A 61,266-nucleotide genomic window follows, 5' to 3' on the forward strand; every position below is an offset into this window, starting at 1 on the left:
CAAGGGTAAGCCTTGCATGTTGTGCCAAAATATGATGGGAGAGGCTAAGTCCTACTGCAAGAACCACCACAAAGGCTGCTCGGAGTTTCAGATCCAAGAACTCCTAACCAAACACGAAATTGACTGCGAATTCAACAACTTCAGGTGTCCTTTTCCTAGATGCGTCTTCCTAAACACCCTAACAGACTTGAAAACCCACTTCTTGAATTCCCACAACAAAAGTCTGATCCAAAGCAACTCTATTTTTGAAGTGTTGAATGGTAAGAAGGATCGAAAGTGGTACTTGTACTGTTTTGACAGCCTCTTCGTGTGTTCCTACTATTACTATGGCACCCATATCGAATTTATCTTGCAATACATTGGAGCTAATGACAATGCTAAGTCGTTCAGATTTGAAACCGAGATCAAAACCATGAAGGATAAGAAACTGTTGAAGAAGGCGTTGTGTGCAGGTTGGAATGAGCTGAGTTTGTGTAAAGGTGTTTGTTTTGACTATGAGGATTTGAATAATTGTGATAATTCAAGGTTTCAGTTCACTGCAAACTTGAGAGTTGTAGATATTAGTAATTACGGATTATATTCACTACCTTGAAGTTTGATTGTTTCATTTGATTATTTTTTTCAATATTTTGAGCTATGGGATTCTGTATTGCCCAAACGAATATCACAAAAAAGTATGTTTCAATTCAAGATTTCTTTTTGCAATACTTAAAGCGTCATCTATGTACTAATGATAGAATCGAAGGCATTTGTCGAATGTGCCATCTATTTGCGTATTATTGAACTAACGTTTGGTTTTTTGTTCGTAGCATAGGTGACGCCACAAACTAGGATCTAAAATTTGAAAATTCAATATTCAAAAATAAGCAGAGCACTGAAGTTAACTCCTTTGGAACAATTTTCTTTAGGAAACCAAAAAGGAAATTGAAACAATAAATACATGCTTAGAAGCTTCGAGTCGATATATCGATATATGTATATCAAATCTAGGAAGAAGTACATTTTGCACTCAAATTTGTGCCTTGCAGAAAAAATGTTTTATTGAAAATGACAGATACTTTTTCTTCATGCTATAAACTTGACCAACCAGGAAAATTCAGTCCTTCATGTGTCTTGACAACTTTTCGCCCCTACAATAACTGAAAAATTTCTAAAGAAATCATTTCATTCAGCGAGAGATATTCGGTAATATAATAGGTAATCAAAACATCTTGATTATTTTTTTTATGTAGAAACTACATAGCTGAGTTCCTGGAAAATTTGCTTTACTGATAAATCTCATAATAGACCTAACATTTCAGTGACTTCACTCAGGTAGATTCTGCGATTTCAAATATTAACAATAAAATTTTTTGGTAATCTTTCAACAAAACCTTCTCACATCTACTCAAATCTACAGAATCAATAGTGTGTATTGGATACTGTGTTTTAATCTAAATAAGTTATTTCAATAGAATGGAGAGTAAGTGTCACTTATGTGAAAAAGAAAAAAGACTTCTGATAAGTGATTTATCATTGAAAATACGGAACTAAAGTTGAAATAAGGTGCTTATTAATTCATAAATCGTTATTCTATGCAGAACCTTTTTGTATTTCAAAGTGATATTATGCTTATGATGTTAATTTATTATTTCAATATAATGAAGTATAAGTGTCACTTATGTGGAAAAAAATAATTCTGTCATTTGTCATTGAAAATATCGAACTAAAATTGAAACGAGTTGCTTTAGTTAATTCATAAATCATTATTCTACAGAGAACCTTTTTGTATGTCAATCTGATATAATAATAGGACTCAGTAAAACTCGGTACAGGTTTTGGTCAATGATATAATAAAAATACAAATATTAAGATATTTAAATTAATATTTCAATTAAATTCTTACAATATATAACATTCAACATACTTCAAAATCAATAAGATAAAAACATTAGTCTTCTGAATAGAATTTCAAAAGGTAATATATTCTTTCAACATTGACATGGTATCAGCATCCACCAGGTTCAACAATTGCTCGTACTGGTCTAAGGGTAATGTATTTTTCAGGGTGAATATCTGGAAAAAATTATTTTGAAGATTAATTGAAAACCTCTTATTGAAAAACCTCAATTTGATTTGAAAAAATGCTACTTACTTGTGATTGAAGGTATTCTTTAAGAACAATTGTGTGCACTGGATCCACGTGAATCAGTTGCTTTTTTCTTTGATCGTGTTCAGTTTCACATAAGCCGTCGCTTTCTTCATAGAAATAGCTAGGGCTCCTGTCTCCATTTAAAATTAAACAATCAGAAACTACTCCATTTTCATCTGTTTTGATGACGTCATTTAAGGCTTCCAAAACCTGGATCATAATGGAGCCGAACATTTCCAGAATGGGCCTGGAGATTATCGTCAGGATATTAGCTAAAGCTAGGCCTAAAAAAGAGAATTAACTTGTGCTTAGAAAATATTCTAATATGGGAACTGAAAGGAAAACACTAGCATGAAATTTCACATTTTGAATTCAAATTTTTCTATTTCAGATTAAAGCAATCTTTTTCTCAGAATTAACGAATTTTTTGGAAATTATTTTTGTCATGAACTGGATGTTCGGGCCAAATGATAGCCAGCTATTTTCCTTGATCAAAAGCACAAAAAAGAATTTAATTCACTTACCCATTACTTTTCTTTGTTCTACTTGCGAGACATTGGGCATTTTGAGCAACCAAACTCTTAATATTTTTGACATAACTATTTCTTCACTTTCATTATGTACAGAAGCCAGCATGTTCAATACATTAGAAAATATATTATGGTTGGATATCAGAACCCTAGATAGGACCGTTATGTACATTGACATGATCATGGGATATTTTTCACCTTCGTATACACCTCTGCAAAAAAAATGAAAACTTTTACAGAAAGAAATTGTTTTGTTTTATGCACTTAACAAATCTCCATTCTCATTAAACATTTTGCCTTACAATTTGAGAGCTGTCTTTAACCAACAAGATATACACAAAATTCAAAATAACACTAAAAATTCAAGAAATTACCATTAATTTTCAATTTTTTTTTTAATAAACCCTGGATCTCTATGAATTATGATGACATCATAGTACCCTTTGAAATGTTTTCAGCGCTTTTCATTAATACTGATACTGTGATAAAATTACGAAATTTTCAAAAAAAAAAATGAAACAGAATTAAAATTAAATTTAGAGAGAGAATTTCAAAAAATACTTACTCAAATATTCTGGGTAAGATTGGGAGAACCGTTTCCGGTCCTAGCGTCGGACTAGCCCTAAGATACAATTCTACCAGTCTTAATATCATCATGATTCCTTCGTTCTTCAAATCGGCCATCATGTTACTACAAAGGGTCATTATTTGAAGACCGTGAGTTTGCATCACTACTTCTGGCGCTAAGAGAGTATGTACCGAACAAATTCCCATACATAAGCCAAATGCTTCAGTCGAGTAATCTGGAAAAAAAAAGTTGAAACAATAAAGTAGGGAAATTGATCAAAACTAAAATGATTTTAACAATTCCATTGCGTTGTTGAATCAATACGCTCTATTAGTGTGACGTCACACACCGCCATTTTTGGTTCTCCTGTCAGTGTTCGGAATCCAAACAAATAAATTGTCATTCAAATTAGTACAGTGTCTTTGAAGGAATTGGCTTATTTTCACAAATAAGAGTAGTTGAGGAACTATTTCAGTATTAATTGATAGACAGAAGGAACGAGGTTAATACCAGTAAGTTTGAATCCTGTATCATTCCCCAGATTTTGTATAAAGCCGTGTTTATCAGTTGAACTTCAAGTTCGAACTTACTGGCATTAATCTCGTGCTTTCTGTCTATCAATTAATAGTAAAATCGTTCCTCAAATAATGTTATTTATCAAAATAAGCCAATATCTTCAACGACAACGTACTAATCTGAATGACAATTTGTTTGTTTGGATTCCGAACACTGACAGGAGAACTAAAATGGCGGTGTGTGACGTCATCACTAATAGAGCGTATTGTTGTTCCATTTTTAGTAAGGACGTAGTTTTTACTTGCCAAATGTCAAAATATGACAGCTTCAAAAGTGACAGATGCCCAAATAGCGGGCTATTCAAAATAGAAAACCCTCTAGTTTGAAAAATATCATGCGAGAATACAAAAGTGAAGAAAATTCAATGAAAATCTGAAACTTACCAAGCAGGGATGGTATGTTATTGAAAAGCTGGATAAGCTCACTGGTCATGCCTGAAGAATTCTCCAGTACAGTTAACCACAATTCCAAGCTGTCTTCTAGTAGATAAACGATGGCCGACTGCTTAGGATCGGTTCCCAACATGATGATTGGAATAAGAAAAGGTGTCAGTTCGGGAACCACAGTTCCAAGAGCTTTAACCAACTGAACAAGTGTCGAAACAATGGCGCATCTAAGCATGTTGTGGTCTTCGGATTCTTTCCATATCAGGGGTAGATACTGGATCAGGGCATCAGTATGAGGCTGTATCGTATGGCCCACCCTCTCCACTATTAGAGTCATCACGTTCAGAATATGCATCTGTAAAACAAGAAAAACAGAATTGAAAACATTATTGAAAAAAATCAGCAACTTGGTATACATACAAAATTTCAGTTAAATCTACCAACACATACATAAATTGAGCAAAAAAATTGATTGAAGTAACCATTTTATTATGAATCAAAGTAAAACTTATACAGGGTGATTCACCGGGATGGCCTATTAGACGTTTATGGAAAACTAATCATAATTTTGAGCTGAAAATTTGCATATTGGGGTTTGAGACAATGATCTCTCTCCCTAAAATATTTTCAGATCTCTACAATTTCCGGTTATACCGGAAACAGACTACTACTTCCTTATTTCAAATGGCTCACCCAGTATATTATTCCATCACTAGATAGCTTTTTTGATGGCAATTTCGGCAATATGCCATACCTTAGGTAAAAATTCAACGGTTCATGAGTTATTGGGATTCTTATGAAAAAAAAGGTGGCGATGAGGACTCACATTTTTTTGAATATTTCAGCAGAAAAAGCTTTTTTCGAAAAATTTTTTTTCTTTTTCGATTCTGCAAACACGTAGTATTATAAGACTGTTTGCGGTTTGGGACAAAAATGTACAGGGTGTTTATAAGAGGATCATGAACTTGGACAACTCAAATTCATCAAAACTCAGGATTTTCAAATTAGAACCTATATTTTTTATTATTTCAGTCGATACTACGTCTAAAAATAGTGGGGGTTACTTAAGCAAACCCTATACCTAAAATGAATACATTAAGAGTTATCGAGGAAGAACTTTAAATGAGGAAAAAGCGCTATTTATAACTGTGTGGAGTAGTCTGCTATTTCCGAAAAACATAGAAAGAAACTAAAATTCGATGTTTTCATAACTAGATTTGACATATCAAGAATTGTAATGAATTATTCGTAATTGAAAATTGTACTGGTTTGTGGATTTCTCAACAATCCCAACGAAAAATTAATTAAAATTCATGAAATGTAAAATTTAGTTATCCAAACATCGAATTTTAGTTTCTTTCTGTGTTTTCCGGAAGTAACAGACAGTTATTAACACAGTTATAAATAGCGGTTTTTCCTCATTTGAAGTTCTTCCCTGATAACTCTCGAAGTATTCATTTTAGGTATAGGGTTTGCTTAAGTAACCCCCACTATTTTTGTACGTAGAATCGACTGAAATAATAAAAAAATATAGGTTCTAATTTGAAAATCATGAGTTTTGATGAATTTGAGTTGTCCAAGTTCATGATCCAATTATAAACACCCTGTACATTTTTGGTCCAAGCCGAAAACAGTATTATAATACTACGTATTTGCGGAATCGAAAAAGAAAAAAATTTTTTCGAAAAAAGCTTTTTCTGCTGAAATATTCAAAAAAAATGTGAGTCCTCATCGCCACCTTTTTTTTCATAATAATCCCAATAACTCATGAACCGTTGAATTTTTACCCAAGGTATGGCATATTGCCAAAATTGCCATCAAAAAAGCTATCTAATGATGCAATAATATACTGGGTGTGCCATTTGAAATAAGGAGGTAGTAGTCTGTTTCCGGTATAACCGGAAGTTGTAGAGATCTGAAAATATTTAAGGGAGAAAGATCATTGTCTCAAACCCCAATATGCAAATTTTCAGCTCAAAATTATGATTAGTTTTCCATAAACGTCTAATAGGTGAATCACCATGTATGCTTCAACTTCAAAAATTCTCCATAAAGTTATGGAAAACTTCATTACCTTAGTTTCACACTCTTGAACCTCCTTCAGAAGCTGAAATAGTAAATTGAATGAAGCCTCCAAGTAATCCTTGAATTGTTCTGCATCAAATTCAAAATCGTCTATAGCGTATCTCATTGTTGAAGATGCGGTAATCCTCACAGCCATGTCTTCTTGACAGCTCAACAAATTTATAACACACTCATACATATATGGCCTCAGTTTCGGAGATAGTTTGATACCTGCCCATTTGCCCATAAGTACACTCACTCTCCTTCTAATTATTCTATAATTGTTGTGTTTTATCTTCAGTTCCTCGCTAAGGGTTCGGATGAACCAATTGTCAAAATCAACCTGAGAAATAAACATGCTTTAACAATCGTCAACGTATCAACACATTCTTAGTGGAAAAAAAATTTAAAACAATAAAATTTTCACTTGAAAACGTTTTCATACAATTAGGGGAAAAAATTGCAACTTGGGGAACAAATAGATAATACAGAAATCATACTGCAAATATCCTAAGTTACAGTTTCTGAAAAATTAGTGTTTCAAATATTTCGCTATATCTTACATTCTTTAGTAAATAATAAAAGTCCTCACCTCTTCATATAAATCGAATGCTGCCAAAGCGACTGCATTATAAACAGCATCTTTCTTCAAGATTGCTGGTAAATCCTCTGATGAAACTATATCACTAGTTTCTACTACGAGTTCCAATAAAACAGGCGCCAAAATGTCTCTAAACTCGTGGAACATGGTAACAAAAACAGTTTCCATACTTGGCTAAAAACAAGAAGAAAAAGTTAGTATTCAGTCAAAAACAATACCATGCTATAAAGGTACTCAAAAAGAAAAATGAGAAAAACACTAAGAGAAGTTAGAAATTGGACAAGTATATTTTTGTTTCAATATACCTAATTCAGTAGTCTGAACACAAACCTGAAGTCGAAACCTGGTTTATGATCACACATTTCTCATTGGAAAACCCTTTATAAATAATAATTGATTTTTTTACGATAAACAGGAATTTTTAGGTAAATTTCTTAATCCACAAACTTAGTATATCTACTTGTCTGAAGGAAAAATTTGATTTTGAGCTAGAAATTCTTTATCAGAGAATTTCAGACAAAAATACATGAGAATGTTTCAAAACTCACCCGAAGGCTGTATTTCCAGCTGTCCCCTATTTCGTCATTAGCAAACGTTTCAGGATCTGCATCCCACATGTCTAATTCGTCTTGATTCAGTATAAAATAATGGGTTACAAGTCTCCGACAGATCTCTGTAAGTATGTTGGGTTGGAAAAAGTTTAATTTTATATCTCTCGCCTGTACCATCTCATTATATTTGGAACTTTGTGTATTTTTCAGTGGTTTGTAATCGTTACAGTGTAGAATTCCTTTTATAATATTGAAACACTGGATCGAAAATCTCTCGTATGTGTACTGGATTCCTTCCGGTGTGAACAAATAATATGTGGTGAATTCCAAACTGCTGTGGATGAGGTTGATAAAGGAAAATGGATGATTCTCCAATAACGATACCAGTACTTTAGTTGCGTGATTGATATATTTTTCACATAATTCCAAGACATAGATGCCTTTTCCTTTCAGCTGTTTTCCTATAAAAACACCAATTACATTTCAATGGATTGTGAAATATACAAAAAGTAACTTTATTTTAGTATGAAATAAATCAAGTCCTATATCGAGTCCTTACCATACATGAAAGATGAAGTACTCCTTAAAACGGGTTTTTATAAAAAAAAATTTCTTTACTTACTGCATTCCAAAGCTGATTTTGTTTTATCTAACAAAACTTTCAAGAACGCCATACAGTCTCGATTCTCATGTGGTCTGTACAATCCATGAATCGTCAAATTCCTCAATATTTTCAAAATCAGAACAGCTTTTTCTAAATTAGATATTATCAGTTCTACACTCTCATTCTGGCATATATTGCTGATGAACAAATCCGTAAAAGTATTCCATAAATTAACAATAAAACTATAAACACCGACAGTAAAATCTTGAAAAATTCTCCTATCTCCTGGAAATAATAAATAAATAATTTTTTTATCACCAGTCTAATTAGAATTATTAGAAATTAATGTAAATTTTGGAACTCAAACAAATACCGGTTTTCCTAATAACTCAATCGTCAAGGAAACTCTTCTTATCATATAAAAAGTATTTAAATCTCACCAGTCAATCTTCTAGATGCTATTGATTTAATAACATGTTGAAGGGTCAGCATTGATCTGTGTTGAATTAGGATATCATTGCTCAATATTGTCTGCAAAAGTGAAGGTAGAAGGTCCCCCCATTCTTTTGGACAATCTATTCTTGCAATCCTAGCTACTAAAACCGCTCTTTGTGTGGCTATTTGGTTGACAGGTTCATTGAATGATGAAATCAATCCCCTTTTGATTAAAATCTTTTCTTCTTCACTAATGGCACTGAAATGAAGCAATTATAACACCATTATTTTCAAATTAATAACAAGTTACTTACTTGGGAGCAGTTTTTCTCCAATACTTATCAATACCATTTTTCATATATAAAACAGCCATCCATCTGATATTCAAATCTAAATTATGAGTTGAAATTATGTTCTGAAACAAGAATATAAGTTGAATTCACGAAAAAACATGCATTTTCTACTGTTCAAATTGTAATATTCTAGAGAAGACTCACAAGTAAAGCAGAATAAAAGCCAGGTTGAATTTCCCATTCACGTAATTTTTCTTCAGCTGGTTTCAATATTGCTGCATCTTGACTTGAGGCTCTTCGTAAGGCTTCAACAAGATTCTCTTCTGTTGCGGCAATATCCAAATCCATGATGAAACTTTAAGTCTAGCAAAACACTATCTTCACAATATTCAATACATATTATAACGTCACTACAAAAAAATACCAGGTTAACACAATATACAGAAAACACTTAACATCACTTGAGATCACAATAAGTCTAAAATATTTAATCAAAACTTTGAGATACCTTTATTATTCGAAAATTTCAAGATTCTAGTGTTTTGATATATAACCAAATATTTTATTTTGACATGATCTGCATGGTAATAGAATAATAAGTATCTGTGGTTCCAGTTTTCCTTTTTGAACATATTAATGTGTAGATTTTATACCCAATTTGAATATCTCATGAAATTTTGGAGTTAATTTTTTGCACAATTTGTTTATCCGTTTGTGAAAAAAAGTTTCAGCTCTATAAAAACTGATACAAAATAGGTTTCGAATATATTTTCACCATCTAATGATAGGTTGCGCTACCTGGAAACATGTCCTTTTTGTAACTTACATAAGTGGGTAAAACCAGATGATTTTCATGTAAAATATAATAATAAATTGAAATTTCAACATAGTAAATAATCTTAAAAGCGGTCTAGAAATCCAATAATTATTTGTTTTCTTACACAGAGATTAACGAAACTGACGGCACAAGTAGAGGGCGCTAGTGTAGTTAGAGGATATATTTATATTCTGTAGTCTTCATTTCAAACTTAGAACATCGAATAGTAATTCTGTACTCTATGATTAATGGTAAACCTTGAAATATTTCTACGTGTTATCAATTTTCTGTAATTGTAAGGCAAATATTTGGATTTCAAGTCTTCTTTAAATAATGGAAAGGGTCAAAACATGGTTGAATCTGTGAAAAGTGAAACAAAATACATGTGGCAAGCCGAAAAATAAATTTAATATAATATTTAATAAACTCCATAACATATAACAAATAGTCTAGACTTAAATCCTGGTGTAGGTGTTCTTATTATTTCGTTAAAAATAACTACATGTAATTTAGAAACGAGTTTATTTCTAGATTAAATATATTTCCTTGAAATATATAAAAAAAAGACACAAGAGAAAATATAATAAGGTATCACAAAATTGTGAATGATACAATTTGAACAAATCAATCTTATCACTTCGGCTTGTTGGCACTTTTATCCAGAAAATTTTTTTGACGATGCTTTCGTATCATATTTCTGTCTCGTAACCTCTGATGATGGAGATGCTCCCGAACATCCTCAGATACATCCGGAATAAGTTTGGCAAGCAACATTGAGAGGAGGAAGACAACATGCTGAAAAAAATTAATATTTAAAAGAAATTTTCCAGGTTTCATTCAGACAATATAAAACCGATACTTGTTCATTTGAAATAGGATTCGCAAATATTAACTGTTCTATACCTATAGTTTGAACTTTTTAAGGCAATTTCCGGTTCAAAATCCAAAAAATACAAACATCTTGACGAAATGATAGAATATCAATAAATACAGGGTGTTAGAGAGACTTTTTTCTGTTATCAAAATTCGAATTATCGTAAGCTTGCAATTTTAAAAGTAAATGCTCACCTGATAAACAACAATGAAACATGCTGTAAAGGCCAAAAGAGGAAACTTCTCCGGGCTATCTTCATATTTATTTGCATGATTGTATGGATAACGATAAGGTCTATGGTATAAACAGTACGTCAAGTTGTTAACCTGATGTTTGATTCCATCAAATTTATAATCGGCAATAGCGAATTCTGCAAGAAGAATATATTAGCCTTCTATCAACACGTTGGACCCATCACAGGATATTCAGAATGAGAAAATAACAGAATTCTAAAAAAAAATCCTTACTTGAGAATACTGTGTCCAAGTATCCGTCTATACTATTGTGTTGATAATGGTAATAAGATATATGGATGAACCGTTTTGTCAATAGTGATGTGAGCGCCTGAAAAATCAAAGCATCTTAGGCCTAATTAGGAATTCTGAATCACGAAATATAGCGCAAAATAAAAAATTTTTCAGCCAAAAATTCAAAAAATCTCTTCCACTGATATGGTTCTAACTACACTGCCCAAAAAAAAATAACGCACATTCTAAAAATCTCAATTTTAATGAAAGTTAACTCTACATTTACTTTATAAGTTATTTTTTATATACTCTCGGGAAGGTTTTGAACGAAACAAGACACATTAAATGGAAGAAAAATTCAGGATTTCAACGAATCTTATGTGAAAGAAGAGAAATAAACAATTTTCAAAATACTGGAATGCTGATAAGTGATTCAATACTTGGTATTTCCACCCCTTGCGTTAATTACAGCTCGGCAACGACGGTTCATACTCAAAATGAGTGATCTTAAAATGTTCTGATCTAATCCTTCCCAGATTTCTCTGAGTTGGATTCCTAAGTCATTAAGAGTAGCTGGATGATTTTCTGAACTTCTCAGCCTTCTATTGAGGTTGTCCCAAACCTGCTCAATCGGATTGAGATCTGGACTTCTTGCTGGCCATTCCATTCGAGAGACTTCAACCTCTTCAAGGTACTCCTGAACGATGCGCGCACGATGGGGTCTGGCATTATCGTCCATAAAAATGAAATTTTCACCAATGTATGGGGCAAATGGCACTACATGCTCTTCAAGAATGTTCCTTATATACCTGTCAGCATTCATAGCTCCATTATCAACGACCACTAGGTCTGTGCGAGCAGTCAAAGATATTCCACCCCATATCATAATCGATCCTCCCCCGAAACCAGTAGTATTCAGGAAATTGCACTGAGCATATCTTTCATGTGGACGTCTGTATGCAAGGGAACGTCGATCACAATGGTAGAGGCAGAATCCAGACTCATCTGTGAAGAGAACTCTTTCCCAATCAGCCTCTTCCCAATGGATATGCTCTCTCGCAAAATCCAAACGCGCCCTTCGATGGGCTGGGGTAAGAACTGGACCTCTTGCCGCGACACGAGGCCTTAAATCATATTCTCTGAGGCGATTTGTTATTGTCTGAGTGCAAATTTGCACCCATGGGTTTGCTCAAGCTGATTTTGAAGGAGGCGAGCGGTTGCAAACCGTTGTCTCAACAAAGAAACTCTCAAATAACGTTCTTGAATGGCAGTTGTTACCCGTGGTCTACCCTGTCCTGGTGTTCGGACATTCATACCTGTCTCCCTGAATCGCTGCAACATTCTGGATACACTTGTATGGGAAACTCCAAACCTTTCTGCAATTCATGTGTATGTCCACCCTTCTTCTCGCAAAACTACCGCTTGGGCCCATTCCTCTTGGGTCAACTTGCGTGTTTCGCGTTGCATAGCGATCGAGTGTAGAAAATCAAACGAAAGAAAAATTATTGATCACTAGAATTGATCGGAAACAACTGGTTTCAGAATGGAGCCAATACATTCAAAATCTGATAATCTCATCTTTTTTTATTCCTGCTGGGAAAAAACATCAGTATTGAAGAAAAACGTTGAAAGTGGATAACATATGCATGCATAATTCTGATAAAAATAATTATCATTGAGAACACCTTCAGTTGTAGAATAAATTTGAGATTTCCATGATGTGCGTTAATTTTTTTTGCGCAGTGTAATTCCGAATTAATTATTCATAACCAATAATATTCCTTTGGACTCGTTCAAGTGAAATGATTGTTATGAAGAAGTAAACTTAGGTCACTCGAAGATTATATCAACGAAGCTAATCACTCACGTTTATAATAACTCCAAATATTACAACAAATTTGATAATATAAGACCAAACCCCAAGTCCAGTCACTTTTCTAGGTATGGGTCTTCTTCGTAACTTCACATAAGTGTTAGCATCTACTCTCTCTTCTACATAGTTGCAGAAGAATGTTATGAGGGGTACAAAGGGGAATACTGAAGTCAGGAAAAGAACCATGGTCAGTCGATTCACTGAGAAATAAAAACAAATTTTTCAGTTTGTTATTTTACCTTCATCGCCAAAGTCTGATCATCCTGTATTAAATTTATTCGTATTTTGAATAGTTATTATTTCATTTAGAATAACATGTGTTTCAATCTATATGATCCACAAATTGTTGAATTAGTTTTATGCAGCAGAGTGAAACTAAATTAATATGGTATGGGTTTTATTTTAAATAGCTCGCTATTTGGGCAGCTATCACTTTTTGGTTTGCTTCTTTCAACATTTGATAAGTAAAAACTTCGGCATTTTCGAAAATGGAACTATACAATAAGCTTCAACTAAGCATTGAAATTTTCAAAATTCACAAAAATGGTGTAAATTTTTAATCACAGTTCGCAAAACTAAAGCACTTTTGGGTCGTCATGAAGCATCTTCTTGGCCGGCAATAGTGAAAAATTTGAGCTGTTGGGACAAGTTAGAGATGTGAAGAATCGAAACCGTCGCATAAAAGCAACGAAACAATCGCAATTTGCAAGAACTGTTTCCTGGACCTCGATATTGCATATACTCACCAATTTCCAAATATTCAAGAAATATGCTCAAATCCGTAACTCTTGCGAGATCATAATCCTCCTCCCATTGTAGTCTTCTTTCAAATGAGGGGATAAGCCTTTCATAGAAAATATATTTCACGATTCTAAAAATAATTGAGTATTTACATTATGCAAATTTTACACTTTGTTGTGTTAAAGTTTTTATTAAAATTAGAGTGAAACAAAAAAGACGTAAACCTCACCTGAAAGTTTACAATATACCTACGCTTGAGGATATATTCAAATTGCGTCTTCGAATTACGAATTCTCCGGTTCTTTTTTTAAATTTCTAGTAGTACTTACGATATAAATTTGTTTAAATAGTAATACTCACGGTATGAAAACTTTGAAGATACATTTGATAAATAAGGTCCGAATAGCTAAAATGAAGGTCAAAAGAAAAATAAGGTCTACATTACAACCAGCCGGTGCACACAGATCTCCTTTGAAGGAAAAATCCCAATATATTGATTGATCACTGGGATCAGTATAAAATAAGCCCTGAAAATTGGAAACTTTCAAAGCGCGAATTTTATTTTCGATATTTCAGAATTCGGCAGTGTTAGTACCTACTCACTTTGATGAATGCACTATAGAAAATGGCTGCAAATCCATTTACGAAACTTATTATCCATAACTTCATAACGAAAGAATTGTCATAATCCAATTGTGTTCTGCAGTTTTCTAAGTGAGTCATAAATTGGACAGCTGGCAATGTCACCTATAGAAATCTTTTATATTATTTACTTCTATATACAGGGTGTTTCGCTTCGAGGACAAACTTTCAACCGCGTTCATCAATTTTAATGCAAATTTTTTGGATGTTATATAGGCGTACAACTTTGCTTCAGCCTTATTTTTCGAAACTCGAGGCTTTATGGTAAAAAACTGGTTGAACATTTATGATTCAAAGTATTGTCCATCGCTGGCCACTACTTTCTCCCATCTTTCGGGCAGCGTACGAATCCCGCTTTGAAAAAACTAGTCATCTTTTGAAGCGATCCACGAATCGATCCAATTTTTTACTTCTTCATAAGACCGGAAGTGCTGGTCTTCCAGGCCGTGTGCCATTGATCGAAACAAATGATAAAATCCGAGGAAGCAACGTCTGGAGAATAAGTCTATATGTCTTGACCACTTTCGTAACTTGGGGTCGAGCATTGTCATGCTGTAAAACCACTTTATCATGTCTCTTGTTGTATTGCGGCCGTTTGTTTTCAAATGCTCGGCTCAAACGCATTGATTGCGTTCGATAACGATCGCCTGTGATTGTTTTATTCGGTTTTAACTATTCATAATACATTACGCCGAGCTGGTCCCACCAAATACTGAGCATGACCTTGGAACCGTGAATATTAGGTTTGGCCGCCGACGTGGAAGCATGGCCGGGATATCCCCATGATTTTCTGCGCTTGTTATTATCGTAATGAACCCATTTTTCGTCTCCAGTCACAATGCGATGCGGAAATCACTTTCGTATTTGCCTTGTAAGCAGCTGTTCACAAGCAAACAATCGTCGTTCAACATATTAGGCTTCAACTTGTACGGCACCCAATTTCCTTGTTTCTGAATCATTCCCATGACTTTCAGGCATCTTGAAATAGCTTGTTGCGTCACTCCCGATTATTCTTGCGTTTGACACGAGTCTTGATCAAGTAATGCCTCCAATTCTGCATATTCGAAAAACCTTCTCTCTTTCACCGCCATGCTTCTCTTCGATGTCAAAATCACCGTTCTTGAAGCGTTGAAACCACTCTCGGTACGTTCTTCCACTAATAGCAGTCTCACTATAGCTATTTGAGCGCATTCGATGAGCCTCAGCCGCAGATTTCTCCATATTAAAGCTGAAAATTAAAACCTCCCGCAAATGACGAGAATTTGGCTTGTAAGCTGACCTGTTGAATCGAGAATAACTTTATGATGCAGACACAAATCGACTAATATTTCAATGGCGTTATGTTTAAAAATACCTAAGCTTATTGTATGACATCTACGATCTATTTATTTCGACTACCACTCACCGCTACAGCCATCTATTGTAAAACGGCGGAAGCAAAGTTGTACACCTAATACATCTAGTAAAACACTGTGTATATGGATTTTTCTATTTTCAAGAGAAATTTGCGCTTATACTTTGAAAACTCTAATGCAATGATTTGAAATATACTCGATATTTTAGTCTGGCAGTATTGCCAATAGGCTTGATTGGTAAAGTACTCAAGGTAGTTTATAATTTTAAGCAGCTCACCTTGTCAATAATTATGATGAATATCACCTGTATAAAACAACCAAGACAGGTCACAATGAACCTTCTTTGAATTGAAGAAAGTTTTATGCGAATGTATTTGAGACCAAGTCTTCCAATGAATTTGTTGATCATTATCGACAACACCACGAAAAAGAGTACGAAGAACATCTGGAAATGGAATCATATTGCATCAGATAATTTGATTATTGATGTTTTGATAACATGATAGAGAGTAGAGGATGTAAGTGGTCATTGTGGCGAAGTGTTATTTGAAACTTTAAACAGTTTTTTCCACACCCTGAGTCTCAGAAGTGGAAGTAGTTAGGACCCATGTCAAGCATTGGTTTATATTGATTAGGTGACAGGAAGCAATGCCTTGGCAAAAGATAATTTTTTTTCCGTATTTGAGGACGTAACAAAATGAATAAAAATTTGAAAAAGGAATGTGAATAAATAAATTGGATGTAGTCAAGAAAAATTGTTTTGAGTACTAGAAGTAAATGAGGTAGTTCAAGACGAAATCAGAATTCTGTGGATTAGAGTTTTGGTACTGCAACTGTCTACTGTGTGTTCATACTTACTAGAGCTAGCATAATGAGGACAATTACAGCGTATCTCCAAAACAAAGAGAATCTAGACATAGCAGGCTCCCATTTTTTAGTTACCGGAGATAATTCCAGTACGTCTGTTTGCTCCTCATAACCTATTCTACAATATCATATTTTATCAATTTAACTAAAGGGTGTTTTTTTTAGAGCTATAGAACTTTAAATTGCAATAAAACAACGATGGATTATTCGATTGACATGAATTTTATTTATCCGCAAGATAATCTTGTGGCATTACATTTTAAATATGATTTCTGGCATATGACCGCCACGGCTGGCTCGGATGTAGTCCAATCTGGACGTCCAATTTTCGATGACTTTTTCCAACATTTGTGGCCGTATATCGGCAATAAAACGGCGAATGTTGTCTTCCAAATGGTCAAGGGTTTGCGACTTATCCGCATAGACCAATGACTTTACATAGCCCCACAGAAAGTAGTCTAGCGGTGTTAAATCACAAGATCTTGGAGGCCAATTCACAGGTCCAAAACGTGAAATTATAGGCGGTCACCAAAAGTCTATTTCAATGAATCGATTGTGGCACTAGCTGTGTGACATGTTGCGCCGTCTTGTTAGAACCACAGCTCCTGGACATCATGGTTGTTCAATTCAGGAATGAAAAAGTTAGTAATCATGGCTCTATACCGATCACCATTGACTGTAACGTTCTGGCCATCATCGTTTTTGAAGGAGTACGCACCAATGATTCCACCAGCCCATAAAGCGCACCAAACAGTCAGTTTTTCTGGATGTAACGGTGTTTCGACATACACTTGAGGATTAGCTTCACTCCATATGCGGCAGTTTTGTTTGTTGACGTAGCCATTCAACTAGAAGTGCGCTTCATCGCTAAACAAAATTCGCTTATGAAAATCGGGAACAACGGCAATCTCATTTTAGGTCCATTCGACGAATCTACGCCTTACTTGATGATCGTTTGGCTACAATTCTTGCTCGAGTTGGATTTTGTAAGCACGCAAACCAAGATCCTCCCGCAAAATCTTCCATAAAGGGAATGGACACAGATCTAATTCCTGTGCTCGATGGCGGATAGACTCATTCGGGTCTTCCTCAATGCTACGCTGAACGCTCTACAGCAGCAATAGCTTCTTCTGTACGCACCGTACGGCGTCTCTGGGGATGCGAGATATCAATAAGAGTAAAAGTGGTGCGAAAACGTTGTATGGTTAATCGAATTAACTGCTCTGATGGACGATTTTGTCGACGATAAAATGGACGTAGTGCGCGATACGTATGAATTGCCAAACCAAACTGAGAATAAATCACTTGACAGCTGTTAAATCGGTCGCCATCTTGAACAGTAATGCCAACTTAAAGTTATATACCTCGAAAAAAACACCCATTATAATATTATATTGCAGAATCGTTTATGAAGGTATTATTTTAAGTACCTTGTTGATATGTCCAACTGTACATTGGACAGATTCCATCTGACCAGATTTAAATTTTTTCTTCGTGTCCACAGTTCCAAAAACAACGTTCCTGTAATACAATTGAGACATAGGGATATGAACAATCTCGAAAAAAGTGCTACCAACCCCAGAGACTCATGAAAATTCCCAAGCAAAAAGTACCAACGTTATCGTAGATATGACTTTCTTCGAAAGAAGCGCAGAAGTTCTTCATGGGAATCAATTTGCATAGTTCAGGATCGCAATTTGCACACAAATATTCTTTACTGTGGCACACCTCATCTCTGAAAAAATCAAATATTATTTATTCGGCCTATACTCGGTAGAAATTTATAATAGGCAATATAAATCGTAGTGGCTCTGCATGCCCGAGAGGTGGCGTTGTTGGTTTCGCGTCACTCTCTAGTGAGGCATCGGTGGGTTCATAAATCTCCAAAATTGTGAGCACAGAGTCACCTCTCCACGATGATGTGAGAGGGGGTGTCTTGGGCAGATATAGCTGGATAGTCCCCGGTTATTGTGAATTTCTTCGAAATCTTATAATTTTACCTTGCAATACTCTACATGTTCATATGTTGAAAGGAAGTACATAAGGTTTTTTTGAAAAGCAATTTATATCGAGATGATAATGCTTTATGCTCATCCTACAGCAACTCCTAAGGGGTATTCTTCAACTTACCTTACTTGATATAGAGAGCTCCAATTCAGAGCGTATCCAATAATGAAAAAAAGTATGCCACACACGATTGCAAGGATCAACATATTATCGCAGAATCTGACAAAGTCGAAGTAGAAGGCCATCTCGGGGCCAAAATATTTCTGAATCACGTCAAGAGGTTGTTCCTTGAGGAAGTTTCCGATATCTCCCCAATTAGAGGCCAGCAACTGAAACATTGAAACTATATAAGGGTGAATTACAGAGATACTAGCAATAGAAAGATGTGTAGAAAGTAACCTATAGCAAGAAACTATCAGAAATGTTATGTAGCGATACATTCTGATAATCAGGCTGCAATCAGATCACTGAGCTGACATATCATCGATTCTAAGATTCTAAAATTTTTGGGTGAGAACGGAATTTGACTGATACGGGATCGTCAATTTTCACACTGCTAATCGATTCATAGTAAACCTCACAGTTTAAGAAAAACTAAACTCGAAATTTTGGAAAAATCAGTGACAATTGAATTTCTTCACACGAATATATCTTTAAGTTGGCATTACTGTTCAAGATGGCGACCAATTTAACAGCTGTCAAGTGATTTATTCTCAGTTTGGTTTGGCAATTAATCATGAATAGACTCACGCCTGAACAACGATTGCATATAGTGCAATTTTATTTCGAAAATAATGGTTCTGTGCGGAATACGTATCGCGCACTACGTCCATTTTATTTTGTTTAGCGTTGAAGCGCACTTCTGGTTGAATGGCTACGTCAACAAACAAAACTGCCGCATTTGGAGTGAAGCTAATCCTCAAGTGTATGTCGAAACGCCGTTACATCTAGAAAAACTGACTGTTTGGTGCGCTCTATGGTGCGCTCTATGGGCTGGTGGAATCATTGGTCCGTACTTCCTCAAAAACGATGATGGCCAGAACGTTACATTCAATAGTGATCGGTATAGAGCCATGATTACCAACTTTTTCATTCCTGAATTGAAAAACCATGATGTCCAGGAGCTGTGGTTCCAACAAGACTGCGCAACATGTCACACAGCTCGTGCCACAATTTATGGAAAGACACGTTTGGTGACCGCCTAATTTCACGTTTTGGACCTGTGAATTGGCCTCCAAGATCTTGTAATTTAACACCGCTAGACTACTTTCTGTGGGGCTATGTAAAGTCATTGGTCTATGCGGATAAGCCACAAACCCTTGACCATTTGGAAGACAACATTCGCCGTGTTATTGCCGATATACGGCCACAAATGTTGGAAAAAGTAATCGAAAATTGGACGTCCAGATTGGACTACATCCGAGCCAGTCGTGGCGGTCATATGCCAGAAATCATATTTAAAATGTGATGCCACAAGATTATCTTGCGGATAAATAAAATTCCTGTCAATCGAATAATCCATCGTTGTTTTATTGCAATTTAAAGTTCTATAGCTCTAAAAAAACACCCTTCATCTCCTAAAATATATGATACAGATCCCTCAAATAAAAACGTTTTTCGAATATCGAGTTATGATCTGAAACATGATGAGGCTCCAGTCCGTATCTTGGGTCCAGAAGAAAAGACAGTCTCGAGAAAAATTATCTAATTTTTTTTCAAAATTTCAGTTTTTTCCTCATATCCACAGAATCTGCACTCGTCATAGACGTATCAAATATGGGATAATAAGTCCTTCTGTGCTAAATCTACTCTTATCAGGCTCATAGCTTATGATGTTGAAAAAACTACCTTCTCATACCTGCCTATCAGTAAGGGGTCCTTTGGAAGTCAAGGCAGGGGGACCCTCATGCAGGGCTAAGGAATCTATGACTATCCCTCTATGTTGCAGACGTTGAAGACTAACATCGTATATATCAGGTCCGAATGAAACTTCTTGTAGCAAGTGATACGCAATGAGTATCCTTTCTGCCTGGGTCATCCTTTTCGGATATTCTCTTCCAATAGTCTCTCTGTAATATCATCAAACATTAATTCGAAAATATATACAGGGTGAGCCAGTGTACCCTAGAGACAGAAGGTACGATATTATTGAAAATTTGGTTTCTTGGGTAGAAACCACTGCTCTATCGATATGAAATATTTTTGGTGCTGCCGTGTTGCCGCTTGTATCAAAAAGTACTAACAACTTCGATATTTCAAAGACAACACCCTGTATATTATAACTTGGGTTTAAATTTGAAAAAGACAATTTCATATGAAATTGAAATGATGCCCGTGAGAAATAACAGATAAATAAGGCAAAGCAGATCGGCGAAATTTTATTTTGCTGGGGCGCCAAAATGTCTGGCGGCGGCCCTGATTCCCCATGTTCAAATCCAACGAGTTGTACGTTTTTTTTTTACAATTTGTTTTCAATCTTCAGATTTCTAATATTTTCTGATATAGAAGAAAATATTACATTATTCTGTGATTTTTTTTATGATTTCTTCAAATGAAAATACTGAGTTTGTAATATGATGTATTGTATGCTTCGTCACTTACTTTGCTCTATGATAGTAAGGACTTCTTTCATCGTTATAGGACAAAGCGTTCCTTCGACATTTAAAAATAGACATTTTGTGGTCCATAGAAAGGGAGGTCATCTTGTACATCAGATCTATGTTTATCACATCAGCATAGCCTACTAGGATATCGTGGGGTACATGTATTTTTACAAAGCCTATATCTCGATCATTCTGTTGGGAGAACATAAATTAATAAATCAGGGAAGCACTGATATGAGATTGGGAGCGTAATTCATGCGCCAATTGCGCCCTTGGAGAACGCAGTACTGTATAATATAAATATATTTTCGAACGACCATACTTACGGAACGCCTGTATATTTTAGAAGTTATAGAAATATTGAACTATTCAATTTAAATAAAAAAATTATCAAACATGAAATGGTAAGACACTGTAAAGTAAGAGGAACTTACCGTATGATAAGTCTGTTCCAGATGGAAGCCTTTATCAGCCAAATTCTCCAAGTATAATGCCAAACTGTCTCGTCCAGCCTCTGAACTTAGCACTTGTCTGTAACTGAAGACAATGACATAATCAATGCGTTTTCCACCTGATCTGAGATACAAGTCGGGAAAGAATTTTTCCCTAGTTGAATTTTCGTCCATTTTCACCTATTTGAATAGTTCGAAATTCGTTGTCAAATTATATTTTTCGGATTATAAGTCATACTATCAAATCTCGAACATCCATTTCTGTGAACGAATGCTAAATCAGTTTCATTTTATCTTCCTCATCAACCACGACAGTGGGTCCGCTGTATTAATGTTAAGCGATTAAATTTTTGAATTTTTTTCGACATAGTATCATTAAGCTTCACTAGAGCTACATTTTCGAATAGTTTGGAAATATAGAGGGTGTGAATGACATTTTTGATTCAATTCTTCCAACAAAATTCGAAATATCGCCGGAATAATTAGTTCAGTGAAGTGCGGATAGATGGCTTATAGACAAATTCCCTACTAATTTATATTTTAGATATAAATTCGAGTTTCATCAGTTATTTATTAGGCCTGAGAACAAACACTTACTTATTTTAAAATATATTTTCTTTACTAGACCATTAGGTTTAAGTTTTAAATAATCTCATAATATCTCAGGCTTGAGGTGTGTTAGGAAAAAACCATTGGTAGGTCAGTATTCAGAATTGAAAATTTTTCTCCATAATATTATATTTTAAAGGTCCTTTGCGTCCAATTTTGTTTTTTTATCATACTATTCGGATTTTTTTCTAGGTTGATACTGGTTCCATCTAGAAAGAGTCGCTCAAACCAGGTTTTGATATGGGTAGCATATTACAGGATTCTATACGTGTTCGGCCGCGAGTATAATTAGTTCAGTAAGATGCGTATAGATGGCTTCAAATCAAATTCCTTATCGATTTAAATTTTTTCCGGAAAACTGTCCTAATTATTCGAGTGTCATCAATATTAATCCCAATTCATTTCATAATTAATTTTCTCTTGGCCATAAGGATTAAGATCCATTAATGCAAATAATGTCCATTAATTAATTTTTTTTTTTTAACAAATTTTAAGGCCTAAAAATGTTTTACTCAAAATTTGTCCATATTCCATTGAAAAAAAATTGATTGTGATAATTAAAATAAAACATCTTTTATATTTATTTTGAATGATGCGGAACACCTAGTTATGGATTTTGCGAGATTTGAGATCCGAAACTATCCTGAAAATGTCTTTCTGTTAGAGTCATCGTACTAATCGTAGGAACGTCCGCTCAAAAAAATAATATATTTGTGTAATCATTATATCAAGTAACTTTGTAATGGGGATAATATGAAAAACACAGCTCCTGAAATCGATTTTATTTATGAACGACATATACCTTCACAATTGAAATGAGCATAAAAAGGAATTCATCGTACTTGCACTTACATTTATTTACAATAATGAACAGGCAGTGACTGAAGGATTTTTCTCTTAGATCAACAACAAACGTTATTTCTGATTGTTTGCCAATATTTTACTATTGAGAAACTTGCAAATTGCATTGTAAGTTGTCAACGTTTAAATTCCTAATAAATAGGTACACTTAAGAGCATGGATTCCACCATTTTCTTCCCTTCTAACTTTCTGCCAAATGGGCTCAAACCTAGCATTTGCTAAGCATTAATATTAAATCATCTCATCCTTATTTAAACCTATTCAGCAGGGCAAGTGCCACACAAAGCTTTCCTTTCACAATATTGATTTGGAAACATTCATACAGGAATTATAGCACCTCATTTTAACAATTTCTTCGATGAAAGGTCTTGCAAGCAGTGGAGTTGCTTCAATTCAAATTAAAGATACCACATGAAAATTCTACATGACGAATTTCATGTTATTCTTACTTGTGAATTTGGTCATTCTATACAGACTTTCATAATTTTTATCATATAAGTAGGGGATATTTATTCATTACTGAACGTGAAAAGCATACAAAAGGTTCCATGAGCGTGAACAACAATGTTTCGATACAATGATCTTTAAAAAAATATCCATCTTTCGAAATTTATCGAGCATTGCTAAATTCTAACGTTATCCCAGCACTGATCAGATGAGAGGACGAAACGTCTGTGTAATTAAATGATTTTTTTTACTCAGTATCCCGTTATATCCGAAATTGTTTGTCCCATTTCCTCAGCCATCTCTTTGTATTTGGTTCTCTCGTCAATCAAAGCATCTGAAATAGTCATTTGGATGAAAAAATTTTTATTGTGATTTGAACGAAAGAAATGATTGATTTATGGTTGATGTCCAGTACTTACTCACAATTAAAAAAAAATATACCTAGTGCTGTGCTCTAGACAAGATGAGAATGTTTGAATAAATTCATCTCTACATATTGTTGCATATAGGTACCAACAAACCAAAATAATTCTCCAGATATTTTGATAGTTTAATTGATTCAATTAATATGGCTTTTGATAAATGATATAATAAACTTCTTGTTCAATGACAAATAACATTTCCTGAATCAATCACACTTAAATACCTATCGTGATAACATAATAATAAAAAAATAAATAAAACACAATATAATCAACCAAACATATTTATAAATTAAATAAATACACATAAATAAACATACAGAACTTAAGTTGAAAAATAATTAGAATTTCTCGATGATACTGAGTCGCCTGAACCTCTCAAACCGATTTATATGCAGGGAAATAACGCACTGTACAATTTGAAACTGCCGATCATCGAGAAACCTTGGGAATACAAAATATACAGATTGCAAAGAAAAATTTAAAGGATGAGTTCCACGAATGCCGTGTCCAAATCGTCTCCAATTTCCTTGAAACGCTCTTTCTCGGCAACCAGCTCATCTACAATCATTCAAGTTATAGATATGCGTCGATAAAAAAAAGGTTTGAACTTCATATCGCAAAGGTCCCTGATCAGAAATACGGCATTTTGAGTGAAGCCAAAAATTTTGTCATGCCCTCTTAAGTTCTGATCGCCTAAAGATTATAAAAAAAATTGGCCACACTTAATGAGAAAAGAATTTCTTTTGTAGCTTACTTTATTGTCCATACAGAAAGCATCTCTACACCCTTTTCACAACTGTCATTATTAAATGTTTGCAGGGCTTCATTTTGCCGGCAAATAAAGTCGATCAAAAGTTTTTTTTTTCGAATAACGCGGTGTGTTGCCTACAGTTATTGCTGAAGTCAATAAGTAAAACCTCTCTCAATCTTCTTTTCTACTTAGCATCTTAGTGAAGGCTTTCTTGATGCTAGTTTTCTTTATCTTGTCATTGAGAAAGACTAGTCTTTCTGATCCTTAATTCCCTTACCCAGGTACCTTCCCTGGATAGTCTTAGAATTGCCTTTTTATGGGCTGATCTATCTATCACAAGATGAAGAGGTACAAGATCTGTAATGAACTCCAATGCCCTTGTTGGCACGTTCTTATAGCTTCACAGGCAACTTTTGTATTCTCTCTAGGGCTCTCCTTGTGTTGTTCCAACTACTTGTACCATTTGAAATGGTTTACTTCCCAATTTCAATAATATAACTGAGGGGATAGGTTTTGAAAATAGATTATCTCTCTTTCATACCTATATTGCGATATGAAGCTCTCAGAGCTAGTACTCAAAAACGTTGATTTAATTTGTCTTTTCACTGCAAACAACGCTGTTATCGAACACGTTTTATTAATGTTGGGCACTCAAAAAGGATAAGGAAAAACCATGCAAAGCAGAAATAATACAAAAATAAATTAAAATCTGTGTTATTAGTGTAATTGCATAAAAAATACAATATAAATAATATATAAACAGGCCCTAAAATAAATTTTCTCATAATACTTTTTTGTGTGGAATAATTTTTCTTTAGGAATTAAGCTTCGATACATGTTATATAAAGAGAAATTATGTGTAAATGAAACCTGCTCAAATTACAACTTGCAAATATTTATTTAAATCGTTTCTAAAATTTGAATTGTAAGCAAGGATATAACTACAAATTTTGTTTAGCACAAAATCAGCTATTTGGAATAACTGATTATCATTCATACACATAACTTGAATCACACTCTTATCAAATCCTGAATAATTGATGTTTGAAGACATTTGAAATGTTATTTTTCAGAAGTTGCTAAGAAGAATTCAAGTTTATGTTTGAATTGCCATAACACTAGTAATTAAATACATAAATGCGAATCTAACTTTATGAAAATAATTCTTTTTCTTCCCTTAATGAACATAAAATTTAGGAATTTCGAATTCAAGCAAAGACTTTCAATTTAAGGCTTATGAGTCAAAGAGAATATCAGATATAATGTGAATTATCCACATAAAAGGAAATATTCGAAATATTTCCTTAACATTTTCTGAAATACCAAAATTTCATATCATAACAAAATGAAAGCTAGTAACGATAGTTAAAAACAATAATAGAAAATAAAAATTCAATATTGTTTCTGTTATGCCAAACGCAGTTCTCTTGATGAAGAAGGTATAAATTATAATAAAACTATATACAAAAATAACCGCCTGTTATTAATTCATAGAACATGAAGTTCCCAAACTCAAAGAAAATAAATATCAATAAGTATCAAAAAACAGTTTTTGGTACATTAAAGAAAATGTGAGAACCTTTCAACCATCTTAGCTACCTTAATTCAGACAAATCATAGACAATCGATGATCCTAACAAAGAATCGCTGTGTTAAATTAAATAATCGGATATCAAAGATGCTATCAAGTCTGTTTATGGCAGTTGTTGATCGTATTGCAACAAAGGGGAGATCAACGGAATGGCTAGCCTCAAACTACTCAAAAACTAAACAAATTCAAAATGCAAAATAGGAATTTCTACAGCTACGTAATTTTTTTTTCAGAAGCACCATTTTGAACATTGATTCGGGAATGTTGCGTTTTATCATCGTTTTCTGCTTGCTTAAGGCGTATGATCCTCAGAAATTACATATTTTGAATATCGTATAGGGTCGCTTCCATCTCATCTGAGAGCAGTTTGTTCTTTTCTTTTTCGCTAAGAATTTCGTCTGGAATGTTAAAGGTTAGGGTTAGGACAAAAAAAAATAAACAAAAACAACAAACTTCAAAAAATAACTGAAGTCAAAGATGGCCAGGTGGATGAACGATACATTTGATCGAAAACCGTTCTAAACAGTGACCAAGTGGCAACTAGCTTTGAGCAGTATTCGAACAAAACTGTTCTCGAACCTGTGCCAAATGATAAACTCAAAAAGCATTTTTTCATCGATTTTAATGGGCATTGTTAAAGTTGTTTTAACGTCTAACGTACCTTCTAATCTGTCAACTTCCTTCTGGAGTTTCTGAACAGAACGTTCTGCAAATTCAGCACGAGCTTCAGCCTGTGGAATTAAATAGTGATTAGATAATGTATTTTTATTAAGATTGAGTGTAGATCCCAATTTGAAATATTTGATGGAGAAGCATCACATGCTTCAAAAACAAGAAGTATTTCAAATTGAGAAGTAAGCAGCGAACATAGCTGAGCACTACTCAAGATAGACCAATAGACCAGATTTTTCCTAGTAGCATACTCCATTGTAGAAATTTCGAAATACAGAGCACGTTTTACTTCAAAATGACGTCATCGCAAGTTCGTTCCTCATCACGTGATAATAAATAAGAATTATAAGTTAATGAAGTTTTTAGATCTATTTTGCGAATTCAATATAATCTTTTTGTTATCAAATTGATTTATATCCTTCTTAAAAGTCAAATCTACAAGTATGTCAACAAATAGGACATTCTTTTTCATACATACTGTCTAATAGTTTATTGAATTAACATTATTTTCATTTGAAACTGACTTTTTTTATTGTAGTATTGCTATATTCTCCTTTGTTCAACTTTTTTCAATACCAGAAATTGTGCAAAATAAGATTTTTGCAATTATAACGATAACCTCTTTAATACAAGAGTAGTACCCAGCTTTGGAATATATCCCATAGATCGAAAACACCTCTATTGAACATAGAAAAAAAATTAAAAGGAAGAAGTTTAGTATCTCCAAGTATTTTTATAATTTTTCGTTGTTATGTAATAGATTATTTTAGATACAAAAATTGATACAATTAATGACTTATTGGTTGTGTTCAATAGACTTGTTTTTGGAAATTATAGTAAACAGACTTTCAATGAAACAAACACACATGATTTCCTTATGCTCATATGAGAAAAATTGAAGTGCATGCAAAATTTGTGTATAAATTACCCAAACATCTGAGAATCATTTATGTATTTTACATTGAGTTAGCTTCAAAGCAATGACTAAGCGATGTTATTTTAGCAGCAAGGCAATCTCAAAGAAAATAACACCACCATAAAAAATAAGCTCAGACAAAAATACAAGCAACTAATGTCCATTTCCCAATGAAAAAAAAAACAAAACAAAACATAAACCACTCTCAAATTTTTTAAACTTACCGTTCATGCAAGACCCCTTAGCTAAGCTATGTATATGCTTATGAGATATGAGTATATCCCTTCAGTTTAATCATAACACCCAAACTAAATTTTAAAAAAGAATTTCCGTTTTATCAAGATTATTTCATTCTTATTGATACATCATCTACACAAAGAATGGAATTAGCTCAATGGAATCTTTTGTTAATTTTTTTTATCAATTTTTCAATGAATATACTCTAAAATTTTGAAGATAGAGTTGATATCATTAAAAAGTAAAAGGGATATACTCTGAAAATTCAACCTGAATGAACCTTAATACTGAAAACAAACTCAGTGCCAAATTCATCAAGAATTACTGGGAGAGAAAATATCGAGATACACAGGGCGTTTGGTAAAGATATTCACCCACCTTCAAAGATTGAAGTGATACATTTGTATCTGAATTTTTTTGTATTGTGATAAAAAAAAATTGATTTCTAACTTATCATTAAATTTTGAAGAACAAATGTTATCTGATTTTTTTCCTTAGCCTGATATTTTTCTAGCAAAAAGTTTTTGATAGTCAATTTTGATTTTTACTAAACACCCTGTAAAAAATGTTTAAACTTTAAATATAGACAATTAAGAAATTAAACTATATAAACTCAATACTATAAGATGTTTGAACCCTTGATGAACTTTCACTTAGCGAGTTTGCCTTCACTGATACCCATAAGAAAAGACGGAAAAGTTGAGACCCAAGCAGAGAATCTATATACCCCAATATTTTCAAAGAACCGACCATATCTAAACTTACTTCACGCAACTTATCAGACATGGCATGAATAATATCCTCACTATGCTCTCTTGTAATGGCGGCCTGTACACAAACAATGCTATACATACATGCTTTTTATACAGAAACAAGACAATACTAAAGTGAAGTGAAAATGGTAAATACATCTGAAGACATACGCCCATCCAACGTCCACCAGACAGCCAAAACCTTCCGCGATAAATAAAAGAAAAAAAAAGGGTTTTTTAATTAGTTGTTACCTCCGCTAGTTTGTCTTCATTCTGCCTCAGAGCTGTTGCATACTCCTCTTCCCTGGCTGTTGCCTATTTCAACATTCATTGATAACGTATCAGGCAGAAAAAAAAAATTAAATCATGCACAAGTAGATCGAATCGGACAGCGATAGCTTTTTCCTATCGTGCCCGATTTGATCGTTGTTAAACAAACAACAAAAAAAAAAAAAGATCACAACTCAAGCAGATGCACACGCTATACTTAGGTGTGTACCTCCTTTAGACGGGTTGTCAAGTTCTTTATTTGGTTTTTGTATTCTTCTTCACGCTGGTTGGCCTGAATGAATATTATAATTAAAAAGGGTTTCGTTGATCATTTTTTAGTAATCTTATTTTCAGTAGAAAAACCTAGATGTGACTGAAATTGAATTTTTATCATACCTGCATCATAGAACTTATTTTATGATCTAATAAAAAAAGAGTCAAGCACTGACGTGAAGTCAGGAGCTTTTGAACGCTCTTCCATTCATGCGCCAATTGAATATATGTGGTTTAATTGATTGAAATTGTCGAATTAACTTCTCAACAACAATATGGAAGGAATCTTTTCCTGGTACAATCAGTTGTTATTGAAGTTATGATGCAGGTATAAAAAAATATCATTTGATATTCGTGTTTAAAAGTAAATTTAAAGCACTCAACTAAACTAGTTGGGCGTGCTTTATTATATCATAATATACTCTTCCTAAAGAAAATAAGTGTCTTCAATATAAAACTTCCTATCCTAGAGATTTTAAATAACAGCGACTGACAAAAAAATTAACATCCATATATTTTTGATAAGTACACATATTCATTGCTTCTTTCAGGCCAATGGTGTTCATTGTTACATTCAGCCTCTCTGTTTATTATATTATGATGTTCACCTTTTTTTGTCACTCAGTGTATCTAAACTTTTTTCTTGAAATGAAAAGCTTTACAAGTCTCATAAATAAAAAATGTTTTTTCGAATGATTTTTTATTGCTAAAAAAAAAATATTATTAAGAAACTGGTCCATTTTCAAGTCTATTAATGATTCATGTAGAAAATTAAAGTAACACTTGTAAACCTTTTCAAATTTTTGGAAAGATGATTCATGAAATGGAATCCACTAGAGAATAAGTTACAATTTATTACCTTTTCTTCTGATACTTCAAGAGATTTGAGGTTATTGCCTACAACACGGAGTTCCTCCTCAAGTTCTACGATTTTCCTGGAAAACGAAGAATGTTTTAGTAAAGAATTTTTGTTTGAAGGGAATTTAGAAGGAAACTGCAAGCACACACAAAAGTACTACCTGTGTCCTTTCCTTCTCGAGCAAGATCAGTGACGTTAGAAGTGTTAAAAGAACAATTTCATTGTGAAATATAGTGTCAATGATGGCTCGTAGAGCTAGTTGTCTATTTTTAGTGGTAATATTAACGTTCGTTAAACGCGTGTGGAGATTTTGTGGATTAGAAGTATATATTTTGAATTTAACAGAGAAAAAAATCTCCATCATCATGCAAGTAGAATGGCTTTAATGATGACTTGTCGATTATAGATGAAATAATTCATAAAGGATAATTTGATATCCCTATGTCAAAATCTACTGAATTTGTAAAAGTCAAAAACTACTTAGAAATGTGAAATTCAAGTTGAACAAAATTTTAATACATAAATCTTCATAATCTGACTAAATTTGGGTGTGAGACTTGAAAGGAGAAGTACCCACACTTTTATCCACAGGATTTTTCAGTGTTTGAGATCAGAACCTACAATTTATTAACTAAGTACAAAACATGCCAATGTTAAAGCTGCTCCCAGACTAGTAATTCTTATCTACAATTTAATTAGTTGAAATTTTATCTTCCATAAAGAAAAGTAACTAATGATTCATTAATAGGAGTTATTATTGAACGGGTTATCTCTTTTTATGAAGGTCAATAATGTTTTCAGAAACCCCTTCTTTTTTTAGAAAATTTTAGACGTTTTCATGACTTTTCCGATATGGCATGCCCATATATGGTAAGACTCAATTGGAGAAGGCTTATTAGATATATTATCATATTGTTTAGATTCCGTTTCTGAAAGCTAATTTCATATTGACTTTCTATTTTGAAGCTTCTTATGATGTCTGAAGTGATTTATTTAGGATTCAACATAAAATTAGCCTTTAAAACCGCCAAAATTCAACAAAAATTAAAATCAGATATCTACGAAATTAACCTGTAATTTCTAATGACGACAACACAGTTGTCGAAACTTGTGTAAAACGCTAATTGAAAAAATCCAGTGGACAAGTGTGGTTGCTTCAGCTTTCAAATATAGTAAGGAGTCCACAAAGAACTCCAATCATTTCATACTATCGATGGAAACAAAACCTACCTGTCACTCTGTTCTGCTCTTTCCTCGGCTCTTTCTAAATCCTGTTCCATTAGTACCAATTTACGGGCAACCTAGCAACATCAAAACATGCAGAAATACAAGCAGATAACACAAAAAGTATCAGGGTACGAAATTCCACAAGTTTCATCAAGTCCGATAACTGTTTCATGCTGAAACTTTTTTTGCCATAACCCAACTTGTTTTCTAACATTTTTTCAACGGATTTGGTCAGTTTTATAATATTTTAAATTGTATAACACCCATTGGAAAACCCTAAATATTGAAGAAACGCCTCGTTGGTTTGGAAAATACAATCCCAAAATTTTGATTCTTAATTTTTGAACAGCCTGTATAAAATAATGTTCTCATTGACTGAGAATGCGAGTTATTTCGAATTCGCAAGCACCAGTAAACAAGAAAAGGAGGAAGCACGATTAAATTCAATGTCATCATTCGTATTCACTTGAGAAACATTCGTTCAATTCGACTTCAAGTGGGTTTGACGTAAAAAAGCATTAGCATACTTTACGTAACCAGTCAACAGTTTAATGCAAGAATAAATGAAACTTGTGGATTCGGCAAGGTTAAAAACAATAAAAATCTAATGCTTCGCAGTTTTCCGGCAGATGTCTCACTGCGAAACGCTAAAAAGAGGAAAAAAAACATCTAAAGTTCAGAAAAATTGGTCTACTCTGTACGCATGCAAAACCACGGCACTCTATTTGGTAAACCTACGATTCTCCGGCTTCAGCGCGTTCTTCTGCTCTTTCGAGATCAGCTTCAACCATGGCCAATTTACGGGCAACCTGTATATCAAACACACGTTTCAGTCTAATCGTTGGTGAAATCGAAAAATCTTTTTTGTTAGAAAGCTGCAAAGGTTAGTTGTCAAAAAAGACAACACGTCATGCCAGCGCGCTTTTTTTTTTGTATTATATCGAAAGAAATGCTGCTAAGGTTTTTATTTTATCATCAATCGAATTGATAAAGTGCGTATCAATAATAGTGCAATATTTGAGTCATTCTAGTTTTCGCAATGACACAATGATTAGGACATATCTCATAGTGATAAACATAGATAGAGGGAGTATGTCATTTTCAGTAAGCAAATTTTGTCCCCAACATGAACTATCAAATTTGACATGAAGCGCGGGGAAATAAAAACATATCAGTGATAAGATATTTCACTCAATTCACGAGTTTTTCCGCAAAGAACGCACTTCTTGTGTCCCATAGTGAATCGACGAGATTCATATTAACTCAAAATATAATGAAATGAATACCTAAATATATCAGAAATTCAGAAAACAAACTTCAAGAGCGCCAAAACGACGTGAAACAACCGATGACACTAGGAGAGCAAAAGTTGCCAAACCTTGGATTTCAGCAGGTAGAAACAGAAAATAATAAATATTCTGCTAATTATAAATTCGACAATAAGGAAAAATATCGGATTCCAAATATTCAAATTTGCGTATTTAATCGGAAATCGCTCAAATAAATATATTTCATTCAATATAATATACATTCATAATGATATAGTGAAATTGTGGATTTGAAAATATATCACAATCCGACAACGTGATCTAACCATGTTGGGGACATGTAAAAATTGCGTATACTTCCTCTATCTATGTTTATTACTCTATGGAAAAGATCTATGAATGTCTTTTGGATTCTAGAATAATAATAATACATACACTGAAAATTTAATACAATGCTCTGCTCGAAAAAATTTAGTTTAAAAAATTCTTGGATCATAATTATGGGCTTGGAGGATTTTTGCATTAGTTCATCAGTATACGCTCTATTAGTGATGACGTCACACACCGCCATTTTTGGTTCTCCTGTCAGTGTTTAGAATCCAAACAAACAAATTGTCATTCAAATTAGTACGTTGTCGTGGAAGAAATTGACTTATTTTGATAAATAAGATTATTTAAGGAACGATTTTACTATTACTTGATAGACAGAAGGCACGAAATTAATGCCAGTAAGTTCGAACTTGAAGTTCAACTAATAAACACGGCATTATACAAAATCTGGGCAATGATACAGGATTCAAACTTACTGGTATTAACCTCGTTCCTTCTGTCTATCAATTAATACTGAAATCGTTCCTCAAATACCCTTATTTATGAAAATAAGCCAATTCCTTCAACGACACCGTACTAATTTGAATGACAATTTATTTGTTTGGATTCCGAACACTGACAGGAGAACCAAAAATGGTGGTGTGTGACGTCACATTAATAGAGCGTATAAAGCGTATATCTTTCCAAAATTAAATGACATAACCTACCGAACACAAATGACATAAGAAATGTCAAAAACAAATTAACCGTGTTGCCATTATAGCAATTTCAAACTGCATCATTCCAATTGGAAAACCCTATTCATCTCAAATCTTATCTGTCGAGTCGAATCAAGAATGAACAGAAATAATTGTAACAAAGTCGACAGGAATGGTAACAAACTTGCCAACCTGATTGTCTAATTCATTCCGATATGAATGTTGATTATAATTGAAGCCTCTGAGCACACATCCACATGCGTTACAGTTTTAATTAGTGCTTAATGGAATGCGAACTAACCCGCAACAAAAAAAAAAAGCCGTTGTGTTGAAAACATTGATTTCAGCATGGAAAATATGAAGTTTGGTTTGCTAGAATGCAGTTAGAGAAAGCCGACTGCTTCTCTTCACGGTTTCTGAATAAAAAAACAGCAATCTTCGAGTTAATCATTTGTTAATTTATTCATCACCACTCAAAATATGTTAATTTCACTCTAAAATTGCATAATCAACGTCGCTTCAGTTCATTCATAATATTCCAATTGAATTGAAACACGTTTTGATACTTAAATTTCTGTACCATCAATGAAGGTGACTCAAAATGATAGGATGTGATTCTTAAATTAAAAAAAAATTGATGGATGAAAAATTCACGTACTCTTTGGGCTGTTGCCACAAGCATCTCCTGCCATGCTTCCTTCCAAACGTTCAACAAAGAACTGAACCCCAAATGTGCTCTATATTAGTCAAGTCTTTACCGAATTTCAGAAAGATCAAATGTTACAATACATAATTTTTATTTTAATACAAGTGGGTCCCGAATTTAAGTACAAAATATCATTGCAGCCTAGAATTCCCAAGTTTATTAAGTCTCACTACCTGCAATTGCACCCGTTTTGTAGAGCAGAAATAGAGTTGTATTCGGCTACTTGAAACTCTATAATAAAAAGTAATTATCCAGAATACTTCGTACTAATTTCTTCTAATATTGTATATAGTTTGTGGAATACTCTATTTTTTTGTGTGTACAATCCAATATACTTCTATAAGGTAGTAATTATCCTTTTGGTAATGTAAACAAGTTCTTGGCCACTCTAATGTTCTTAACCCCTTATTACACTATGCCTTTTCAGAGCTATTTCTCAGCCTGACGTTTCGTGCTTAAAATTGATGATGTGAAGTGTTTATGAAATAAACTTTATTATTATTATTAATTAACACGAAATGCGCATGTCTGCAGTATTATTTTGACATTTGATTTAGATGTGAAATTCAATAAAATTTTTTCCCAAGAAACAACACCAATTTGAGGACCAATGTCGAAATATCAGCTCCACAGATAAATATTTGTTTGACATAACTTAGAATTATTTCACCACAATGCCACATAAGACAATTTTTCACCGCAGTTCTATAATTTAACATGTCACTCATTAAATCCAGGGCCTGGCGCACAGGTGGCACCGCCATATCACTTTTTTCTAGTTGGTACCAAAGTTCAAAATGTGAGTATTAAAATTTCGGAACAAAGAGGTCTGGATCGTAATAATGAATGTCAAATGATTCTGCATCTGTTGTTTGAAAAATGGATAAAAACGAGTTTCGTATATTGATAAAAGTGTTTTTTGAAGGGAAAGCAATGACCTGATAAGTGTAACTCAGACTCGAACTCAGATTATACTCCATCGAAAGAAATTTGGCCTAATGAAGTAGTGATTGCCGATGATAAAGCCCCTTTCAAAGCAAAGACGAATCATTCTACAGAAAAGGAATCGAAAAGTTTAAGGAGCAGAGTCGAATTAAACAAAATGTATTTTTATTGGTTAGGTTCGAAAATCACTGAGTGAAGTGTTGTTTATATGATATTTATTGATAAGATTTTCTCGTAAGAGTGGAAGTATTGTGATGAAACAAAAAAACCAGCGATTTCAGTTATTTTGCATTATTTATCTCAGTATCAGGTACCGTTAAATGAGAAACAACAATATTGAATGATGCATTGTACTTTCACTTCTTTTGTTGCTTTTCTGCTAATACACAAAATGTGATATTATACATCTCAAATTTTAAAGAAAACAAATTTGTGAAAAATGCCATGGACATGAAATAAGCATAGTGTAATAAGGAGATTAGATTCAAAATCACGACAAAAATTCTAGATATGTATAGAACCATAATATGAACATTATAAACTTTGGCGTTTACATGTGATAACACGTGATCAAACATTTCATGTATTCACTGTTGGAAATTCAGTCTTATCATCAGACCGAACAAATATTATAAGATAAAATATTTCTTCGATCTTTGACAACAAAGTTCAGAAACCTACTTCAGGGAAACTACGTACAATAGCATTTTTTTTTAATGTAAATTTTCGAATGCTATTTCATTTTGTCTTTGCTTTCAATATCTTAATCTCAAGTAAACATCAAAGATGTTTACGAAATTGGCTTTTGGGCTCAATTTTTCCAAACGACAAGGTGACAACCACATGATGACAAAGTCATCACTGAAAAAATATTTGTTCTTGTTATTTCAACTTTATTACATATTTGCAATACACTCAAATAATTCTTGTTTGTTCAAATGCTCCAATCACAAAACAAGTATAAGGTAGTCAGAAGAGGTGTTCACAACTCTAAGGCCATCTATGAAATAGCCTTGTAAATTTCCACATCTTAACCCCTTCGATTTTTTATAGAGACACATTACCAAAGGTTTGTGAAATTTTCATCTTTTTTATTTCTGGTTAATTCTTCTAGAATATTAGAAAACGAATATACATATTTTATGATTATTTTTATTTCGATAGATGTCTTTGACAACATGGTTAAATCTGTTTTTTTTTTGTGAATATCGAATAATGAAACAAATTAGAGTTGTTAACACCTTCTGTACACCTCACCAAATTGGCTCATAACAAAACGACATATATCGTCTATAAATATAGAAAAATATCCATAGCTGCTTTTTGAGATCACTGTAAAATTTCTAGCAGCCAATTTGTAGCACAAAAAGAGATGCCATCAAGCCTTCAGGCAGAGACAACTTGGAAATTCTATCGGATCATGAAAAACTGCCTCAATAATATTTTGTAACCATTCAGGTCAAAAATTATAATAACCTATATAAATTCTATCGCACCCATTTTTTTTTTCGAAACTTTCGACGATCATTTCAAAACCGAAATCACATCACCAAACTAAAGTCGAATCTGTCAAAGCTGCCGGCGTATTCGTTTCAATTTTTCATTTGGTGAATATTTTCGCACTACGCCACTGTTATCCCGACACATTTCCCCCCCTCCACTTTTCACCGAGACGCATTTCACTCGGAAAACTCACTGAGGAAGACACTGTATGTTAGTAGCAATTATCAGAACACTGATGTGTGAATCAGAACACCAACAACAACAAAAAATTAGAACAATAACGCTAAGTCAAGTATTTTTTATAAACCTCATCGTATTTTTTATCGGCTTCCTCGGCCAAAAATCGGGCCTCTTTCAATTGGTTCTCGAGGGCGTCCATACGTTCCTCATCGGCCAATGAGCGGTTCTCGAGAATTTTTCGTTGCCTAGTGGAAAGTAAATTGATAACATGAATTATCGAAATGAAATTGCAAGAGCACTCGGAGAACTCAGATACATGCCGACGGCAAAATCTGAATAATTTATCCAACTCAAATGATTCAATACCAAATAAAATGATGCAAAACTCCAAAAACAATTTCGTAGTTGTTACTTAAAAAAGTTTTACACCCAAAATTTTATCTTGAGTACTCAAGTACTCTGTACTTTGATCTATTTAATTGTAGCTTGTACTTAACATTCAAGTTTCAATTGAAATAATTTAGAGCACTCATTCTCAGGAGTACTCAAAGGACAAAGTGTACTCAAGTAAAGTGATTTTGTCCTCAGTAGAACTCTTTTTTGACAGCTATTAATGCTGTACTCGTTAGTATTTCGTGTACCCAATTGATATCATTTTATAGAATCCTTCCTAATTTTTTTTGCCAGTGATCATAGTTAGGTTTGTACTTGAGTACCCAAAGTACAAAGGGTTCTCGTAAGTACTTTAAGCAATTCAAGTCCTTCAGAATTCACGCATTTACTTCAGCGATCACAGCTAGTACTTCTTAGAAAGTTAGTTACATAACCAAAATCATTTAGATTATGTTCTCATACTAAGTCGTTCACTCAAAGCTGTGTTTGTACTTGAATACCCAAAGTGTAATTGTTTGTATTCTTGGTACTCAATTAGAATAATTTAGAGAACTACTCATTCTATCACTGGCCACAACTTGACCACCCAATTGGAGTCATTCAGAATCTTCATGTTTTGCCAGTGATCACAGTTGGGTACGTATGAACTTGAGTACCCAAAGTACAAGGTGTACTCGTAAGTACTTTTAACGCCCAATCAAAGTTATTAAGAGTACTCATAGGCGGACAATTGGGTTTGTACTTGAGTACCCAAAGTACAAAGTGTACTCGTTAGTACTTTAGAGTACCTTACTTATTTTTTACCAGTAGTCCAAGCTGGTTAATACTTTCAGTATAATTTTAGAATTCTTTATCCTCTCTACAATTCTCCAAACTTTATAGGACTAATTAATTACTTGAGTACAAATTGCCACCCATTACCTAAGGAGTTGCAAAAGGTTTACTTTTTAAACAATAACGAATCATGTGAGTTAGATACAGATTATTGACCATAAGGCTATGGATCTGAGCCGCTCGAATCTTAGGAGAAAAATTGAAGCTTGAATCCTCCACCTCTGGAACCTGGTCATCGAGAAACCTGCACGGAAAACCCTTAATCTAAAACCTTAACTATATAAACCCGACAGCCTTCGATAGAAGGCAAAAAAAGAGTCTCCTTCGATCGAAGGCCGTCAGATGCTGTATGAAGAGGAGGGGAGGGGGCAACTACCTCTTCGTATTTTTTGTCTGCTTCTTCGGCTATCAATTTAGCTTGGGCTAGCTGCTCTTCCAGTAGGGTCACTCTGTCGTCTTCCATGTTACTTCTGCTTTCCAGGGCTTTGCATATCCTGAGGGGCGATACGTAAGAAGATCGTGGATGTTAATGAGGCGCACACAAAGATCCAATGTTCACATATCGGCTGTCCACTGGCTTATATATTTTTTTTCGAGAAGGCATTTTCAGAGCCATAAACAATTATTGAATAATAGTTCTTAAATTGAATTCAAAAATAAAGGTCTGCTGTAAACAAGGTGAGTCGAAAATGTTCAGCAATATTGTGAAAAATAAGTAAGGGTTTTTCCTTAGAAGAGGCCTAACGGTAATAGTTTTTTCATAAATAACTTTCGAAAGGAGGGACAAGATCGATTAAAATTTTGGGTATGAAATAAGGGAAACAAAGATAATTTATTCGACTTTAAATCTTCAGATTTACTGAGGGGAGTTTTCAAGGGGGTTAGTTGCACTTTTTTGGTCAAATTTGTTGTGATTTTTTTTTCAGAAAAAAACATTCAAATTATATTCACAGAAGTATTAATCTTGAAAAAATGTATTCTTGATGATTCATCAAATAATCAACTGTTTCCGAGTAATTTAGGTATGAATAGAGATGTTTCAACTCAATGATTCAACTTATTTGTAGATTATTGGGTTATAGATAGTCAGGTATTCTATGTACCTACATGTTAGTTGAGTGATGTTAAGATATTGCTCAACATTTCCAATTCACCTTGCATAAGGGTAGTTCAAAATACCCATTGGTAGAAATCTACCTGGGGTTATAAACCCATAATAATTTAACACCCTTAAGATCATTTCTAAGCTTGTGCAGGACTGTACTCCAACACCAAATGGACAGTTAAATAAAAACTGTTATGATTTTTATATTGCGTTATATATTGTAAATAGTTAGCACTACTTGGTAGCAATAGGTAAAAACCAAGTTTGAACCTGTTAACTGAAAATTCATGAGAAGGACCCACGACAGAGTAGCTGAGCAAGAATAAAAATTTAGAAAACTAATATTTATCTGACCTGCTAATCAAATATTGCAAAGCTATGAAAACCACAGGTCTTTCAGATTTCTCCCTAGTCAGAAAAGAGAACATCTCTTCAATTCCTTCACATTCAAGTGAATACAATTTTCAGACTGACCTAGACTGTTCATAAGGTAGTCACAAAGAAATTTTGCTGTCAGAATTGAATGAAAGTATAAAGTTGTTTTGAGTTTGAAATAATTAAGATATTAATGGACTAGGGTAGCATCTAACATGAATGAGATTCGGTAAACTGGTTGGACAAACAAAACAAAAATTTGTAAATTGCCTTTTGGATATTTCTTTGTTGGCCTCCATGAATATGTCATTATTGTCAGTATCATTATTTCAAAACGAAAATCCCTTTTTTTGTGCTTCTCTCACAATTATGCAATCTCTATGCCTATCAAGTAATTCTATTTAGATCTAGAAAAACAATCCCAGCCACAATAATATTTACACGAAAGAATAACTTCCGGTTTTACCGGATATACATCCTTATTTACGTATTTCAAATGGAAATATCTAGTGAAATATCGCATCATAGGAATCTCAAATGAATTTTGAATTGATTGAATGCAAAACACCCAGTTGTTTTCGAGTTATTGGGGAAACCATAATAAAAAACTAAAAAAATTTCTTCTTCACCTAACATTGTACAGAAATCTACTTGACTACATGACATATGACACTAATGACGTATATTCAATGAAGCCAACTGAAGAATATCAAATATCACCAAAACAAGCCAATTGTTACTTAAAACGTCAACAGTTGTCTTTATTTCGATCTTTTTCTTTTTTGTAACGATCAGGACAGCCGACAGTGAACATTGGGGATGGATGTTAATCCCGATTTGGGGAGGAGAAACAAACCTTTCGCTTTCGTCTGCAGCTTGGGAAGCCTCAGCCAATTTGGCTGTGGCTGTGGCCAAACGTTCCTCAGAACGTTCGAGGTCTTCTTCCAACAATTGGATACGACGATTCAAAGCGGCAACTTCGGATTCCGCCTGTAATAAGAAGAAAAAGATCAATATTTATTCAAGAATTGTTTATAAATAAGACGTAAAAAAAAAAAATATGACGATATGAACAGACAGATATAGGTATATAGTTGAGGAAATACTAAAAATTCATCTTTCAAGGTGACGAATTGGTGCAGTGCCCCAAAAAACGCCTAAGTGAAAGAAATATGATTCGAAATTTGATTTAAAAGAAATTGGATACAATGGTAGAAGCGCATGATACCACATCATGTCCTAAACTCTTAAAATGATAGAGGCGCCTAATTCGATACTAAAGGGTGTTTTTTTTTAGAGCTATAGAACTTTAAATTGCAATAAAACAACGATGGATTATTCGAAAGATAATCTTGTGGCATTACATTTTAAATATGATTTCTGGCATATGACCTCCACGGCTGGCTCGGATGTAGTCCAATATGGACGTCCAATTTTCGATGACTTTTTCCAACATTTGTGGCCGTATATCGGCAATAACACGGCGAATAGACATAGACCAATGACTTTACATAGCCCCACAAAAAGTAGTCTAGCGGTTTTAAATCACAAGATCTTGGAGGCCAATTCACAGGTCCAAAACGTGAAATTAGGCGGTTACCAAACGTGTGTTTCAATAAATCGATTGTGGCACGAGCTGTGTGACATCATGTTGCGCCGTCTTGTTGGAACCACAGCTCCTGGACATCATGGTTGTTCAATTCAGGAATGAAAAAGTTAGTAATCATGGCTCTATACCGATCACCATTGACTGTAACGTTCCGGCCATCATCGTTTTTGAAGAAGTACAGACCAATGATTTCACCAACCCATAAAGCGCACCAAACAGTCAGTTTTTCTGGATGTAACGGTGTTTCGACATACACTTGAGGATTAGCTTCACTCCAAATGCGGCAGTTTTGTTTGTTGACGTAGCCATTCAACCAGAAGTGCTCTTCATCGCTAAACAAAATCGGGAACGGCAATCTAAAAATTGCACTATTTGCAAGCGTTGTTCAGGCGTGAGTCTATTCATGATGAATTGCCAAACCAAACTGAGAATAAATCACTTGACAGCTGTTAAATCGGTCGCCATCTTGAACAGTAATGCCAACTTGAAGTTATATACCTCGAAAAAAAAAAACACCCTTTAGGTTATTTTATGGAAAATCGAACTGCAGTGCCTCCAAAAACGCCTAAGTGATAAAAATATGATTCAACATTCAATTTCAAATAAATATGATAAAATGGCGGAAGCGAATGGTAATACATCCTGCCATAAACTCTTGAAATGGTGGATGCGCCCAATTCGATACTAGGTAATTTTATGAAAAATCGAACTGCAGTGTCGAAATTTCCGTATAGTGAAATGGTAACGCGTATTGGTTGCGGAAACAGTTCCACCGCAGAGCACAGGACCGAAAACCGTGTTTCCTTCCGGTCTTTCAACGGTGACGTAGTGCGTCCATGACTATTTTTTTTATCGGTCGTGATGCAACGTTTTGTTCCGTATGTTTACACGCATTGTTGTGTGCTGTACACTTGTGTTGAATTACTCACGGAAAACGACTTCTTTTCCGTATCAATCGATGTGTCACACGCCCAACAAACGAAATAGGGAGTCGCTTTCCATGTTAGGAATACATTTTGGAAAATTCCGGTTATTAAAATCGCTTCGAGTGTTCTGTGAATCATTGATAATTATTATCAATTCGAAATAATTGGAAATATCCATACTGGACAAATATTTCTCATTAAATAGAAATTTTGAATAAACCTGAATTTCTAAACTGTTCAAATTATTTGTTTTATTGAAAAATGAAATGAAATGCTGAATTACCGCAAATTTTCAATAGTTCTATAGTAGTTAACATGTACAAATTAACGAAGTCACAGTGTGACGAGAAAATATAGTATAATAGGTCCTATTTTATTCACGTGAATTAAGTTATTCACCATTTTATCCAATTATTTGGTTAGATTATTTATTTAATTTGTTTTGAGGTGCAAGAAGATTTGCGGTGTAAGAAAAACATGAATGAATTTTACTATGTAAACAAATATTCATTACATTCACATATATCCAATAATAATTTTTATAGTATAATAATGAATTAAAAAATTCTTTCCATAAAAACATTGTCTCGATTATAACCGTGATTTCCTTTTTTAGTTGTCGAATATAAAATCTAAATTCGATAATTTTTAAAATTCTTCTAGATGTCAGATGAAATCGAAATTCTTTTATTGTGGGTATATAATGAAAAATTGAACAGTGTAGAAGTTACGAAATCTGGAAAATATTAAAATCTGAGACAGCATCAAACTTTCCTCTTCCTAACATTTTACAGACTGAAAAAGACAATCTAATAAGAAAGTAAATAATAACATCTGCCAACTATGCTCATATTTCAACAACTTTCAATATGATCATGGTCGAAATGAGAAAAGATATATTAAACTCAAGAAATATCTTCATGCTTCTACAATCATTATTGTTATTGTCGTTCCATTATCGTAATAAATCAAGTTGCCATAATATTACAGCTAGGCAAACACCAAGATTTTTTATCAACAGGTTCTTTGTTTGAATCAGAAATAACGATGTTTTATTTGACAACAGAACCGCAGAAATTCGCTTTTATAAATTCCAGAATATGATTCATTCAATTAAATCCAACCTGTTCCTCTCCTGTCATTTTTTGGGGTTAATCCTGAATTACATGTACGGAATTTTTAAATTCACCAGTAGAATTCATAAGAAAATGATAAATGTATCCTCTCATTATCTCGATATCTATCGAATCATTCTGGCAAATATGACTCACAATTGAAGTGTATGAAATCGAATTTCAATATCAAGCTAATTTGAAATACCTGTTTGAAATATATTCCACCCATACGTTATACCAGCCAAAATAACTGTTTCTGTTATCTGAAATGATTGACGATAAAATTTCATTGAAATGCATGACGGTTTATAAACTGCTAATAAAAACACGACAGCATAAAAAAAATTGGATACAGGTAGTTTCAATTAACCTCAAAATCACACATGTTAAGGATGTAGGTTGATAAGTCTGAATCCTTAGGGAACGACCGGATATTTTCGTATAATCTCAACCAGAAGGAGAATTGCCAGAGAATTCCAATCAAGGTAAAATAAATATTTGGTCAAAAGAACACTACGTCATCAATTAAAATCGATAACTAGTGAACGTGGAAGTTAGACTAGGTCGTTTCATCTATACCCACTTGAAATACAGGGTGGATTCCCGAATAAAACGATCAAAGTAAATGTGAAAATCATTAAATACGAGAATGTTTGAGGCTTACTTCTTCTCGTCGTATAGCTTCCAACTGCAGACGTTTAGTATACTCCTCACATTCATCCTTGTACCGTTCGAGTTCCTCTTTAGTTTGACGCATTTTTTTCTTAAGTACATCCAGAATGGACGTTGTTACGGGTAAAGTGGTAGTCATTTTGACTTATTTTCTCAAAACACGACACTGAAAGCAACACGAAACAACTTCAGCGGTCGCGAACTGATAACAAACTGGGCGAGCCGGTCTATGATTCAATATGGCGTCTGCGCTTGCGTAGGAAACACCTGTAAGTTGTTGAGCTTCCGTCGTTTTTGAATGGAGGCGCGCCCAAATATTTCGAAACCCTCTATCTAATTTGTGCGACAAACCGTGAAATCATACATGTAATTGACAATTGTATTGAATTATAATTGGTAAAAGGTCCATTGGTAGTACTATTCGGTCACAGAGGAGTTCCAATTCAATTCGATCAAAAGTAATTTCAATTGGACGTTCTTCAATATTCTTCAGTTAATTGATTGTAACAACAATCAGAATTGATGTATTCAATGATTATTTCAGTTTGATTACGGAATATTTGCGTTATTTTGAATATGACCATGAATGTACACGTCACTCATTTGACAATGTGTTCAATAATTAATTGAACATCGAAATTTTTAGTGACTCATAGAATTCAATAAATATTACATAGATGGAACAATATGCTGCATTCTTTATCTTGAAGTTAAATCCATAATTTTCACATAAATTTCTCTTTTGGCGTATACACGAATATACAGAAGAAACTGTTACAGTCATTGAGTATACATACTGGGTTTACATCACCGTTGAGACCGTATATAGCGTTGTTATCGAAATCGACCTGATTTCAAGATACCATTTTCCCATCTTGACCATATATGTACTTTCGATACTTTTCCAATAATATTCTATATTCATGATCATCGAATTTTTATGGATCATAAGTGATGAATTGGATAGCATTCACCATTTATGGTTCATTAATTCCACTTGTAAACATATTTTTTGAAAAGAAAAATAATCAACTTCGCAATTAAATGTTTGAGTAGATTGATTTTTGGAATAAAATGATCATGAATCGTCAAGATGTTATTTTTATGGAGATCATTGCATTTGCATTAGTTTTCGTGAACCTCTGGCTGTAAAACAAGATTTTTTTCAGCATCATATTCTTAATATTCAAAATCATGTCCCTTCATCATTAGGTTCAAATTCAATCGTCCAAATTATCGTTGAATATTTAATTGTTGATAATACTGCTATCGTAATTAATTTGATAGCGATTTGATGTTTGTCTATGACTCGATAAACAACTTGGATAGTGAAATCATTTATGATGTTTGTGGATGATGATATTTGCGAGGAAGATATTATCATCAATAGCACAATAACTGTAAAAAAAAGATCAAATACCAAGTCTATCAGTTATCTGAAGTGCAATAAGCAATACTAACTTGAAAATTAATCTATACTCCTATACTATAGTTCCAGATAAATTATCTTTGGAAAGTTTATAAGACAAAATATTTATTCAGTTTTAATTGTAATGAAGGAATTCCAATAATTTATTTGTAATAATCCAGTTCAATCAATAACAGTTCACACGATTACGAAATTTCGCGTCAATTATATAAACAAATAATGAATTCACGATAAGAATTCATTTTCTGTTTCTACTCACCCAAGAATTTGTAGCTTACTTCTAATAGACTATACCTACATGAAATGGTTAATAATTATTAATTAGATTCGAGAACTTTCACGTAATTATAGCAGTGAAAACTTTTTGATTAACCATAGAAATTCCTCAACAATAAAATGATCCGTAATATTCGAAAATAACCTTTGAGATAAAAGGACATAAGGGTCATCGTTTAATTTAAGAAGACTTATTCAAGTCAAGTGTTAATTAGAGCAATTGAATGAATTCCTTTGTTGGATCGTTGATTTTAGGTGTTATAGATAGAACGTGAATTTCTAACTGCCTTCCTGTGCAGCCACGAGAACATACGAACCGTTTTAGAAGTTCCAAGGACCTAACCTAACCTAAAAAGCATGACGTCTACCTGTTGCGTAGACATAAACAAACCCATGTGACAAACGTCAGCTGACAAGTTTATTTGTTGAGTCGTAATTCATCCTGTTAAAAATAACCTTTGGTGATCTCAGAAGGAGCCTTTTCCGAACCAAATTGTCAACATACCCTCTTCAATTGCGTCTTCATGATATTGTGCAACTCATTGCGAATAATCGAGAACTTCATCAGGGTGTCCGAGCTGAAGATGGAACTGAAGGCCAATCCTGGATAGTCTGCACAACGTCTTCTTCTCCTGATCTCCCTTTCTGCGATCGACTCTGTGCATTCTGAGGTGCAACGAAGCTTGGAGAGTTCTTCCAGTTCTGGATCTCTTTCCTCGTCGCTGTAGCTGGAACCTTCAGCAGCTGGTCTGTATACTGTTGACATGTCTTCGTTGTCATCTTTAGGTGAGTTATATACTTGGCGTACACGCCTGCTTTGATTACTTCTCGTACTTTTGGTCTGGTCTTTGACAGGTGTTCTGAACGGGCTATTTTCTTTGCTTACAACTCGCTTACTACCATCTAAGTCGTCGTCGCTATTCGTTAGGTCTATAACTACGTTATCACATTCGTTACTTGACTTGGTATCACTTATTTTATTCGAGATTGAGGCACTTTGGATCACAGCGGGGCTGGTTGTTATCACTGTTTGTTGACTGTACTCGCTGAGGGGCGTGCTGATCGTCGAACTGTCGACGTTTTCCTGTAACAGTGCCTTTCTGCGGCCACCCTCCGTTCTGGGGTGGTGCTGATGGCCGCGTTTCTTGCCAGAGCCCCTGGGCCCCGTAATTTGCGACATGGTCACTTCGATGCGGATGCAAACGGCCACATAGCCGCTGACATCTTACGTACTGCAGCCACTACTGCGGACTAGCGGCCGCGGTTCGAAACACGGTCTAGGCTCGCGCATGGGCAAGCCGAACAGCTTTCTCTTTATTCCCGACTGAGGTTCGTGGCGCTCGTGAACGCCTCGATTAGCGGCGGATAGGCAACACATCATACGCGTGGCGCGGGATTACGATCGCGCCTTGGTATTTCCTCAAAGTCAGTGAGGGATGGAAGGAATTCCGCTATTGTTTCGTGGGAATGTCTGTTTGGAATAGGGATATCTTTTGACGTGGGAGAGCGTTGGACCGAGAGGCCATATTTGGCAACAGATCGGGTTCTGTACCAGTGAAGATTATTTTTAGATTTGGTTGGAGATGCTGCGCGAGTTGGTGGGACGGTTTGGATTGTACAAGGCCGGAAATATTGTTTGGAAAATGCTTTGTGAATGAGACGGTTCTTTTTTTTATGATATCGACGTGCGCTGACCCTGCCTTCTGTCAGGATCGTGCTTTTCAGGTTTTGAACGGTTTGACCCACTTAACTGTTATGTCTTTACGTATGACGTGTTTGACAGGTCACGATTACGCACAAAAATTATTATGAAACGTCCAAACGTCTGACCTAACCTGACTCAACCTTTCTGTCAGAGAAAACTTTCCCAAATCGTCAAATTTTGGTTTATTATTTTCGAAAATTATCTTGAGACTCGAGAATAATTACTCAAGGGTTCAAATCCTACTGCACGATATTCATTGAAACATTTTCTAATTTATTAGTTTTTCAATTTACTGTACTTTTTTTCCTGAAATATTTGTTCTGTATATAGCGAGTGAATTCGATTATTCGATATCTAAATAATCGTTAGAACTATTGGCGATACTCAAAACTAATACATCGATATTGATATATTCAATGAAGAAATAATGATATTTTTAGAAAAGATCAGTAAATGCCTTAGTTAGAATATTTATAGTTCAATGCTGGTGTTTTTCTATTTTATTGTATTTGTGTAATTGATGAGCCTCCCACATTCTACCAAAAAAAATTGCTGTCCCAACTAGATCAAGGACGTTTCTATTTTTGGAGACATAATCTTTTGTCACCTCTTGACAAAATTAAACGTTCAAGGTTATTACTTCCCGAAAATTTTCATTTTTAGATACCTAACACATCGTTTAAAATTTGCAGAAGGAAATGTAGAATTACTAGAAATCATAATAACACAACTCACAAGAATATTCACATTGAATCCCCGCACAGGATACAACGGAATTAAGTTGAAAAAAAAAGGTGAAAGACTTGTAGGAAATTGATCCTCATCTTTCAATTTCCTCCTAGCATTATTACGTTAATAATAATGATATTTCCCACATTAAGTTTTGTCTGATCGTATAGAAATCTCGGTGTAAAATATGAACCTATATCCTGAGATGCTGTTGACCTTCTTCAAGGTTGGGAACCGCAAATATGACACAACTGAGTTATTGGTTGAAATTTACACGGGCAGACTGGGTTTAATGTGAATAAACTCGAGAATGTTGCTCTAGTAGCTCATTTAAAGGAGATGGACCAATTTTGAAATCCGAGAAGTCTCTGAGTTAACCACAATTGACTATAAACAAACTCGAGTGAGTTACATCATTTAAAACTCAAGAACTGCTGGACTCATTTTTATGATTTCGATTTGTTGGATTGTTCCCGTATCTGACAGCAGGTGAACTACCAAAACATTCAAAAATCCACGAAAAAATTTTAAAATTAAAAATAACGAAACTATTGAAGAGGTATGACGTTTTTCGGAAATACTGACAATTCCAAAAACCAGAGATTTTATCACCAACATGGAGGACCCTGTTGCCGTAAAAAAATCTGACAGTAGACGTAAGGATAGCAAATTTTTCATAGGTTATGGTCCTTCGATATTTGATGTCAAGTGACAAAATAAAGGCTATAGAACTTTTGATTGCGATAAAACTACGATGGATTATTCGATTGACATGAATCTCATTTATCCGCAAGATAATCTTTTAAATTTTAAATTTAAAATATGATTTCTGGCATATGACCGCCACGGCTGGCTCGGATGTAGTCCAATCTGGACGTCCAATTTTCGATGACTTTTTCCAACATTTGTGGCCGTATATCGGCAATAACACGGCGAATGTTGTCTTCCAAATGGTCAAGCGTTTGTGGCTTATCCGCATAGACCAATGACTTTACATAGCCCCACTGAACGTAGTCTAGCGGTGTTAAATCACAAGATCTTGAAGGCCAATTCATAGGTCCAAAACGTGAAATTATAGGTCACCAAACGTCTTTCAATAAATCGATTGTGGCAGCAGCTGCGCTGTCTTGTTGGAACCACAGCTGGACATCATGGTTGTTCAATTGAGGAATGAAAAAGTTAGTAATCAATACCGATCACCATTGACTGTAACGTTCTGGCCATCATCGCTTTTGAAGAAATACGGACCAATTATTCCACCAGCCCATAAAGCGCACCAAACAGTCAGTTTTTCTGGATGAAACGGTGTTTCGACATACACTTGAGGATTAGCTTCACTCCAAATGCGGCAATTTTGTTTGTTGGCGTAGCCATTCAATCAGAAGTGCGCTTTATCGCTAATGGACGTGCGCGATACATATTCCGCACAGAACCATTATTTTCGAAACGAAATTGCACTATTGGCAAGCGTTGTTAAGGCGTGAGTCTATTCATGATGAATTGCCAAACCAAACTTATAATAAATCACTTGACAGCTGTTAAATCGGTAGCCATCTCGAACAGTAATGCCAACTTAAAGTTATATACCTCGAAAAAAACACCCCGTATAAGTCAACGTCAGTTTGACAGATATTTAGTTGACTGCTGATAATACCACGGGGCTGGTAACAATTAGACTCGAAAGGTTCTTCTGCATTTAAAGGAAGGGGAAAATTATAATTTTGAGAGAGAATTCAATACAAGTTAGAGATTTCAACTGAAAATGAACATATAAATGAAGTTATGGCAGAGCCTACATAAAAATTTAATTTGTGATGATAACATGGTCATCATATTTTCGAATTATATAAAATTTTTCAAGCAAATCCAGCAGGATGCTTGCTGAATCCAATAGTTGTTTCCTATATAATGATTATAACTTATATCATTCAAAACCAGTTTGTACTTTTTACTGCAATTATCAATATCAAATCAAAAATTCCGATATCTTTCTGTTCATATCGACACAATCATCTGGATTCTAGAGCTCTATTAAAAATGTTCGAAACGTTTTGAGAGGAAAAGAAACTTACGTTTTGGAGAGCCTTTTCCTTCTCTTCTAATTTTCCATTGACTTGTGTGAGTTGCTCTTGGGTTTGGTCAAGATCGTTCTCAATCTGTTGGATCTTCTTCTGTAGAGAACGTGCTTCTTCTTCGGCCTGCAAGGTAGAAGAAAACCATTAGAGATAGTCGTTGACATATTCAGGTAAAATAATTTGAGAGGCGTTCGCAATTGGGAGAATAATACTTTTTTTTCTAAGATTCAACTAGAGAATAGTTTTGGGAAATTTTTGATGTATTAAATAAATCTAATTTATTGAATATTAATCGAAAAATGGCAACAACAATCAAAGACAGACATTTTGGCCATTAGTCGACGAAGTCTACTAATCAGTTTCAAAGTTCTAATGAACTCCAGTATCTGGGATGGCTTCAGGAGGATGCTCCTCCACGTCTACAAGTCTCTTGTCAGTCTTGTCCAAAGCATTTTTGCATTGGCTAGCGATAACGAGGCATTTCGTCACTAGGTGATCTGCAGTTTCTTCCTTTCCTCACAGAATTTGCACTCGTCATTTTCTGCTAGACTCATTCACATGAGGCTTCCTTAGGCTGCAATGACTTGTAAGGAATCCAGTGAGGAGGTGTAGCGAATTCTTGCTAAGATCTCGAAATATCAAATTTCAGCAGAAACTTTTTGAAATACCCAGGAAGATTCCGTCATAGTATTTCTCTTTCGGATTTTTCCATCTTCTGTAACTCTTTCCTCTAGGTACATTTACCTATACTACAGAAAGGTTCTGGGCCAATGAAAGTTGTTTGTGCTCCTGTTCTGGCAAGTGTTTTGCTGACCAGCATCCCAGACTAAGCAGACCTTGGTATTCTTTCCTGTTTCGTTGAGTTTTCTTCGGTACTCCAATCTTAGAATCGATAATATGTGAGTTCAATGCTTTAGTTGTAGCCTGCCTATCAGAATCACATTTCTGGTAGTTCCTTACTAGGTTCATTTAGTTTAGACACATCTTTCGACTGAAGGTATTTCTGCCTGAAAGACACTTGGGACAGAGGCCTAACGAGAGGTTTGCTCAAGGTTAGAATGCAATGTTGTTTCAAATGTTTTCAATGAGGTTTCCATACGGAAATTTGTTTAGACTAGTAACTAGCGTATTTCTTTAGAGAACATGTTGAAATTCGTAGCAAAGCACTAAACTCAATGGTACGACCATTCAAATGGCACATCATAATTTCTTTGAAGAAAATCATTTTAAAATGTCTTGTCTATGAAGATGTCTAAAATAGGTCAATATTTTTATAATATCGAATATGGCCGATTCAAAAAAAAATTTTTTTTTCAAATCAATTATTTACAATTTCCTATTTTAGTGAGAGTATTACTGGAGAATAATTTTATGGTCCATCGAGCCGGATTGAAAAAAAAACTAAAACTGTTTTGGAAAAATATGCTTCTAAAAAATTGCCACTGTAACATACTTAAGGAACGTGATATTTTCCAAAGTGTATTCGACATTTTCTCACCTTTTCAGCGCGCAAGTTGGCATCCTTGGCGAGTTGTTCATTGTAGGCAGCGCGATCAAGAGCGTTGTCCTTTTCAAGCTTCATAGCTTGCATTTTCTTCTTGATGGCATCCATGTTGCTTGGTTTGAGTACGCTTTTTCAACACTGGAATAAAAAAAAAACATCAGCTATGGAAATCTTGCAAAAACGTCAATGAATGAAAATATCAACCAATTCTTGGATACCACAGTGAGTCTTGAAACATGTAAATGTGATGACGTTGCCATTTTCATCGAATTTTCTTTGATTATCGTATTTTCTTTTTGCGTGACAAAAAAAATCTTTTTATAATTTATGGTATGAAACAAATTTGTATTTTATGGAGTTACAAAAAATATTGGAATGGGAATACTCGGAATTTTTATAAAGAGTGGCTGGATTGATACCCTTACAAAATGTGGATCTTCATACAGCTACAGCTAAGAAACTAGCCACAAGATTTTGCTGTAGAGGATCATTTTCATTTAAGTGGAGAAGAACAAGCAAAAAATTCGTTATTTAGGCTCGTAAAATTGCGACAAAAAATATTAAGATAATTACCTTTCGTATAGCTACTTCCAATATAGACTAATTGAGTTATGAAATACTAGTATCATACCATCTAATCAACATGGTTTGAAGGGAGTCTATTACTCAATCGAATACAATCAATCAATAGTTGCAACTGCAAAATCGACAGTCGATATAAAATCAAACGAGAGGAAAATAATCGAAGTAAACATATACTCGAAGAGCTAGACATTTCCAAATATGGCAGAAATTCGAAATGCTACCTTGACAACTTTATCGGATGAATAACATCGCATTAATCTCTGATTTTCTCTCATTATTCAAGGGTATAACGTGCTCGTAATACATTTTTTTTTGACTTAGGTCAAGAGCGTCGACCATATGGTTCTCAGATTTCAATATAAGAGTCATTTTGTGAAAGGGCTTTTTTTTAATGAGGAAACACTGACTTGATGCCAGAAGAATTTGCGCGACTGTTCAATTTTCTACAATTTAATTTTTTTCACGAAATTTATCATGCATCTTAATTCAGTAATTGTATCATAATTCAAAATTCCATTATACCATTACTCATTTAACATGAAAAGTGACATGCTTTAAAAATATAGGTACCTTCAACACTTTTTTGGAGCAATTATCTCAGGGTAACGGAAAAGCTTTAGAAAATAATAAATGCAAGCTTGAAAATCTTGGTATTCTTTCAAACATCCCATTAAATTACCCAAAAAAATTGCCTATTCTTCGTACGACATTTTCTGTTTCAGAAGGGCATCATCAAAAACATTTTTTTTTTATATAAAAGCTACATAACTGAATTTTCGAATAACACACTTTATCGATGAACTCCATGTAACTATACACAAAAGATTGAATCTCTCTAAGATATGATTGTCACAAAATTTTTCATTAACATTCCTTCCACTATTTTGCAATTTTTTTCTAAATTTCTGTTCAATTCCAATTATGTATAGGCTTCAATGAATTTAATATATACTAAATAAACAATAATGTTTTACTGTTTCAAAAACCTTACCTCTTTCAATGACAACGATTCACAGAAAATTGATCGAATGTTAAACAGACTCAATAAATATCAACAAATTTCACGTATACCTTAATGATATTTATATCAAGAATCACGTATTGTCATTTGGAGTTTCCCATGTTTGGATATTCCGATGACATTAACTTGAAATATTTTATCCAAGGAAATTCTTCATTTCGCAAACAAAATAAACAAACTTAGCTACCTTTTATATCAAATTCACGAATAAATGGAAACTATAAAAAAAGTTTTCGATCAATGTATTAATTTCATAGGCTCTTCTTATTCCATATCAAAAATTGCATTTGTCGAGACGTATAGAAGCCAGTGTTCAGTATCTGAATGGGCGACCGCTGTGTTATGCACATGCAGTTTTTTTTAAGGAATAACTGAATGATTGAAATTTTCAAGGTAGATTCAGAGACTGTGAATGGGCCGACGTGCTTATTTTTCGAATGTTAAATTTCGATAATGAACAATATCAGATCTGATATGGTGGCTGGTTGAATAAATAATAGCTGTAATCAATAAAAATGTTGATAATTCGCTTAAATAGATTCTAATTTCTTTTTCACCTTCGCACATCTCAAGATTGCAACTTTGCGTAACATCGTCAAGGTTTATTGTTTATGAAATTATAGGATTGTAAATTTAACAGATTTTAATTTAGTAACGGTATCTTTGGAATGGTACCAAAGGCTCAGAGAAAACTCCTCAAGATACCAAGGAGAAAACCTAAGATGGAAAAAATTCAAAATTAAAAAAAAAAATTTAACCATTTTTTTCCATATTCGATTTATTTCAGATTCGGAAATCTTAAGTATTCGTTGAGTGCTTGCTCTGTGTGATTTACGAGTTTTGAGCCTCAAACTATCGAGATACACGCAGGTGTCGCCACAACCATACTACAATTTTTTTTTTGTGAATTTTATACCAAAACTGCTTTTATAATTTTCGATATAAATTCTTTAGGGCTATACTATGCTTATACCGTGTTGAATTATTCGAATTTCAGGTAAAAATTAATTTTAATCATCCAGACGGCCGGCTGCCGTGTATATGATAACTCTCGAACGGAATCTTCTAGAGACTTGAAACTTTCAGGATAGGTTCAGGGGTCGAATATCTCGATCAAGTTAGTTAATATGCAAAATCCGTTCAATTTTCTGGTGTTATATCCATTTTTTCAATAATTGAAAAAATACCCATCTGAAAAATAATTCATTTAGAAAAAGACCCACCAATAAAATATCGAACTTAATTGCTATTGTACATTGAAAAATAATGAAGTTTTCCCATTTGGACTAAAAGCAGAATGGGGTAGGGTCGGTATCTGGATGGGAGACCGCCTTTCCATGAATTCTCGAAAATCATCTAAAACGATTGAATTCTCCCGATTTCGATCGATCCATCTCGATACCAGCGAGACCAAATGGAGAAAACCCCAGTTCGTGCGCACATGTATTTTATTTTCAGACCATACCAAAATAAACATACGGCCTACTTCGAGACCTCAACTGTTGGATAGTTCACATCACATGTGATCCTATTTCAACGGAGTAAATCGTACAAAAACTTAAATATAGATGTGTAAGTTGGAGGAGTATTAATAGCCCAAGCAAAATAAATGTGTTGGGGCTCCTTATTGAGAATTATGGAATCACTACGATCTCAATTATGAAATGATTTAGTGCAATATTTCTTCACGAGGTTAGATTGGAGCTTTGATGAATATTATTTGACTGAAACGAACCAGAATCATCTTTCAAATGGTGCCTCAGTGAAAGAATAAAGTTATTTTCATAATGTCTTCAACAAAATGGTAAAAAATGACATTAATCCATCATATAGTTTGCAACAAGTTTTCTCTGGTTTTTACTACAATTAAAGGAATAAAATGAATCCTAATTAATTATTGAATATTGCCTTACTGAGAGAATAAAGTCAATTTCATAAAGCCTTCTTTGATTGAAATTAATGAACTAAAATGCATCCTAATCAACTGTTGCAGAACACTACCTCACTTCGAAAATAAAGTCAATTTTATAATATCTCTAACGAAAGGGTATAAAATAACATTAATCCATGATATAATTTGCAGCTGATTCGATCAGGTTCTGATTGATATTCAAAACTTAGAATGTAACCTGATCAGCTGTTAAATACTGCCTTATTCATGAAGTAAAGTCAATTTTATAACGACTTAAATAAAAAAGATAGACCCTAATTGATTTCCTATATAATTTCCAATTGATTCAATTGGGTTTTGACCAATATTTAAAGACAAAAATGCACCCTACTAAGACTTAAATAATGATTTACTAAATAATTAAAGACAATTTCAAAATTACTTTAAGAAAAGGGGAGGAAAATTACCTTAATCGACAGAAAATATTGAATATCTAACTGATGTGATTGACTGATGTCGAATAATAATGAACTCAAATGCACTCTAATCATCTGGTAAATATTGCCTAACTGAAGAGATAAAGTCAATTTTAAACAGACTTTTTTCTAATCCAACAGATTTTGATTAATAGTAATAAGCTAAAGTACAACAGTACAATTTGCTAAGAATGAAAAAATTAACGAATTGAGTTGGAGGATAATAAAAATCTAGAAGACATGTCAGATGTTATCTTTTCAAGAATAATTAGCATTGTTATGGATGTTAATTGTATTCGCTTTTAATCATTTCTGAATTAGACCTGTTATCAACCGAGATTTCAATAAATTATGAATACTGTGAGTTTGTATCAGAACGCACGTATATTCTAGTTACTGTTACTTCTACCTCTTTGATAGAGTTCTTCTTATTGTAAATGGCTTCATTCACCTTGGCTACTAACTAGAACTGGATATGACTAAACAATGCATTTCAAGAAACTTTGCATCATTTCATTCAGAAGAAAAAACGAAAGATCTACACAGATGGTTTGTTTTTTAAAATCGATAGAATTGAATTTTAAGCAATCCGTTATTTACATTATTTTTATTACTTTAGAAGGTGAATATGAGATTAATTAACGGAATCCAAATAATTAAGTTATTGGAAATTGAGTTTTAATTTAAAGGCCAGTTGATTCCAAAGAGAAATAAATTATAAGGGATTAACAGTAGATTTCTCCAATACTTCTATTTATTAAATTCCAATTTTATTTTTTGAACAACGAAAATGTATGATATTTGCTGTTTTCTCCAATTGTTTCGCATTTTTTCTACTCGTGAAAAGTGAATATTTCAATGACTTAACGGAAAGAAGGAAGTTTGATGAAATATGAAAATATGACAAAAACAAGTTGTTGTTCTATTTGAATTCCTCTGTTATTTGCCCTAAAAATACTCTCATCTCAATTCATTATTGTCAAATGTTCAATCAATCACTTGAATCAAATGAGCAACGTTTCCCAAAAAGTTTACGAAATAACAACGAATTTAAATGTATGTTATGATATTGAATATTATTATGTTTTTTGTTCCCCGAAACCCTAACCTCATTTGTTATCCTAGAATAAATATTCCCGTGTTCAAAACCATATGATTATGAAAGGAATTAACAACGTATTTTTATTTCAAAATACCCGATACATAACGTAAGGATTTTTGATTCCTCTAAGAATTTGTTGGTAGCGATAATCCAAAAAGATCAGAAACTTTCTATAGTGACGCACTATTTGAACAAAAAGAATCGTTGGAATGCCACAGAGTTGAGTGTTGTATTCCATGAACGACAAAGAGTACCATAAGAAATGTTCGGTACAAATATGTAATGTGTGAGTCAACATGACGTTGATGTAAAGGATGTGGTGTCGAAAATGACACGATTTTAATGATAAATCATCTGTCTGATAACTTTGCAAACTTGAAACGATGGCTTATTGTTATGTCTGTCTCAAGAAATATCCATGAACATTAAAAGAATTAAGATAAAAACAGGCTGAATAAATTTCGAACAAATGTTCGAAAATTCATAAGGGATGGTATTCACTTTGATACTGCAATTTTTTTTTTAACCTTGAAGTACACTGATTGGTTTCGTAAGTGAGGAGGATCAATACGGTATAGCAGATGATTTTTGTACCAAATTTCATTCGAATTCCTCTTATAGAAAAAAATTTTGAGGCCGGATGGACTAATTTTTTTTCATTATAATGATTTTTTTGGGACTGATTAAGGTTCCACACAAATTTCCAGTTTCCTATAAGAAAATTCTATCAGTTCGAAGTCTAGAGCTCAAAACAAATTTGTTTTCTCAATAATTGATAAAAATACGCATCTTATATACACCAGAATTCGATGAAGATTGAGTAATTGAGAGATTGAAAAACACAAATTTGAATGCAGAATGTTCTTATTCCATAAAAGTGACACCGATATACAGGCTGTTCCTAAATTGGTGATACAAATAAAAATGAGAGATTCCTCTTGGATACGCTTTGTTTTCGAGATACAGGGTGTTTCTTTTGTCCTACTTTCCAAATCTTTATTATTCTCGCTATAAATTGGGCAAATAAGCACCAAAACATTTAATTAATTTATTATGTTAGATTACTAGAGAATTCTTCGAATTTTTTTTCTCGAAATGGATAGCAGATACGACAAAACTACGAGAAACCACAAGGTGTAGTATTGAAACAAAGTTTCTGTTTATATTTTTTTAAACTAACAGAAATCCACCGAAAAATTTCTGGAGAAAAGAAGCGGGCACTGTTCCAGAAAAAATATCACATGATGAAAACTTCACTTTCGAATATCTATGACAATTTTAAGTTGAAAATCTTTTAAAGGAAAGATGCTATGAGAAAAAAAGTTTCGAAACAAAATCAAACTTTAACACCCCGTATATCGAAAACAAACGGTTTTGCCGGACCGTGTTTATATGACTTTTTTTCCCTGAAATGATCCGAGGAATATGTCATTTTCGTCTGTACCTCCAATTAAGGAACACCCTGTATAATGGCATTTATCGTAAGGGAGAAAATTGAACAAATCAAGTAGACATTTGTTATTTCTATACGCTTTTTCTTGTCCTCCAAAAAATTGTTGCAAAATTGACATTAATAGCATTGTGTTGAAAGTAGTAAAATTCGAAGTTTTATGTCAAAAGTTTCGTGAAAACATTTCATCAATAGGAATTTGAACAAAATTTACAGATTTACTCTTGTTTTATAAAGGTATTGAGATAGTAAATAGCATTTTATTGTTCTGTAGGTATTCCGAAAGATTTTAAGTGGTAACTTATACCAAACACGATAATTTTGAAAATTGTCCCTTATCAGAGGCTTATGCCAGGTGTACTTTATACACGAGCTAGTCTGTCTGTCCGTCACTTTTCCACGAAATCGCGAGAGATCACCTGAACCCAAGGCGATATCGCTGAAAACTGCAATCCTACGTTGCAGGTATACAGTATCATCTGATAACGACTTTTGCAACCTGCACAAGAAGTCGAGGAATGTCACTGTTGTCGAGACCGCTCCATTCAAGCCTCGATCTTCTTATTGTACCGCTCGACACGTCAAAATATCGGCCTTTTCGGCGATCGGCCGAGATGAGAGAAGATCAGATCTCTATAGCAGTAGGTAGAGAGGTATACGTGAGAAAAATTGTATCGTGGTACTCACCGTAAAGAAACAAATGAATAACTGACAACACACGGCGCGAGGTTGGCGAGCGACTGTCTTATTCTTAGTCAAGTCGAGAAAAGTGCTATCGTCTTACGGGGCACCATACCGGGAGAAGCCCCACCACCTTGCAGGAGCGAGGCTAAAATCAGAAAATGACACCGATACAGTGAGACTTAAAATGTTTCTCGGTAACGGGCCGAATATTTTCGGTATGAACCCCAAAAAGAAAGTGAGGAAGGCGCCGACTGAAGTTCGAAGGAAAATTCGTATGAACTTTCAAAACGTTCGGTTTTTCAATAAGGGTTTCATTTTAATATTGAACAAAAAACAAGTATTTTAAGAGAAATCAATTTTTATATTTATTGCATTCTAAAGAGGAATGAATTACATAAACGATGGAAAACGATATCAGCCAAAAGGCTGCAGCCACGGGCACGGTTGTAACAGCATAACCTTTTCATGAAATTTTCCATGGCCAATTCGCATATTTTCGGTTGTAAAGGGTGTTTTTTCAGAGCTATAGAACTTTAAATTGAAATAAAACAACGATGGATTATTCGATTGACATAAATTTTATTTATCCGCAAGATAATCTTGTGGCATTACATTTTAAATATGATTTCTGGCATATGACCGCCACGACTGGCTCGGATGTAGTCCAATCTGGACGTCCAATCTTCGATGACTTTTTCCAACATTTGTGGCCGTATATCGGCAAGGCGAATGTTGTCTTCCAAATGGTCAAGGGTTTGTGGCTTATCCGCATAGACCAATGACTTTACATAGCCCCACAGAAAGTAGTCTAGCGGTGTTAAATCACAAGATCTTGGAGGCCAATTCACAGGTCCAAAACGTGAAATTAGGCGGTTACCAAACGTGTCTTTCAATAAATCGAATGTGGCACGAGCTGTGTGACATGTTGCGCCGTCTTGTTGGAACCACAGCTCCTGGACATCATGGTTGTTCAATTCAGGAATGAAAAAGTTAGTAATCATGGCTCTATACCGATCATCATTGACTGTAACGTTCTGGCCATCATCGTTTTTGAAGAAGTACGGACTAATGTTTCCACCAGCCCATAAAGCGCACCAAGCAGTCAGTTTTTCTGGATGTAACGGTGTTTCGACATATACTTGAGGATTAGCTTCAGCAGTTTTGTTTGTTGACGTAGCCATTCAACCAGAAGTGCGCTTCATCGCTAAACAAAATAAAATGGACGTAGTGCGCGATACGTATTCCGCACAGAACCATTATTTTCGAAATAAAATTGCACTATTTGCAAGCGTTGTTCAGGCGTGAGTCCATTCATGATGAATTGCCAAATCAAACTGAGAATAAATCACTCGACATCTATTTAATCGGTCGCCATCTTGAACAGTAATGCCAACTTAAATTTATATACCTCGAAAAAAAAAACACCCGTTACAAGAAACACCCTATATCTCGAAAAGAAAGCGTTTGTTTGTTTATACGACTTTTTTTTCTTGAAATCATCCAAGGAATCTCCCATTTTCCTTTGTATCTCCAATATAGGAGCACCCTGTATACCAAATAATCGAAAAATGTTAACTGAAAATGTCCTTTTTGTCCATACATTCGAAGATTTGATATAAATACTTGGAAAGTGAGAGTTCCAACACCAAAACAAGATTTACAGTGGCCCACTTTTTTCGTCAACCTTGATACAGATGCAGCTGCATTCGTTCGCCAAGATTATCCGCAAGTTTCCCCAAATTTCAGTCGAATCGAACTTCCTCGAATTTTTATAGAGGAAAACTCAACATTTATCAGAACTCCGTTTGAAGGAACGATACCGATGTTAGAGTAATTTTTTGAGCCCATAAGAGGAGATATTGGTGAAGGTCACAATCGTAAGTAGCAAATACGTTACGTGTTTTGGGTTACGCATTAACAATGATCTTTCTTTTGAGATTTGACCCATATAGGGAAAGGCAAGAACGAAGGTTATCTTCTTGAAAGAAATTGGCGTACGAGGAAAGTTATTCTTATTTCGAATAACAGCGTTTCTTATGAATATAAGAAAACATTGCAAATTTAATTCCGTGTTTTAGTTACTCCTAATGGGTGTATTTTTTAGAGCTATAGAACTTTATGTTGCAATAAAACAACGATGGATTATTCGATTGACATGAATTTTATTTATCCGCAAGATAATTTTGTGGCATTACATTTTAAATATGATTTCTGGCATATGACCGCCACGGCTGGCTCGGATGTAGTCCAATCTGGACGTCCAATTTTCGATGACTTTTTCCAACATTTGTGGCCGTATATCGGCAATAACACGGCGAATGTTGTCTTCTAAATGGTCAAGGGTTTGTGGCTT

The 61,266-nt window shown here is 34.1% G+C and overlaps 3 protein-coding genes across 18 annotated transcripts; all 3 read right to left on the bottom strand.

Moving 5' to 3' along the window:
* Nucleotides 1-1,815: 1,815 nt before the first annotated feature.
* On the bottom strand, nucleotides 1,816-9,330 carry LOC123675782 (importin-11). Of its 2 annotated transcripts, none has more exons than XM_045611299.1 (13): nucleotides 9,248-9,330; nucleotides 8,944-9,149; nucleotides 8,761-8,861; nucleotides 8,452-8,705; nucleotides 8,030-8,293; nucleotides 7,405-7,868; nucleotides 6,848-7,030; nucleotides 6,266-6,598; nucleotides 4,189-4,546; nucleotides 3,227-3,464; nucleotides 2,656-2,873; nucleotides 2,135-2,415; nucleotides 1,816-2,055 (listed from the first exon to the last, which is right to left on the bottom strand). In XM_045611299.1, the coding sequence occupies exons 2-13, from the start codon at nucleotides 9,085-9,087 to the stop codon at nucleotides 1,951-1,953; spliced, it is 2,943 nt and encodes a 980-aa protein (XP_045467255.1). In that variant the 5' UTR covers nucleotides 9,088-9,149; nucleotides 9,248-9,330; the 3' UTR covers nucleotides 1,816-1,950. The 2 variants fall into 2 exon arrangements, with proteins under 2 accessions (XP_045467255.1, XP_045467254.1); XM_045611298.1 differs by having other exon boundaries at nucleotides 8,030-8,296.
* Nucleotides 9,331-10,064: 734 nt separating this feature from the next.
* Nucleotides 10,065-21,690, bottom strand: LOC123675882 (anoctamin-6-like). Of its 2 annotated transcripts, XM_045611424.1 has the most exons (15): nucleotides 21,420-21,687; nucleotides 20,984-21,177; nucleotides 20,241-20,451; nucleotides 18,506-18,711; nucleotides 17,953-18,110; nucleotides 17,806-17,896; nucleotides 16,367-16,493; nucleotides 15,786-15,953; nucleotides 14,115-14,258; nucleotides 13,872-14,038; nucleotides 13,517-13,641; nucleotides 12,765-12,970; nucleotides 10,898-10,994; nucleotides 10,625-10,800; nucleotides 10,065-10,351 (listed from the first exon to the last, which is right to left on the bottom strand). In XM_045611424.1, the coding sequence occupies exons 1-15, from the start codon at nucleotides 21,609-21,611 to the stop codon at nucleotides 10,190-10,192; spliced, it is 2,424 nt and encodes an 807-aa protein (XP_045467380.1). In that variant the 5' UTR covers nucleotides 21,612-21,687; the 3' UTR covers nucleotides 10,065-10,189. The 2 variants fall into 2 exon arrangements, with proteins under 2 accessions (XP_045467380.1, XP_045467382.1); XM_045611426.1 differs by lacking the exons at nucleotides 10,065-10,351; nucleotides 12,765-12,970 and having other exon boundaries at nucleotides 10,659-10,800; nucleotides 21,420-21,690.
* Nucleotides 21,691-24,044: 2,354 nt separating this feature from the next.
* On the bottom strand, nucleotides 24,045-59,072 carry LOC123675883 (tropomyosin-2). Of its 14 annotated transcripts, none has more exons than XM_045611441.1 (10): nucleotides 58,917-59,072; nucleotides 51,699-51,842; nucleotides 50,198-50,323; nucleotides 40,521-40,654; nucleotides 38,561-38,678; nucleotides 31,331-31,401; nucleotides 30,101-30,176; nucleotides 29,198-29,260; nucleotides 26,783-26,852; nucleotides 24,045-24,337 (listed from the first exon to the last, which is right to left on the bottom strand). In XM_045611441.1, exons 2-10 carry the CDS (start codon nucleotides 51,810-51,812, stop codon nucleotides 24,258-24,260), a joined length of 852 nt encoding a protein of 283 aa, XP_045467397.1. In that variant the 5' UTR covers nucleotides 51,813-51,842; nucleotides 58,917-59,072; the 3' UTR covers nucleotides 24,045-24,257. The 14 variants fall into 14 exon arrangements, with proteins under 14 accessions (XP_045467397.1, XP_045467396.1, XP_045467392.1 ...); XM_045611440.1 differs by lacking the exons at nucleotides 31,331-31,401; nucleotides 38,561-38,678 and adding exons at nucleotides 32,066-32,136; nucleotides 37,085-37,202 and having other exon boundaries at nucleotides 58,917-59,071; XM_045611439.1 differs by lacking the exons at nucleotides 24,045-24,337; nucleotides 29,198-29,260 and adding exons at nucleotides 25,229-26,519; nucleotides 28,951-29,013.
* Between the last annotated feature and the right edge of the window lie 2,194 nt (nucleotides 59,073-61,266).

Source organism: Harmonia axyridis, chromosome 3 (assembly GCF_914767665.1).
Source record: "Harmonia axyridis chromosome 3, icHarAxyr1.1, whole genome shotgun sequence".
Taxonomy (NCBI): Eukaryota; Metazoa; Arthropoda; class Insecta; order Coleoptera; family Coccinellidae; genus Harmonia; species Harmonia axyridis.

Bases quoted from the DNA above. Each gene is read 5' to 3' on its own strand.
- LOC123675782 (XM_045611298.1), bottom strand. From the start codon at position 9,087: ATGGATTTGGATATTGCCGCAACAGAAGAGAATCTTGTTGAAGCCTTA. The intron at 2,416-2,655 runs GTAAGTGAATTA...TCTCTTTTTTAG, and splicing joins AGAACAAAGAAAAGTAATGG to GCCTAGCTTTAGCTAATATC. The intron at 2,056-2,134 runs GTAAGTAGCATT...AATTTTTTCCAG, and splicing joins AAGAATACCTTCAATCACAA to ATATTCACCCTGAAAAATAC.
- LOC123675882 (XM_045611424.1), bottom strand. From the start codon at position 21,611: ATGGACGAAAATTCAACTAGGGAAAAATTCTTTCCCGACTTGTATCTC. The intron at 13,642-13,871 runs GTGAGTATTACT...AATTATTTTTAG, and splicing joins ATCTTCAAAGTTTTCATACC to AATCGTGAAATATATTTTCT. The intron at 12,971-13,516 runs GTGAGTATATGC...TTTATTTCTCAG, and splicing joins TCTTGAATATTTGGAAATTG to TGAATCGACTGACCATGGTT.
- LOC123675883 (XM_045611429.1), bottom strand. From the start codon at position 46,871: ATGTCGCAAATTACGGGGCCCAGGGGCTCTGGCAAGAAACGCGGCCAT. The intron at 37,203-40,520 runs GTTTGTTTCTCC...ACTTTCCACTAG, and splicing joins GCTGCAGACGAAAGCGAAAG to GCAACGAAAAATTCTCGAGA. The intron at 30,177-32,065 runs GTAGGTTTACCA...TTCGTTTTCCAG, and splicing joins CGCGCTGAAGCCGGAGAATC to GAAAATCGTAGAACTTGAGG.